We start from the raw sequence: 72089 nt of genomic DNA, 5'->3' as shown, positions 1-72089 counted from the left end.
TAGGATACAAAATAAACAAAAGAAATCCCTGCTGGTACCCTCTCAAATAATTACATTCCTGGGTGCAAGCTTGAATACAACTGACCAGATGGCTTACCTACGCCAGACAAAAAGGCAACTGACAACATACTTCAAACAAATGGCAACAAAAACCCAGTTATCTGCAAGACAAATTCTGCAGGCTTTGGGGTTCATGGCATCCTGCATTCTACTAATTCCATATGCGAGACAGCATATGAGGAAACTTCAATGGTACCTAAAAAGTTTATGGAGTCAACATTGTCACAGTCTGGAAACAATGATTCCTCTCATTCCCTGCCTACAACAGGAGTTTATTTGGTGGGCAGAGACATGTCACTAAAACAAAGAACTGTCATTCACTCTACCCCTTGCCACCCAAACCCTAACTACAGACACATCAGACTATGCTTGGGGGGCCCACCTGGCGGGGAGATGCATTCAGGGCAAATGGAGCCCAAAACAAATGCATCTGCATATCAACCAGAAAGAGATGCTAGCTGTTCAGAATGCTGTGACAGCCTTCAAGGACTTACTTCATCCAGGACAACTACTGATAAAGACGGACAACACCATGGTTATGTGGTACATAAACAAGCAGGGGGGTACACATTCCTACTCCCTTTGCAGACTAGCCATGGCATTGTGGAGCATAGCTTTGACTTAACAAATACATCTTCAAGCTCAATTCCTGCCAGGAAAACAAAATACTCTGGCAGACAACCTAAGCAGAAGTCTTGTGGACCTGCACGAATGGAAACTGGATCCACAAATCTTCAGCATGTTAACACAGAAATGGGGGAGCCCAGACATAGATCTATTTGCCTCACCCCAAAATTATCAGTTGGACAAATACTGCACAAGAACTCATCACAAAAAAGCATGGAAAGTGGATGCCCTATCCTTCAGTTGGAAAAACCTATCAGTCTATGCCTTTCTTCTCCAAGGTCTTACCGAAAGTCAGACAGGAAAAACCAAAAATGATTCTAGTGCTCCGGACTGGCCTCACCAGCACTGGTACCCACATCTAAGGAATATATCTCAACTTCCTCCTTGGTACTTGCCTCAAATACCTCATCTACTGTCTCACAAGAACAATCAAATTCTGCACACTCGGCTCCAAACTCTAAATCTTGCAGCATGGAGGATCATTTAATTATTCAAACACCTCTTAGTAAATCTGTGATGGATGTCATTTTGGAAGCCAGAAGGCCTAGTACTAGAAAATCTTATGCTGATAAATGGAAGAGATTCTGTACTTGGAACCAAGCACAAGGAACAGACACAGCAAAGCCCAATATTCTTCAGATTTTACAATATTTGACTGAGATGCTTGACAAGGGCCTATCTTTTCTTCAATAAAAATCCATGCTTCTGCCATCTCGGCTCATTACAACACAGAGCCTCCCCTATTTTCTCATCCTCTGCTTAAACAGTATCTCAGAGGGGTCAAAATTGTAAGGCCTCCCAAAAGATCACCAACTCTTGCATGGGACCTCAATTTTGTGCTGGAAAAGCTCACCCTGCCTCCTTTTGAACCAGCAGCTACTGCGGATATAAAATTTCTATCTTGGAAAACAGCATGTTCTTCGTCTTCCCTTGCTGCAGTCCTGACTATTGGGTATAGTCCGCGTCCCAGTCGGCCCGAATACCAGAGTATAAGGCTGACGTCGGTCATGGCGCCTTAGACTGACGTCAGTACGTCAGGGTACTAATGCGCATGACCGACGTCATTTCCTCAGTCTTTTTTGCCGCATGGTCCGATGCAGAAGCAATTTTGCGAGTGCAGGTTGGCGTTCTGAGATTTTCCGAAACCGGAGTTTCAGACCGAGTACAGAGTTGGCTAAGTAACCCGCTAGAACATTTTGGTTTTTCTTGCCTCAGTATATTACCGGATGTCAGAAAAAGTGAATAACTGTATTTCTTGTGGGAAGCAGATACCGCATAGGGATTATCATACATTGTGTATACCTTGTTTAGGGCCTGAGCACGACGTTGTTGGTTGCCGCTCTTGTGCTAGATTTAATAAGCGCACTATTAAGAGGAGGCTTGATTGTGCTAGGTTAGTGTTTGGGAAGCGTTGTAATTAAAATATCGCGTCGGATGCTCCGACGCCTGCTTCATCGAAGAAGCGCAAGGACAAAACACTGAAGCCTACGGGAGAGGAACCGGCAGTCCCGGACGTCGGTCCTTTAGAAGGCTCAGGGGAGCCAGAGGTGTTGCCAGGAGTCTCTATGGAGTCTCAGGCAGATACTTTACTGTTACAGGATGTGCCCTCTCAGGAAGTAGGCCAGGCTGAGGGGGCTTCTCAGGTAACTGTTCTTCCCTCTCTTCCCAAGGTAGTTAGGGCCTCTCCTTCTGTTTCCAGAGCTTCTTTTAGAGGAAGGACAGGTTCAGCTTCTGTAGGGGCTTCTCCTAGCATTTCGGCCTCTGTGCCTAAGAAACATATGCTTAAAATGGCTGAAGATTTGATTACTCTGATTAGAGGTTCTATGCCCCCACCTGATAAGAGGCCTAGGGTGGAACAGGAGTTTGATAGTTTTGAACAGTGTTCACAGGCTTCAGAGTCTTCTGTGGAAGACTTGCAAGAGTTTCCTGCTTATTCTGATTCTGATGTGGATGATTCCACTCCTTCAGCTTCTCCTCCTGAGGATTTTTCATTTTCAGAGACTCTTCACTCCATGAGGGAGCACTTTAAATGGGAAGGCCAAGATTACTCTGACTCCAGAAAAAGGCTTAGGGAATTCTTGTTTTTTCCGCAGCATAGGCCCTTAGCTATTCCTCCTGTGTTGAATGTGGTGGAGGATGTTTTGCAGAGGCTTCTCTGAACCCTGATTCCTTGCCTCCTGCTCCTGTTAAGCCTGATAGGTATTATAGGGTGCCCAAGCTCATAAGTATTTGTTTAAGAGTCCCAGGGCGGACCCAGAAACTGTTTCTCAGGGGCCTAAAGGTGTTAAAGCTTCTGTTGTTAAAAATCCTGTACCCTCTGATAAAGAGGCAAGGGCTTTGGATAGGTGGGGTAAGAAAGTATATACTTCTTCCACTCTAGCCATGAGGGCGTTGAATTGTCAATTTCATATGCTGAAATATCAGAATTATCTCCTTTCACAATTGAAATCTAAGGTGGATGCTTTGGCGGAAGGTATTGAGTGTAAAGAATTGCTGGATTTGGTTCATGTGTCTGAACAAGTGGGTAAGCATTCTTTGCAGTGTGGTTTTGATGCTGTTCAGGCCTCCTCGAGGGTGGCTGCTACTAGTTCTGTTCTTCGCAGGCATGCATGGTTGAAGGATCAGAATTTAGCTGAGCATGTTAAGACCAGGATTTTGGATGCTCCTTTACAGTCTGATGTGTTGTTTGGACCGCCTGTGGAAGCAGTTTTAAAGAAAATGGAGGACAAAGCTAAGTCTATGCAGACTGTTAAAGATTTTTTGCAGGTGCAGCCTCCGAAGTTTAGTAGAAATTGGCCTGCTAAGGGGTGGACATATCCTGCTTATGGTTCCCAGTCTAGGGGTAGATCTAGACGTGGTAGGGGCAGGGCTCAAGGTTCGTTTAGGCCTAGATCAGACAGTTCACCTGCTCGGACTTCTGGTGAGGGCAGGGGTCAGTCCTTTCGTAAGCAGAACGAATGACCTGCCTTTTCAGCAGCCAGTGGACTCTCGTGTGGCAGCTCCTTTGGGAGGAAGATTGACTCTTTTCAAAGAAAATTGGGATTTAATCACTCAAGACAGATGGGTGCTGGATATCATTCATCACGGTACAGATTTTATTTCCACACAATGCCCCTTTCAAAGGCATGCCAGATGTTCCTCCTCCACAAAGAAAAGAGGCTCTCAAGCAAGTTTCTCAGTTACTCCAGATAGGGGCTATTCAGCCAGTCCCTGTGTCAGAAAGGGGCTTCGATTTTATTCTCGCCTGTTCCTAGTACCAAAGAAGGGGAACACGTGGAGACCAATTTTGGATTTATCTATCCTCAACACTTATCTGGACATTCCCAAGTTCAAGATGTTGACGTTACAGCAACTGTTACCTCTGCTGGGCAAGGATCACTGGATGGTAACTTTGGATCTCAAGGAAGCTTACCTTCATGTGCCCATAAGGCTAAGTTGCAGAAAGTATCTGCGTTTCAACTGGAGATTTTCATTATCAGTTCTCTGCATTGCCCTTTGGCTTATCTACTGCGCCCAGAGTATTCACAAAGGTTCTGGCTCCCGTGATAGCTTACTTCAGGCTTCAAGGCATTCAAATTTATCCTTACTTGGACGACTGCCTGATTCTGGCTCAAGAAAAAGAACACCTTCTACAGCATCTGGAATATGTCATAGCAGTGCTAAGATGCCTAGGGTATTCTGTGAACGAAATAAAGTCCAGTCTAGTACCCTCTCAAGACATGTGCTTTCTGGGTGTGAGACTGAATACAGCAGCCCAGATGGCCTTTTAACCCCGGACAAACAAAAGAGTCTGTCACTTTACTTCCATCAACTATCTCATCAGTCCGTGCTGACTGCAAGGACAGTCCTTCAAGCATTAGGGTTCATGGCATCTTGTATTCTGGTGCTTCCCAATGCCAAACTGCATATGAGGAAGCTGCAATGGTATCCCAAAATGTATGGACACAGCACTGCCAAGATTTGGACACTGTCATTCAAATAATACCTTGCCTTCAAAAGGAATTCTTGTGGTGGGCTCAGGAATGTCACCTAAACAAGGGACTCTCTGTGACCCGCCAGAGGCGAGTCAGATTTTAACGACAGATGCCTCGGACACTGCTTGGGAGCTCATCTAAATGGAAAGTGGATACAAGACAAGTGGCCTGCCAGACTACAGCATCTACATATCAACATGAAGGAGATGTTAGCAGTCCAGTTTGCATTGATGGCGCTCAAGGAGTTACTTCTTCCAGGGCAGGTGTTGATTCTGACAGACAACACAACTGTCATGTGGTACATCAACAAGCAAGGGGGAACACATTCTTATCCTCTACGCAGGCAAGCAATGATTTTATGGGAGACTGCTAAGCCTGCAACTGACTCTTCAGGCAAGGTTTCTGCCAGGAGCACAGAACTCCCTAGCAGATGTATTAAGCAGACAAATCATGGATCCCCACGAGTGGAAACTGGATCTTCATGTATTTCAGAAATTGACAGTGTCATGGGGAACTCCAGACATAGATCTGTTCGCTTCTCCACTAAACCACCAGCTGCCAAAGTATTGCACAAAGGGGTTTCATCACACAGCTTGGAAAGTGGATGCTCTGTCTTTCAGTTGGAAAAACCTTCATGTCTATGCTTTTCCACCTCTACCTCTTCTTCCAAAGGTATTACTAAAGGTCAGACAGGACAGGCCAAGGATGATTTTGATAGCTCCAGATTGGCCTCGGCAACACTGGTACCCACTTCTAAGGAGTCTTGTAAAGAAGCCTCCATGGCCTTTACCTCTGATTCCTCATCTGTTATCTCAGAAGGACGGTCATCTGCTCAATGTCAAGCTTCAATCTCTCCATCTCACAGCTTGGCATATTCTGTGTTGAAACATGGAAGGTCTCAGCTTCCTCAACAAGTTTTAAATGTGATTATGGAAGCTAGAAGGCCTAGTACTAGGAGAGTGTACGCAGAAAAATGGAAGAGATTTTTATTTTGGTGTACAGCAAAGAATTTGGAGATTTCAGAGCCTAATTTGAGTGTGGCTCTTCAATATCTTACTGAGTTATTGGACAAAGGTTTGTCTTTCTCTTCCATAAAGATTCATGCTGCAGCAATTTCAGCTCACTATGATTGTGACCCACCTTTGTTTTCGCATCCTTTGTTCAAGCAGTTTCTTAGAGGGGCAAAGAATATAAGACCCCCACGTAGAGCTCCTACTCCTGCTTGGGATCTCAATTTTGTGTTGGAAAAACTTACTCTTCAACCTTTTGAGCCGGCAGCTGCTGCTGAATTGAAATATTTGTCATGGAAGACGGCTTTTCTGTTGGCTATTACTTCTGCAAGAAGGGTGTCTGAGTTGCAGGCCCTTATGGCAGTAGAGCCCTTTTTGATTTTCCATAAGGACAGGGTATCATTACGTACTAATCCTTCCTTTATGCCTAAGGTGGTTTCTAGTGTGGCTTTAAACCAAACTATTCATTTGCCTACGTTTTTGCAGATCCTCAAAATAAAGGGGAAAAGATTTTGCACACTTTAGATGTACACAGGCAATTGCGTTATTATTTGAGCAGGACTAAAGATTTTAGGCAGTCTCAGCAGTTACTTGTTTCTTTTGCTTTAAGTTCACAGGGCAAACCTGTGTCAAAACAAACTATTTCTAGGTGGATTGGCTTTTGCATTGCATTTTGTTATTCCCATCATGGCAAAGAGGTTCCAGCTGGGATTAGGCCTCATTCCACTAGGGCTACTGCCACTTCAACAGCTTTTCTAAGGGGGGTGGCAACTAAGGATATTCTGGAAGCAGCTACTTGGAGTTCAGTGCATACTTTCTCTAGGCATTATCACCTGCCTATATACTCTAAGTCTAGAGCTGGTTTTGCCACAGCTGTTTTACAAGGCATGTTGTCAGCTCCTGCTACTTTATAATTTGCCAGCCTCCCTTACCTCTGCTTTGGGATTCTACCCAATAGTCAGGACTGCAGCAAGGGAAGACGAAGAACATAGTACAGTTTTGTACCTACCATAAATGTAGATGTTCGAGGATTCCCTTGCTGCAGTCCAATTTACCCTCCCTCCTTCCCCTCTGTGTTTCAGGGTGGTTGTGTAGGTGCCTTTACATGCTTATATTTTTGTATATATATTACTGTATATATTGTACATGTTTATTGGTGCAGGTTGTTTTTGGGACTTGTCTTTTTGGGTCTTCTGACATCTGGGGCAAGAAAAGACTGAGGAAATGACGTCGGTCATGCGCATTAGTACCCTGACGTACTGACGTCAGTCTAAGGCGCCATGACCGACGTCAGCCTTATACTCTGGTATTCGGGCCGACTGGGACGCGGACTATACCCAATAGTCAGGACTGCAGCAAGGGAATCCTCGAACATCTACATTTATGGTAGGTACAAAACTGTACTTTTTCTCTTGGCAGTCACTTCAGCAAGAAGGGTTTCAGAACTACAGGCTCTCATGGCTGTGGAGCCTTTTATTACATTTTACCCGGACAGGGTGTCCCTCAGGACCAATCCTTCTTTTATGCCTAAGGTGGTATCTAGTGTGGCTCTTGACCAGACAATTCACCTGCCAACATTTTACCCAAATCCGCAAAGCAAGGGGGAGCGGATTCTGCATTATTTGGACGTACACCGACAACTAAGATTCTACTTAAACAGGACCAACTCTTTAAGAAAGTCTGAGCAACTACTGGTAGCATTTGCTGCAGGGTCAGAGGGGAAGACTATATCAAAGTAGACTATTTCAAAGTGGATAAGCCACTGCATTTGTTTCTGCTACTTGCACCATGGTAAGCCTGTGCCCAAGGGGATCAGGTCTCATTCCACCAGGGCTGCCTCTTCCTCAGCAGCTTTTCTCAGAGGAGTTCCAACCAAAGACATTCTAGAGGCTGCTACTTGGAGCTCTGTTCATACCTTCACAAAGCATTATCATTTGCCTCTCTTCTCCAAATCCAGGGCAGGCTTTGCCACTGCAGTTCTGCTGGGCCTTATAGACGCTCCTAATGCTGTTTAGTTCCATCCTCCAATTCATAGCTTTGGGATTCTACCCAAATGTAATGACTGCAACAGTGAAACACGAAGAACATAGTACAGTTGTGTACACTTACCATAAATGTAGATGTTCGAGTGTATTCAGTGTTGCAGTCCAGGTTACCCACCCGCCATCCCCCTTATTTTTGCTGGAACTTATCTTTACTTCACGAATCTATACATCCTAGGTGGTGTATTTGCTTGTAGATGAAGGTAAAGCTTATTTCTGGGGCATGTATGTTTTATTTACATAATTTTAGCTTACCCTTTTGGGGGCACCTGACATCTGGGGCAAGAAAAACTGAATAAAATGGCATCGGCTGCATCTTTTATACCCCTGACGACCTGACGTCAGGGAAGAGGTGACAGCAACCAACGCAGGACTCAAGACTTTGGAATTCAGGCCGACTGAGGGCAACCTGCCAGCAGGATAACCCAAATGTAATGACTGCAACAGTGAATACACTCAAACATCTACATTTATGGTAATTGTACACAACTGTACTTTCCTGACTCCCACAAATTTCTATTCAAAAATCTTGCTGCTGATCCTGAGACTATTTCACATGGTCCCAAGGGTGTAAAGGCCTCTACAGCCAAATATCCTACCCCCTCTGATAGAGATTCCAGGGCGCTGGGTAGATGGGGAAAGAAGGTTTATACGTCTGCAACCTTGGCAATCAGAGCCTTAAACTGCCAGTTTCATATGCTTAAATATCAACAGCATGTTATGGGCTTACTGAAACAGAAAATGATGTTGATTTCTGATTGTGTGGAAAATAGAGTTACAGGAATTATTGCATTCAGCAGAATAGGTTGGCAAGCATACTTTGCAATGTGGTTTTGATTCCTTGGAGGCCTCTTGCAGGGCCACAGTTACTGGATCTGTGATAATCTGCCTGATCATGTTAAAGCTAAATTGTTGGATGCCCCCTTGCAGCATGATACTCTGTTTGGTAATAAGGCAGAAGAGGTTTTAAAGAAAATGGAAGACAAAGCTAAATCTATGCAAACTGTAAAAGATTTCTTGCAAGTGCAGCCACCCAGGTACAGTAGGCACTGGCCTACTAAAAATTGGTCCTTTCCTGTGTCCAATAGAGCCTCTCAAGGCAAATCCAGGTGCTCAAAAGGCTCCAGATACCAATCACAGGGTTCTTACAGGTCAAAGCAATAGGGTGCCTCCACCTCCAAATCTGGAGGAAACAAAGCACAACCCTACAGTAAGCAGTCTGAATGACTTTCCTCTACCATCACCAAGCACTTATCGTTTGGCAGCCCCCTTGGGGGGAAAACTAGCACTTGATGCTCAAAACTGGCTGTTAATTACCCAGGACAAGTGAGTATTAAACATAGTATCCCAGGGGTACAGATTTCATTTCCATACATTGCCAATTCCAAACAGATGGCCAGACCTGCCACAAAATCAGTGGGCAGAGGCTCAGAAACAAGTAATGTCCCTCGTGGATATGGGGGCTATTCAATGAGTACAAGAAAAGGAAAAAGGACAAGGTTTTTATTCAAGACTTTTCCTGGTACCCAGAAAAGACCATTCTTGGCATCCAATACTGGACACATTCCTGGACATTCCCAAGTTCAAAATGCTGACTTTACAACAGCTACTGCCTATGCGGGGCAGGAACGCTTGGTTAGTGACTCTAGACTTAAAAGAGGCATACCTGCATATCCCTATAAGGGAATCATGCAGAAGATACCTCCGCTTCAAGGCAGGTTTTTTGCATTGCCAATTCCCTGCACTGCCCTTTGGCTTATCTCCTGCGCACAGGGTCTTTACAAAATGCCTGGCACCAGTAATTGTATTCTGCATACAAAGATGCATACAAATTTATCCTTATCTGGACGACTGTCTCATTCAAGCAGAGGACAGGGACACTCTTCTTCAACATCTGGCATTTGTAAAAAGGCTTCTAACATGTCTAGGATACAAAATAAACAAAAAGAAATCCCTGCTGGTACCCTCTCAAATAATTACATTCCTGGGTGCAAGCTTGAATACAACTGACCAGATGGCTTACCTTACGCCAGACAAAAAAAGGCAACTGACAACATACTTCAAACAAATGGCAACAAAAACCCAGTTATCTGCAAGACAAATTCTGCAGGCTTTGGGGTTCATGGCATCCTGCATTCTACTAATTCCATATGCGAGACAGCATATGAGGAAACTTCAATGGTACCTAAAAAGTTTATGGAGTCAACATTGTCACAGTCTGGAAACAATGATTCCTCTCATTCCCTGCCTACAACAGGAGTTTATTTGGTGGGCAGAGACATGTCACTAAAACAAAGAACTGTCATTCACTCTACCCCTTGCCACCCAAACCCTAACTACAGACACATCAGACTATGCTTTGGGGCCCACCTGGCGGGGAGATGCATTCAGGGCAAATGGAGCCCAAAACAAATGCATCTGCATATCAACCAGAAAGAGATGCTAGCTGTTCAGAATGCTGTGACAGCCTTCAAGGACTTACTTCATCCAGGACAACTACTGATAAAGACGGACAACACCATGGTTATGTGGTACATAAACAAGCAGGGGTACACATTCCTACTCCTTTGCAGACTAGCCATGGCATTGTGGAGCATAGCTTTGACTTAACAAATACATCTTCAAGCTCAATTCCTGCCAGGAAAACAAAATACTCTGGCAGACAACCTAAGCAGAAGTCTTGTGGACCTGCACGAATGGAAACTGGATCCACAAATCTTCAGCATGTTAACACAGAAATGGGGGAGCCCAGACATAGATCTATTTGCCTCACCCCAAAATTATCAGTTGGACAAATACTGCACAAGAACTCATCACAAAAAAGCATGGAAAGTGGATGCCCTATCCTTCAGTTGGAAAAACCTATCAGTCTATGCCTTTCTTCTCCAAGGTCTTACCGAAAGTCAGACAGGAAAAACCAAAAATGATTCTAGTGCTCCGGACTGGCCTCACCAGCACTGGTACCCACATCTAAGGAATATATCTCAACTTCCTCCTTGGTACTTGCCTCAAATACCTCATCTACTGTCTCACAAGAACAATCAAATTCTGCACACTCGGCTCCAAACTCTAAATCTTGCAGCATGGAGGATCATTTAATTATTCAAACACCTCTTAGTAAATCTGTGATGGATGTCATTTTGGAAGCCAGAAGGCCTAGTACTAGAAAATCTTATGCTGATAAATGGAAGAGATTCTGTACTTGGAACCAAGCACAAGGAACAGACACAGCAAAGCCCAATATTCTTCAGATTTTACAATATTTGACTGAGATGCTTGACAAGGGCCTATCTTTTCTTCAATAAAAATCCATGCTTCTGCCATCTCGGCTCATTACAACACAGAGCCTCCCCTATTTTCTCATCCTCTGCTTAAACAGTATCTCAGAGGGGTCAAAATTGTAAGGCCTCCCAAAAGATCACCAACTCTTGCATGGGACCTCAATTTTGTGCTGGAAAAGCTCACCCTGCCTCCTTTTGAACCAGCAGCTACTGCGGATATAAAATTTCTATCTTGGAAAACAGCTTTTCTCTTGGCAGTCACTTCAGCAAGAAGGGTTTCAGAACTACAGGCTCTCATGGCTGTGGAGCCTTTTATTACATTTTACCCGGACAGGGTGTCCCTCAGGACCAATCCTTCTTTTATGCCTAAGGTGGTATCTAGTGTGGCTCTTGACCAGACAATTCACCTGCCAACATTTTACCCAAATCCGCAAAGCAAGGGGGAGCGGATTCTGCATTATTTGGACGTACACCGACAACTAAGATTCTACTTAAACAGGACCAACTCTTTAAGAAAGTCTGAGCAACTACTGGTAGCATTTGCTGCAGGGTCAGAGGGGAAGACTATATCAAAGTAGACTATTTCAAAGTGGATAAGCCACTGCATTTGTTTCTGCTACTTGCACCATGGTAAGCCTGTGCCCAAGGGGATCAGGTCTCATTCCACCAGGGCTGCCTCTTCCTCAGCAGCTTTTCTCAGAGGAGTTCCAACCAAAGACATTCTAGAGGCTGCTACTTGGAGCTCTGTTCATACCTTCACAAAGCATTATCATTTGCCTCTCTTCTCCAAATCCAGGGCAGGCTTTGCCACTGCAGTTCTGCTGGGCCTTATAGACGCTCCTAATGCTGTTTAGTTCCATCCTCCAATTCATAGCTTTGGGATTCTACCCAAATGTAATGACTGCAACAGTGAAACACGAAGAACATAGTACAGTTGTGTACACTTACCATAAATGTAGATGTTCGAGTGTATTCACTGTTGCAGTCCGGGTTACCCACCCGCCATCCCCCTTTTCTATACCTTTTCTTTCCTTCACTATATACTAAAGCCTTTGTGGTGTATTTGCTTTTAGATGAAGGTAAAGTTTATGTTGCTAAAAGTGCATTTTCATATATTTCTGTTTATATATATATATATATATATATATATATATATATTCTTGCTCCCCATTTGGGGGGCACCTGACATCTGGGGCAAGAAAAACTGAATAAAATGGCGTCGGCTGCATGTTTTATACCTCTGACGACCTGACGTCATAGAAAAGGAGACAGCAACCAATGCAGGACCCAAGACTTTGTTATTCAGGTCGACTGAGGGCAACCTGCCAGCAGATTACCCACATGTAATGACTGCAACAGTGAATACACTCGAACATCTACATTTATGGTAAATGTACACGACTGTACTTTCTCTGCACTGCCCTTTGGCTTATCTACTGCGCCCAGGGTATTCACAAAGTGCCTTGCTCCAGTCATTGCATTTTGCAGGCAAAGAAATACTCAAATATACCCATACCTGGACAATTATCTAATTCAGGCAGAAAGCCATAACATACTTCTGAATCATCTAGCATTTGTACAAAAGGGGTTACTTTGTCTGGGGTACACCATAAACGAAAATAAATCACATCTGGTACCCAGCCAGCAAATTATATTCCTGGGAGCAAGCCTGAACACAACTTTCCAAATGGCGTTCCTCACGCCAGAGAAACAAATTAATTTGACAACTTAGTTCAAACTAGTGGCCACAAAAACCCTGCTATCTTCAAGGCAAATACTACAAGCCTTGGGGTTTATGGCCTTGTGCATTCTACTAATTCCATATGGATGACTGCATATGAGGAAACTACAATGGTATCTAAAAAAAGCAATGATTCCTATCATACCTTGCCTACGGTTAGAATTCCTTTGGTGGGCAGAGGCCTGCCACCAAAACAAGGGACTGTCATTCACTCTACCCCCTGCATCCCAAACCCTAACAATAGGCGCATCAGACTATGCATGGGGGGCTCACCTGGCAGGGAAGTGCATTCAGGGCAAATGAAACCCAAGTCAAATGCACCTGCATATCAATCAAAAAGAAATGTTAGATGTACAGAATGCTCTGACAGCCTTCAAGGACCACATTCTTCTAGGACAGTTAATGATAAAGATGAACAACTACACCACTGTTATGTGGTACATAAACAAGCAGGGGGGTACCCATTCTTACCCCCTCTGCAGACTAGCCATGGCTCTGTGGAACACAGCCTTGAGCTACCAAGTGCATCTACAGGCTCAATTCCTGCCAGGAAAACTAAATACACTGGCAGACGAACTAAGCAGAAATCTCATGGACCCACACGAGTTGAAACTGGAACCAAAGACTTTCAACATGTTGATCAACAAATGGGGGAGCCCAGATATAGACCTGTTTGCCTCCCCTGAGAACTCCCAATTGGACAAATTCTGCACAAGGACTCCCCACAAACAAGCTTGGAAAGTGGATACTCTGTCCTTCAGCTCGAAAAATCTATATTTATGCCTTTCCTCCTCTCCAAAGTACTACTAAAGATCAAACAGGACAAACCAAGGATGATACTGATAGCACCAGACTGGCCACGCCAACACTGGTACCTCCTTTTATGCAGTGTTTCACAGCTAGCTCCATGACACCTGCCTCAGACCCCTACCCTGCTGTCACAGCAGGAGAGCCAGATTCTGTACCCCCAGTTTCAAACCCTGAACCTGGCAGCCTGGCTAATTACCTAATCTCTCCGTTACTATCCCTCAGTAAACAAGTGTTGGATGTCATTTTGGAGGCAAGGAGGCCTAGTACTAGAAAGTCTTATGCTGAAAAATGGAAAAGATTCTGTGCCTGGAACTAAACTCAAGGGATGGCCACAGCAGCGCTCCTTACCTCAGATTCTTCAATACTTTACTGAGATGGTTTACAAGGGCCTTTCCTTTTCCTCCATCAAAAGTCACGCCTCAGCCATTTTAGCTCATTACAACACAGAACCCACCCCTCTTTTCTCACCCACTGCTCAAGCAGTTCCTCAGATGGGCCAAAAATTTAAGACCACTCGGGAGATCCCCAACTCCAGCCTGGGACCTTAACTTTTAGGGTTGTCACCTTTTCAAATGTCCAAAGTGGGACAATTGTGGTACAAACATCAGATTTTGCAGGCCAAAACATACCCATGGCCAATACAAAGGACAGAGCTTCACTTTTTTGACTAAATAAAAGCTTATTCTTGTAGCATTTTGTTGCTTATTCGGTTTCTTATAACATTTAAGTGTTTCAGATACAGAATAACTGTTTTATGCAACTATTACATAAAATATAGGAAATAATTTTGCCCTAAAATCTCTGGACATTTGTCATTTTTACAGTTTTTCTGCAGGACACAACTGCCCCAAAGAGGGACTGTCCCTTGCAAAGTGGGACAGGTGGTAACCCTGTTAACTTTGTATTGGAAAAACTCACTCTTCCTCCTTTTGAGCCAGCTGCAACTGCAGAGTTAAAATTCTTTTCTTGGAAAACAGATTTCCTTTTAGCAATCACTTCAGTAAAAAGGGTATCTGAATTACAGGCCCTTATGGCAGTGGAGCGTTTCATCATCTTTCATGCGGACAGGGTGTCCCTCAGGACCAATCCCTCCATGCCCAAGGTGGTATCCAGTGTGGCTCTTAATCAATCCATTCATTTGCCAACCTTCTTTTCTAATCCACAGAACAAAGAGGAACAGATAGTGCACTCCTTAGATGTGCACAGACAACTTAGATTTTACTTGAACAGAACTAAACCTCAAAGGAAATCTGAACAACTGCTGGTGACATTTGCTGCAGGGGCAGAGGGGAAGGCTATTTCAAAGCAAACCATTTCTAAATGGATAGGCCATTGCATTCATTTCTGCTGTAAACACCATGGAAAACCTATCCCACAGGGGATTAGACCCCATTCAACCAGGGCTGCATCTACCTCTACAGCCTTCCTCAGAGGTGTCCCTACCAGAGACATCCTAAAAGCTGCTACCTGGAGTTCTGTACATACTTTCACCAAGCATTACCATTTGCCAATTTTCTCTAAATCCAGAGCTGGCTTTGCCACTGCAGTCTTGCAGGGCCTTATAGCCTGTCCTAATGCTATCTAAATTCCTCCTCCCATCCTTAGCTTTGAGAATCTACCCAAATGTGATGATGGCAACAGTGAAACACGAAGAACATAGTACAGTTGTGTACACTTACCATAAATGTAGATGTTCGAGTGTATTCACTGTTGCAGTCCTGGTCACCGTCCTTCCAGCCCCCTGACTTCTTTTGGCTATACCTCTATTCTCCTTTACTATGCTTAAAACTTTTTGGTGTATTTGCTTTTTTGTTGGAGATTATGTATATATATTTTTTTATTGCTTCCCATTAGGGGGGCACCTGACATCTGGGGCAAGAAAAACTGATGTAATGGTGTCGGCTGCATGCTTTATACCCCTGACTACCTAATGTCACGGAAGATGAGACAGCAACCTACGCAGGACCCAAGACTTTGATAATCAGGCCGACTGAGGGCTACTGCAAGCAGATACCCCAAATGTGATGACTGCAACAGTGAATACACTCGAACATCTAAGTGTACACAACTGTACTTTATTCTGCCATCCAAGTATAATTCGTGGCCCACTCCAGTTTCTATGTAGGCATCAACAGTTTCTCCATAGCCTCCTTTAAAATTTTTAAAAGCCATCTTAAAGGGTACCTTCCTTCTCAGGTCACCTATTTAAAGATCCAGTGCCTCCTTGGGGGCAATACTATTGTGCTACAGACTTTGACATAACCACCCTTTGAACCAGCAGTAACAACAGATATCCAGTTTCTCTGTCTTGGAAAACTATTTTTCTGTTGGGATTACATCAACCAAAAGAATTTCAGAATTGCAAGCCCTTTCTGCTAAACCTCCCTGTCTGATTTTTCATAAGGATGTGGGTTACTTAATCCTTTCTTTCTACCAAAGGTGACATCTGAATCAAACTTAAATCAAGCTATTCTTCCAGTTTTCTTCCCATAATTTTCTAATAAAGGGGAGTGCATCGTGTATACTTTGGATAGTCACTGCCAGTTACATTTTTACTTACAGGACAAGACCCTTCAGAGAATCTGATCAAGTGCATCTTTCTCAAAGCAGAAATTGGGGAAGGCAGTTTCCAGTGTTACTTTAGCCAGTTGACACCGAATGTATTTCATCTGTGTATACAAAGAAAGGCTTACCATTATTACCCAAACCAAGAGCACATTCAACCAGAGCAGTAGCTACGTCAATAGCATTTGCTAACAGACTTTATATTGCTGACGTCTGCGCAGCAGCTACTTGATCAACACTGCTCACTTTTATTTACCATTAGAAATTGGATGAACAATGAAGATCTTGGTCATCCTTTGGCTCCACCATTCTCCAGAATGCTGTTCTGTGAATGTACCCTTGCTTTAATGCTTGGTAATCTGACAGTTGAAATGGGCAAAAATAGACAACACTGGATATGAAAGTTATGTACTTATAACAATAGATTCATTTTTTCTATTCATACGGTTCAACTTCTCTTCCACCAACCCTCTCAAATTATCCATTCATTCTGGATGACTGGGTTAGAATTATAATTACTTCTTTCAGAAGCTTTTACTTGTCTTCATGGCCTTAGGATATGTTATCTATTCATACAGAATGTTTTTGTTTGTTTGCTATTAGTTATATAAACATGTAATTAAGGCAAACTCAATCTAAGGTGTTGAGGTGGAGCACAGTGGATTATGCATAGGGGAGGAGTTTGAGCTCTGAAGTAAAGTCTTCCTAATTTGTGCCAAGATCAGATCCTATCTAATCTGATAACCCAGTGTTAAACTGGATGAAGACTAGACAACATGTCTGCTATGTTGAGTACGTAATTTTCATTTTTTCTAAGTTTCTTGTTTTTTTTATGGTCTACTGCTGCCTGGGATGATCCTTTCCTTTGATCTTTGTTTGCTTCCCTGATATTCAGCTTGGTTTTCTGTATCATAAATTGGTTTAGTCCTTCCATGATGCACCCCCTGATTGTCATGCTCTTTGTTAATGGACTTGAAATTGTTCAGCTGGCCAGGGTTTTTTTTTTTTTTTTGAAAGGCATTTGTCAGTCTTCATCAGAAGAATCACTGCTGTGGTGTAAATTGTTATCTATGAGAAGTAGCTGAAGGCAGATATCAGCCATTCTAGTCTGACATCCAGATGTTTTGTGGACATATGAGCTAAGCCCTTCCTCTGCATAGGGTGTCAGTCTGATGTGCGACTTAGAAGTAGTTGTGTCTTTGCACTGCCTTTTTGCAGTAAGAAGTGATATTCATTCCACTTGTCCTTTCCATACAGCTTCAGGAAATAAGTACACAGTTTGTAAAATCACTTTTGCATTTGTTGTTGATCTTCATATTGTTCACTGCTGCAATGTCTAAGTAGTATGGGTTATATTATGCAGATGTAACAGCAAACCAGCTTGCAAAGGTGCAGGGCACCTTCCATGCATCCAAACAATTAATTGCTTCAAGCTGAGCTGACTAAACGGGGAGGCTTGAGCTCCAATACTTTCAGAGCTTTCCTACCACTACTGTGCAGATAAGTTCCCTTCTGGGAAAAAAAAAATTCCAAGTTAATTTTAAACGTATTTAGACAGTGTGTTTTTGAAAGGTAACTACTTTTAAGCCAAGGAAAATTATTTTTGTTGACTGTCTCGTGACTTGTACTTCGAAATCAAGTTGTTTAAAAGATACTTTTTCTGTGGATAAGCTATGTTTTTTATTTTTTGATGACTGGAAAAAGTGTTTACAGTGCTCTTTACTGAGTTTATGGGAAGAAGATACTTAGACCTTCTTCCAGCCACACACCCACAAAAAAGTTAACTAAGCAGCCTTTGCTGTCACTACAGGCTGGGAATTTGCCAGAGCCTTAGTTGGGTTACTGCTGTAGCCAAAGCTGGTTCCTCAGAGCAGTCATCTTTTCTTCAAATCCCTCTGGTGTTGTCCTGAAAGCCACCATAGACTGGGTGTTAGCCACATCCCTACAGCTGTTGAAGTCACCTCAGTGGGCAGAGAGAGACACACTCTTGTCAGTTATGTGAGAAGGGGAAGGGACTGTGTCCCTGCTTAGCAAGAATGTAGTGCACATCTCTGGGGAAGCTGTTGGCAGCAATAGTATGTCTGTTTGCCCTCTTTCTCATCAAAAAGAGACTGTAAACTCAGCACACAAATTCTGTGTCAGTTTCTGTGGACAGGAGTAATTTACTGGGCTTGGCTCAGGGTCTTGTGCAGTCTATTGACCACTCTTGTAATTTCTGGTGAAAGTGATCTCTCTCTTTCCTTGGAGAGATTCAAAATATGGAATCTTTAGGGGGATATAGAGGGACCCATACAGATGTCCTTGTATCACTGTTACAGTATTTTTTTATATAGGGGATCACCTGCTAAGGATAGACCAATGTTCAGCCAGTATACCAAAGTCTTTAGATTTTTATGGGTGCCATATGTCACATGTATGCTGCCCACGTAAGGCAATGGAATATATGTGATATACAGATGCAGACTCTCAACTTCTTTGGTGCCAGTCTGAGCACTATTGTTGAATGTCTAAATACATTTCTGCTGTGCTGGTTACCAAGCAGTCCTCAGATAAGTGCCCTGTTTTTTTTTTCTCTCTACCCTTTTTCTTTATTGTATTGTACTTATTCAGGTGATCCAAGAAGGGATTCACAAAGACAGTCACAACCTATGTCTTTTTTTGCTTGGGTGCTTCCCATGACCGTACACAGTGCTCAGTCTGTCACACATTTGTCCCCAAGACCCTTCATAGTCCCTTGTCTTCCTTATCCATCTACCTTGAGATCCGACTTAAGCTGTTGGCCCAGGGTGCTATGGCAGAATCCATCCCTCTCAAAGGTCAGCTATCTGCCAAGAAGGCCAAAATGGCTAGGCATGATTCTGTTGCTGTCCAGCCTCCCCTGGACTTCTCTATAGAAGCTAGTGATGTCCTTGAAAACCATGCGGTGCTTGCCTTGGATTCCTCTGCTGTGACTCCATTTTAGGCCAGCATGGATCCTAATTCTTGCACATCTTTTCCAACATCTTTTCTGGACAATGAGGGAGAACCTCTGCTCATTATTTCAAAGTGGCTGAGGAGGATTTTTCAGATTTTAGTAAGGGAAAAGATTCCAAGTACAGTTATAAGAAAGCACCAAAAGACAGAAAGAAACTACTGACCAAACTGCAGAAGTGTGCAAACCAAATACTCCACAATAAAACCACTGGTATATTGATGCTGTAGAAAATGCTGGTAGTCCACAAAGTAAAGCAAAAAAGTTTATTGTAAGGCAATAGAAAGCTGGTAAGCACTTTCGTCCTCAACAAAAGAACTTCATCAGACAAATTAAAATCAAACACAGAACATATTTTAAAGACTCCCTTTGTGCTTCACATGGTAACAAAAATTTAAAAGGGCAATACAAACTGTGATGTCAATGACAAAATGTTAAATAAATACATGTTAATAGATATAAAAAAATATATAAAATATATATATAAAAAAGATCATCCACTTCAGAATTTTTTTAAAAGTGCAATGAATAAATATAAATAAATCATCTGTTTAAAGCTCTCAATTTTAAAAGGAAATTAATTGAGAGGGATTCATTTAAACCTAGCCAGTTCACATTTAATAACAATTGCCAGTATAATTCTCTCTTTTCTAGTAAGGTAGACCATGCACACCTCCCCTGATATCCATCGTGACACCATCAATAACGAAAAAACTAAAACTGTGGTCACTGTTCTCTGAGGTATGTTTATACAAAGCATGTGTATCTTTGCCTGTTCTTATTTCATACAAATGTTCATATATTCTATTTTTTAATTTTCTATCAGTTTTTCCAATGTAAAAACAATCACATAGGTTACAGAGGGCACAATAAATACATTCAGAGTTACAGTTATACTTATTTTTGATATGAATCTTAGTGTTGTTGATCATAAATACTGTTCCTTCCTTTATAAAGGGACAGTATCGACACATACCACACTTCAACATACGTCCATTCGAAAAATGATTCACAGCATGTCCTTTCTCAAAGACATTTTTTAAATTTCTACCTTTTCTAGAAATAACAGTAGGTTGTTCATCAATATGTGTTCTGATACTTCGGTTGTGTTAGAATTGACCAATTTTTACTCAAAATATGTTTAATATCAGGACTATCAGTCGTGTATGTAGAAATGAATGAAGTATTATATTTTCCTGTAAAAACAGAGGTTAGGGGCACAACATTCACTGTGTGTATTACATCCAATGAAACTTCAGATAAAAGAGGTATATAAAAATTTCTTTCTCTCTTATTTACTACCTCTAAAAGGACATCGTTAACAAGTCTCAATGGGTAACACTTCTTTAAAAAAATATCTTTTAAGGTGTCACAGTCATCTAAAAAATCTTCTGAAAGTGATACCATACAGGCAGCCTGTGCAAACTGTCCCTTAATAATAGCTTTTTTCTGTTTCTGAGGGTGGATGCTACTATAATGAAGTAGCGAATTTGAATATGTGTCCTTTCGATATATTTTAGATATAAACCTACTATTCTGGTAATCCTTAATTTAATATCAAGGAAGGCTATCTCATGTAAGTTAAATGAATATGTAAATCTTAAAAATGAAGTGGTGGAATCTAAATATCTAATAAAATCACTAATAAGGGCATAAGGACCATCCCATAAAATAAAAAGGTCATCCAGGAATTGTGTATAATATTTAACATGCTTGTAAAAGTCAGAAGGAAACAAATAATGTTCTTCGTGTTTCACTGTTGCAGTCATTACATTTGGGTTATCCTGCTGGCAGGTTGCCCTCAGTCGGCCTGAATTCCAAAGTCTTGGGTCCTGCGTCGGTTGCTGTCTCCTCTTCCCTGATGTCAGGTCGTCAGGGGTATAAAAGATGCAGCTGACGCCATTTTATTCAGTCTTTCTTGCCACGTGGTAGCAGAAGCAGTTAGCAAGTGCCGGTCGACCAACTCCTGAGATTTTCGTGTTTGAGTTTCAGATCCGAAGTCTTCATTAAAAGCTAAGTACCCCATTGGGGAAACTTTTTTCTTGCTCCAGACCGATGTCAGGAAAAGTTAATAATTGTATTTCTTGTGGGAAGCAAATACCTCATAAGGACTTAAATTCTTACTGTATTCCTTGCCTAGGCCCTGACCACGGCATTGCTAGTTGTCGGTTTTGTGCTAGATTTAACCAACGTACTATTAAGCGTTGGTACGATTTTGCATTAAGCTACTTTGGGCGAAGATTTAATTCTACAATGTCGTCGGATAGTCATCTGACTACCGGAGTTCATAAAAAACACAAAGAAAAAGACAGACAAACGAGGTCCAAAACCGACGACAAAGCTTCTCCTAAGCAAGTTGCTGGTTCTCTGAGGCACTTTCGCAGCCCCTGACGCCCGCTACTTTACAGTCAAAGACCGCTACCGACTCCCATGTGGAGTCGGCCAGGCCGCTGGAAACTCAAGGTATTGGAGCCTCGGAGATTATTCCCTCAGATGGGTTCGGAGCCGCTGAGCAGGCATCGGCTTCTGAGGGTGTATTCAGACCTAAACAATTATATATTAGACCGACTTCAAAACTAAAACACCTTTAAAGGCAAAGAAACAAGTTCACCAGCCACAAGGACAGGCCTCCATGCCCAAAAAACAGATGCTCAAAATGGCCAAAGATTTAATTACCTTGATCAGGGGTTCCCATCCCCCTCCTGATAAGAGGCCTAGGCAAGAAACAGACTATGAATTTTCAGATCAGGTTACCATTTCTTCTGATTCCTCTTCTGACCAGGAATATTCTCTTCCCCCCTATGAGGATTCTGATGCTGAAGAATCAATTCCTTCAGCTTCTCCTCCTGAGGACTACTCTTTTGGGGAAACCTTGCATACCATGAGGGAGCACTTCCACTGGGAGAACCAAGATTTTTCAGAATCTAAGAAAAGGCTCAGGGATTTCCTTTTACTACCTCAACACAGGCCTCTAGCTATTCCACCTGTGTTGGACATTGTAAGTGTGTTCTCGGAGTCTAGTCTGACCCCTGACTCTTTACCTCCAGCTTCTGTTAAGCCGGACAGATACTACAGGGTCCCTGACTCTCATAAATTCCTTTTCAAAATCCCTACTGCAGACCCATAAACTATTTCTCAGGGTCCAAAAGTGGTCAAGGCTTCTACTGCAAAAAACCCTACCCCCTCTGACAGGGATTCTAGGGCACTGGATAGATGGGGAAAAAAGATTTACACATCTGCTACTTTGGCTATAAGGGCCTTAAATTGCCAGTTTCATATGCTCAAATATCAGCAATATATCATGACACTGCTTAAACAGAAAATGATGGCAAATTCTGAATGTGCTAAAAACAAAGAAATGCAGGATTTATTGTATGCAGCTGAACAAGTTGGAAAGCATACTTTGCAATGTGAGTTTGATTCCCTGGAGGCCTCCTGCAGGGCCGCTGTTACAGGTTTTGTCATTAGGAGGCATGCTTGGTTAAAGGAACAAAATCTGCCTGACCATGTTAAAGCAAAATTATTAGATGCTCCTTTACAACATGATACCTTGTTTGGTGTTAAGGCAGAAGAGGTGTTAAAGAAAATGGAGGACAAAGCTAAATCTATGCAAACAGTCAAGGATTTCTTACAGGTACAGCCACCTAGATTTAGCAGACAGTGGCCTACAAAGAATTGGTCTTTTCCAGTCTCAGACAGACTTCAAAGGGGCAGATCCAGATACCCTAGAGGCAGATCACAGCCGCAAGGATCCTACAGGTCTAAGCAGTGGAGTGCTTCTACCTCCAAAGGTGGAGAAGACAAGGCACAATCATACAGGAAACAGTCCCAATGACTTCCCCCTGCCTGCACCAAGCACTTATCTTCTGGCAGCACCCTTAGGGGGAAAACTTGCACTTTTTTCTCAAAATTGGCACATTATAACCCAGGACCAATGGGTTCTAGACATAGTGTCACAAGGCTACAAGTTTCATTTCCATACCCTGCCAAGGGCAAACGGTTGGCCAGACCTGCCAAAAAATCAATGGGCAGAGGCTCAAAAACAAGTCGCAGCTCTCATGGACATGAGGGCTATTCAACAAGTGCCACAGCAAGAGCAGGGACAAGGATTTTACTCAAGACTGTTCTTGGTACCGAGAAAGGACAAAGTATGGAGACCAATACTGGACCTATCTATTCTAAACACTTTCCTGGATATACCAAAATTCAAGATGTTGACCTTACAGCAGCTTCTGCCCATGCTGGGCAGCAAGGCTTGGCTCGTGACTTTAGACCTAAAAGAGGCATACCTGCATGTCCCAATCAGGCAATTATGCAGAAGATACCTCAGATTCAAGGCTGGCTCAAAGCATTACCAATTCTCTGCACTGCCCTTTGGCTTATCTACTGCACCCAGGGTCTTCACAAAGCACCTGGCACCAGTAATTGCTTACTGCAGACAAAGAGGAATACAAATATATCCTTACTTGGACGACTGCCTCATACAAGCAGAGAACAAGGACATTCTACTACAGCAACTGACGTTTGTGATAAGACTTTTAATATGCCTAGGGTACACAGTCAACAAAAAGAAATCAAAACTAGTACCCTCTCAAGAGGTAATATTCCTGGGTGCAAGCTTAAATACAACTGCCCAGATGGCTTATCTCACTCTAGACAAACAAAGGCAACTGACTACCTATTTCAAGGAAATGGCAACAAAGGCCCAGTTATGTGCAAGAAAAATTCTGCAGGCTTTGGGCTTCATGGCATCCTGCATCTTACTAATTCCATATGCAAGACTGCATATGAGGAAAATTCATTGGTACCTAAAAAGTGTCTGGACACAACATTGCCACAGCCTGGAAACAATGATTACTCTAATTCCCTGCCTGCAACAGGAGTTTCGATGGTGGACAAAGGCTTGTCACCAAAACAAGGGACAGCCATTCTCACTACCACCAGCCAGGCAGAGCCTAATGACGGATGCTTCAGATTATGCCTGGAGGGCACACATGGCAGGAAGAGGCATTCAGGGCACCTGGTCCACAAACCAAAAGCATCTACATGTCATTCAAAAAGAGATGCTAGCTGTTCAAAATGCCCTGACAGCCTTCAAGGACCTACTTCATCCAGGACAACTACTGATAGACAGACAACACCACGGTCATGTGGTACATAAACAAGCAGGGAGGCACTCATTCTTATCCCCTGTGCAGACAAGCCATGGCTTTATGGGACACATACTGGAGGCTAAGCTCTCTCAACTCAGTACTGGTGAAACCAGTCAGGAGGAGAAAGAAACCATACTGGAGGCTAAGCTCTCTCAACTCAGTACTGGTGAAACCAGTCAGGAGGAGAAGGAAACCACACTCACTACAATTCCAGTCTCACATAGACCTACCACAACAGCAAACCAAACACATAAACACACAAAAACATACTCGGAGGCTCTAAATAAAAATCTGCCTAAGCAGCAGAGACCTCCAAAGCAGACACTCAAGCAACCGCTACCCCAAAACAAAACACGTGCAACACATAGCTCACATAGCCAGTGTGCCGAACAGTCACAGCCCTTAAGGCTAAACAACACACTTGATACACTTGTAATAGGTGACTCTATCATCAGGCACACTGACATCCCGCTCACCAGGCTGAACAAGGAGAAGGTCACGGTGAGCTGCCTGTCGGGCGCTAGGATCCGCCACATAACACAAGCACTCAGGTCACTCCAAGGCAAGTACAAATATGACTCAGTCATTGTCCATGCTGGTATGAATGACCTGAGACGTACCTCCCTGGACTACATGAAAAGAGACATAGAGGAGCTCTCTGAGCATGTCGCCCAGGCCGGTATGATCCTGACCTTGAGTAGTATCTTACCCTCACCAAGAATGATGCCACAATATGAAGACAAGATGATCAATTTCAACAATTGGCTTAAGTATTGGTGTCATTCAAAGGGGATCCAATGCCTGTCAGCCTGGGATGACATGCTCAACAAGCCACGATGCTTCGCTAGGGACGGCTTGCACCTGTCACCCCTGGGCTTTCAGATATAGGCAAAGGCTCTTGCTACCCCCATAGTGCCTTTTTTAGGCAAGGCTCAAAAGACAAACCCACCTCCATAGGTATCACAAGGGATAAGAAACTAAGAGTAATGCTACTCAACGCCAGAAGTCTAAACCTCAAGATGCATGCACTCGACACTCTCCTTAGCATGCAGAACATCGATATCTGTGCAGTAACAGAAACCTGGTTCAAGGCTCCCATGCGCACCCCAGCACTACCAGGTTATACCTCATACCATGCTTTTCGGCCCCAAAACTTGGACCGAACCACAAAAGGAGGGGGAGTATCAATATTCGTCAAAGATACCCACACCTCCAGGTTGGTGGCACAGCACGAAGCATCAGAGACTATCCATGTGCAACTAACAGTGGGTAAAACTGCCTTCCAGTTTATAACCTGCTACAGACCACCATCCCAAGCCCAGGAACCCCACTCGGCCTTCCTGAGGACACTGGAAAATATGAAGGTGTCTCCAAACACCATTATATTGGGCGACTTCAACTACCCAAACATAGACTGGGAGCATTACTCTAGCTCCAACACCCTAGCCCAAAGGTTCCTAGAATTTATAAACTCAAATGCTATGGAACAACTTGTTACCACTCCCACAAGAGGGGAAAACATACTGGACCTGATCATCACCAACATGGGGACTCTATGCTCCAGACCAGAAGTGTATCCCTCACTGGTAAGATCAGACCATAAACTAATCTCACTGGATATTCACATCCCGACTCCACCCCCTGCCCTGAAAACCACAGTGAAAAACTTCTCTAAAGCAAATTTCACACTCCTCAAAACCGAGGTGGAATCCTTCAAAGCCCCGGGGCCTGAGGAAAATACGGCCCAGACCGCAGAATCCTTTATAAACGCATTCTATGAACACCTTCAGGAATGCATGGATCATGCAATCACAAATAAAACCAAGACCCAATCCTCCAAAGGCAGATGTCCTGTCTGGTGGACCCCAGCCATAAACAAACTATACAATAGAAGGTGGAAGCTACTACATGATAGAGCAAAATCCCAAAAAGGGAAGGCATCTCTGATCAGTATTAGCAAAAAACTACGGGCACTCATAAAATCGTCTAAGGCCAGCTTCGAGAGAAAAATTGCACAGGACACTAAGGATAATCACAAGGCTTTCTTTAGTTATGTTAGGAACCTGGGTGGGAATTCCCAGATATGCTCAGAATTAGTCCAAAATGACAAAAAATACACCGAACCCACAGACATTGCCAACATCCTAGCTGATAGGTTCAGCACAAACTTCTACCACCCCCCCTCCCCACCAAAAGGGCAAATATCTATCCCAGCAGAGTGCTGCCCCCCTGATATCTCAGATGCTCAGGTAAGAGCTGCCCTCTCCAAAGCAAACAACACAGCATCAGTGGGACCAGACGGTGTCCCGGGCTGCTTCCTACATGAACTCCAAGAAGAGCTAAACCCAAACATAAAACTACTGTTCAATCTCAGCCTTACTACAGGATATGTACCCAAAGAGTGGTGTACAGCAACAGTGGTCCCTCTCCACAAAGGTGGTGCCTCAACGGATCCTGGAAACTATCGCCCCATAAGCCTGACTAGCTTGGTCTGCAAAGCTATGGAAAGGATCATCATGGACCTCATAAATAAAGATATTGGGAACCTACAGACACTGAATCCTACCCAGTTCGGCTTTGTTAAGGGCAGATCCTGCCTCTTAAACCTGGTTGATTTCTTTGAAACAGTCACCAAGGCCATTGATGAGGGGAAGGTGGTCCACACAGCCTACCTGGACCTCGCAAAAGCCTTCGATACAATACCCCACTCGGGCATTATAGATAAGCTCACTAGCTTAAATATAAACCCCTATGTCACTAGATGGGTTGCAAACTGGCTCAAGGACAGAACCCACATTGTTAGAATTGCTGGAGCCATGTCAGACTCCAAACCAGTTACAGGTGGCGTCCCACAAGGCTCAGTCCTGGGACCTCTCTTGTTCGGTATATATTTCTCGGAGGTACAGGCCAACACGGAAGGACTGTGGCTGACCAACTTCGCAGATGACTGCAAACTGGGCGCCATAATCGACTCTCCAGCCAACACAAGCATCCTCCAAAAGGGCCTCATAGAAACAGACAACTGGTGCCAGAGCCATGGCCTCAAACTAAACACCAAAAAGTGTATAGTCATCCCCTTTGGCAAAAACAAAGTGCCCACAAATTACCACATAGGTGGTAATCCATTAAGTACAGAAGAAGTAATTAGGGACCTGGGGACCCAAGTTGATAGCAATCTCTCATTTGACAACCACGTGGCCAAAGTGGTTAGAAAAACATTTTATATAGCCCACCTAATCATGGAGGGATTCGCATCCAAATCAGGGGAGGTCATCGTACCTCTTTACTCATCCCTCATCAGGCCCATAATTGAGTACAATGCCCCTTTTGGGATGTACCTTACCAGACACCTGCAGCAACTGGAAAGACCCCAAAAGTACCTCACCAAGAGGATCAAAGGGCTCAAACAGATGCCATATGCTGCCCGGTTAAAGAAACTCCAGCTCTACTCAGTGGCATACCGCCTGCTCAGACGTGATCTGTGCCTGACGTATAAAGCCATGTCCAACCCGGAATTAATGGACATGCTGCACCTCAGAAAATGCAAATCCCATTGAGCTACGCGCTCGAGAGACTTGAACCTCAGCACTGAAATAAATAGGACATGCTGGAGGGACAGATTCATAACCCAGAGGCTCCCTTCAATCTGGAATAAAATTCCAGTCCAGGTTAGGCAGAGTCCCTCATTGACTCTCTTCAAGAGGAATCTTGATGAGTGGATGGGAGATCGTAGGTTTACCCCGGGTATCACTTCTGTGTCACCGTTAGACAGAGGCACAGTATACTAACCTCGAAAAAGGGCATAGCAAAATTAATTTAAAATGGGTGGCGAAAGCCAAACACACTCTGGCTAGGCTTATAAATGCCCTAGGGCAGCTAGCCTAGTATGAACAGCATTGACTTACCAAGTTCATCTGCAGGCACAATTCCTGCCAGGAAAGGAAAATACTCTGGCAGACGAACTAAGCAGAAACCTCATGGATCCCCACAAGTGGCACCTGGATCCACAAGTCTTCAGCATGATAACAAAGACATGGGGACGCCCGGACATAGATCTATTTGCTTCCCCTCAAAACAATCAACTAAAAAGATTCTGCACAAGGACTTATCACAGACAAGCTTGGAAAGTGGATGCCTTATCTTTCAACCGGACAAACCTACCTGTATATGCCTTTCCTCCACTGCCTCCCCCCCCCCCCCAGTGTACTTCTAAAGGTCAGGCAGGAGAAACCAAATATGAGTCTGACTGCCCCAGACTGGCCACGCCAGTACTGGTATCCGATCTTAAGGAACTTGTCCCAATGCCCAGCCTAGACCTTACTTCAAATACCTCATCTGCTGTCCTAGCAGAACAATCAGATTCTGCACAGCCAACTCAGAACCCTAAACCTGGCAGCATGTCAGATAATGTAGCCATACAAACCACACCTCTCAGTAAAGCTGTGATGAATGTCATTTTAGAAGCCCGAAGGCCTAGTACTAGAAAATCCTATGCTGGGAAATGGAAGAGATTTTGCGCTTGGAAACAAGCTCAAGGAACTGATACAGCTGTCCCAAATATTCCTCAGATTTTGCAATACTTAACTGAGATGCTGTACAAAGGCCTATCATCAATTAAAATCCATGCCTCTGCCATTTCGGCTCATTACAATACAGAGCCACCACTCTTTTCTCATCCTTTATTAAGGCAGTACCTCAGAGGAGCCAAAAACCTAAGGCCTCCAAGAAGAATGCCAATACCTGCATGGGACCTCAATTATGTCTTGTAAAAACTCACCTTACCTCCTTTTGAGCCAGCTGCTACTGCGGATATAAAGTTCTTATCTTGGAAAACAGCTCTGCTCTAAGCAATAACTTCTGCAAGACGAGTTTCAGAGCTACAGGCTCTCATGGCTGTGGAACTCTTTATCATTTTTTATCCAGACAGGGTCTCTCTGAGGACAAACCCTACATTTATGCATAAGGTGGTATCCAGTGTAGCCCTTAACCAAACAATTCATTTGCCAACCTTTTATCCAAATCCACAGAACAAGGGGGAGAAAATTCTGCATTCTTTGGACGTACACAGACAGCTTAGATTCTACTTGGGCAAAACTAAAGTTTTCAGAAAGACAGAACAATTACTAGTGGCATATGTCACAGCATCACAAGGAAAGGCTATCTCCAAGCAGACTATTTCAAAGTGGATAGGTCACTGCATTCATTTCTGCTACTCACAGCATAGCAAACCAGTGCTTACGGGCATTAGGCCACATTCAACCAGAGCTGCAGCCACTTCTGCATCCTTTCTCAGGGGAGTACCAACCAAAGACATTTTAGAGGCTGCTACTTGGAGTTCAGTGCATACCTTTACAAAACATTACAATCTGCCTCTTTACTTTAAATCCAGGGCAGGCTTTGCCACTGCAGTTCTGCAGGGCCTCATAGCCGCTCCTAATGCTGTTTAGCTCCAGCCCCACAACCATAGCTTTGGGACTCAACCCAAATGTAATGACTGCAACAGTGAAACACGAAGAACATAGTACAGTTGTGTACACTTACCATAAATGTAGATGTTCGAGTGTATTCACTGTTGCAGTCCAGGTTACCCACCCGCCATCCCCCTTATTTTTGCTGGAACTTATCTAATCTATACAACCTAGGTGGTGTATTTGCTTATAGATGAAGGTAAAGCTTATTTTGGTGCATGTATGTTGTATTTACATAATTTTAGCCTACCCTTTTGGGGGCACCTGACATCTGGGGCAAGAAAAACTGAATAAAATGGCATCGGCTGCATCTTTTATACACCTGATGACCTGACGTCAGGGAAGAGGCGACAGCAACCGACGCAGGACCCAAGACTTTGGAATTCAGGCCAACTGAGGGCAACCTGCCAGCAGGATAACCCAAATGTAATGACTGCAAAAGTGAATACACTCGAACATCTACATTTATGGTAAGTGTACACAACTGTACTTTTCTTCTCCCACTGTAAAACCACTATGTTAGCATAAAGACCACCACACGTAGCCCCCATAGCTTACCCCTCCCTTCCTGTTGTAAAAAAAAAATCTCCTTATTAAATAAAATAAAGTTTTTCTTAAGGACCGTCTCCATCAACTGGGTATACATTATTACATCAAAATGGTTTATTTTATTTTCATATAAGAACTCATTAAACCATTCTAACCCCTCCTGGTGGGGAATTACTGAATAAATATCCTTTATATCAACTGTTACTAACATATAGGAGCTTTCAAAGGGTATGTGATTAATATCGTTTAAGAAGCTCCATGAGTCTTTACATATATGTGACTACTATCATGTGAAGCACAAAGGGAGTCTTTAAAATGTGTTCTGTGTTTGATTTTAATTTGTCTGATGTTCTTTTGTTGAGGATGAAAGTGCTTACCAGCTTTCTTTTGTCTTACAGTAAACTTTTTTGCTTTACTTTGTGGACTGCCAGCATTTTCTACACCATCAATATACCAGTGGTTTTATTGTGGAGTATTTGGTTCGCACACTTCTGCAGTTGCAGTTTGGGATTTTTCGGCGGTGGTGGTGTTGCGGTAGCGTTGTCGCCTCACAGTAAGACGCTGTCCAGTTCGATTCTCAGCTAGAGCGTCTTCTGCATGGAGACATGCGTGAATGGGTGTATCTTCATTGAAGGTTGTGCGTCAGGGCTGGCAACTTGGCACGTGAAAATCAACTGCCAGTCATTAGCAGACTGGAGTTTCGCTGTGGCGACCCTTTAATCGGGAAAAGCCGAAAGACACAACAACAACAACACTTCTGCAGTTTGGTCAGTAGTTTCTTTCTGTCTTTTGGTGCTTGCTGTTTGTCTTGGCAGATGTGGAGGATACAATTAACTCCAACGAACCTCCTGTTAAAAGTACTGATTTCAGTACTTTACAATGTGCTGTAGCGTATTTAACTAACATTGTTTTGTCTCTTTCTCATAAAGTGGATTCCCTGACTGCCATGCCCCCAAATGAGGTAAAATGTTCTGCAACTACACTGGAAGGAGGAGAAATGGCGTCTTCCAACTCACAGAGCTCCTCGAACCATCTTTCTAGCTTAAAAACTTGTACTGCTGGAGCATCTGCTCTTAGTAACGTTAATTTGTCTTCTACTTGTATGCCTAATTTAGCTACGAGTCCCACAAGCTGTATGTTTTGTGGGCAACGAACTGCTGACATTTTTTCTGGTACACAAGGCTTGACTACAGTACCACAGTTAGACTGGATTTCTGCCACTATTTCCCTACAAAATGGACAAGTAAACCAAAATGGGACTGGTAATAAAAGCTTACATTTACTTTTAGAAGAGTTTGAATATTATTTATCTAAGATAAAACATTTACAAATGGACCATGCTTATTTTATAGAATGCCTCAAAGAAAAAATTGTACCTAAAGGGTTATGAATGTGGAGGTATCCTAGTGGCTTAAAATCTGATTCTGATTTTTTTTCTTGAATTTACTGCGTTATTTGATAAACATGGCTTTGACTATATGAAATTGATTGTATCTAACAATGAAAAAATGATTAATGAATGGACAAAGCTACTGAATTGGATACAGCAATTTCTACACACAGACAGTATGCAGATTTTAGATGTGAGCATTTTAGAATTTTTAAAAGTATAGATGATTTGAGTAACAATATAAAATACCGTAAGATGAAAAAGTTAAACCGGGACAAAATGGAGTATAGTAAGGGCATTGCATGCCCTAAACCCCACCATCCCAGAAATGGGGTAACAAATATAATGTATCTGAAAATGGAATGGTAAATGCTAAGGATGTTCCCCAGACCCATTTTTCACATGACCAAGATGATGATGAATATTTTTTAGACAAGGAAGAATACCCCCTTTAAGACGTTCGGAACATCTAAAAAACAAGACCCACCTAAGTGAACAACTTTAGGGGGATGAATTATGTAGCCCATCCCCACAACAACAATCAATGGAACAGAGGGAGGGGGGATTTGAACAACCACAAGGGTGGAGGGAACTTCTGCAACAGGAAATGGTCGAACAGTAAATAAGTGTTATGCTGAACAATACAGTCATTGAATATGTACAAGTAGTTGATAGTGGAGACCATTTTTTACCCACTTGCTGTATTTTAACTAACAGCATGGGTGATTTTAAGGTTTATAATTTTTCAAACCTTGAATTTAATAAAGAACAAAGTGATGTTATTTCTAAAGGGTTTACTTATGTCCCATGGCAACGTAGTAATATATCACAAACCTTGATGGACCTGAAATTGTACACCCGTAAAATTCATTTTAAGGTTTTATTCCAGAATTCCTTCCCTATTCAACCCACCAGATCATTATCTATATCTAGCACATATAACCCCCCTTGCACCCTATGATCACCCTATTTGAGAAAATATGTGAATTAGATATTAGGAGTGCACTTTCCACCTATTGTAATGGGGAGGGTTACAATATTCAAGAAGGTATTCTTATAAAAGAAATTAATGGATTGCTTGACACAATCAGAATTATGAAACTCTCTAAGGGTGGGGGGGTTGCTATTATGAACCTGGATGACTATAATAGAAAAATGTTGTTCATATTGGAAGGAAAAGCATAGAGAAGATCATCCATCAGTGAGGTAAATGGTGCCTATTCAAAAATTAAAAATGAATTACAGGACCTATTTATTGATGGTTTTATCAATATGGACATTTTGAATTATTTGACTGTTATGTATCCTAAACTAGCAGTAATATTTGGTCTCCCAAAACTACATAAGAACATATCACAACCACCCATGTGACCCATAGTTGACTCTAAGGGGTCAATTACGCAACCCTTGGTAAAATACTTAGATTTTAAGTTAAAGAAATTTGTGCAGCAAGAGTCACATATATGTAAAGACTCATGGAGCTTCTTAAAAGATATTAATCACATACCCTTTGAAGGCTCCTATATGTTAGTAACGGTTGATATAAAGGATCTTTATTCAGTAATTCCCCACCAGGAGGGGTTAGAATGGTTTAAGGAGTTCTTATATGAAAAGAAAATAAACCATTTTGATGTAATAATGTATACCCAGTTGATGGAGACGGTCCTTAAGAACAATTTTATTTTATTTAATAAGGAGATTTGTTTACAACAGAAAGGGCTAGCTATGGTTTCTACGTGTGGTGGTCTTTATGCTAACATAGTGGTTTTACAGTGGGAGAAGAAATATTTGTTTCCTTCTGACTTTTACAAGCATGTTAAATATTATACACAATTCCTGGATGACCTTTTTATTTTATGGGATGGTCCCTATGCCCTTATTAGTGATTTTATTAGATATTTAGATTCCACTACTTCATTTTTAAGATTTACATATTCATTTAACTTACATGAGATAGCCTTCCTTGATATTAAATTAATTAAGGATTACCAGAATAGTAGGTTTATATCTAAAATATATCGAAAGGACACATATTCAAATTCACTACTTCATTATAGTAGCATCCACCCTCAGAAACAGAAAAAAGCTATTATTAAGGGACAGTTTGTATGGGCTGCCCATATGGTATTACTTTCAGAAGATTTTTTTAGATGAATGTGACACCTTAAAAGATATGTTTTTAAAGAGGGGCTACCCATTGAGACTTGTTAACGATGTCCTTTTAGAGGTAGTAAGAGAGAGAGAACTTTTTATATACCTCTTTTATCTGAGGTTTCATTTGATGTAACGCACACAGTGAATGCTGTGCCCCTAAACTCTTGTTTTTACAGGAAAAAGATTATAATACTTCATTCATTTCTACATACACGATTGATAGTCCTGATATTAAACATATTTTGAGTAAAAATTGGTCAATTCTAACACAACCGAAGTATCAGAACACATATTGATGAACAACCTACTGTTATTTTTAGAAAAGGTAGAAATTTAAAACATTTTTTCGAGAAAGGACATGCTGTGAATCATTTTTCAAATGGACGTATGTTGAAGTGTGGTATGTGTCGATACTGTCCCTTTATAAAGGAAGGAACAGTATTTATGATCAACAACACTAAGATTCATATCAAAAATAAGTATAACTGTAACTCTGAATGTATTTATTGTGCCCTCTGTAACCTATGTGATTGTTTTTACATTGGAAAAACTGATAGAAAATTTAAAAATAGAATATATGAACATTTGTATGGAATAAGAACAGGCAAAGAGACAAATGCTTTGTATAAACATACCTCAGAGAACAGTGACCACACTTTTAATTTTTTTGTTATTGATGGTGTCACGATGGATATCAGGGGAGGTGCATGGTCTACCTTACTAGAAAAGAGAGGATTATACTGGCAGTTATTAAATGCAAACAACTGGCCAGGTTTAAATGAATCCCTCTCCATTAATTGCCTTTTAAAATTGAGAGCTTTAAATAGATGATTATTTATTTATATATTTATTCATTGCTCTTTTAAAAAATTATGAAGTGGATGATCTTTTTTATATATTTTTAATATATTTTTTGTATCTATTAACATGTATTTATTTAACATTTTGTCATTGACATCACAGTTTGTATTGCCCTTTTAAATTTTTGTTAGGGGGAGTGGCTACTATCACGTGAATCACAAAGGGAGTCTTTAAAATGTTTTCTGTTTGATTTTAATTTGTCTGATGAAGTTCTTTTTTGAGGACGAAAGCGCTTACCAGCTTTCTATTGTCTTACAATAAACTGTTTTGCTTTACTTTGTGGACTTCCAGCATTTTCTACAGCATCAATATACCAGTGGTTTTATTATGAAATATTTGGTTCGCACACTTCTGCAGTTTGGTCAACAGTTATAAGAAACTCATGTCTGAACCAATGTTTTTCAGGTGGGCGTCCTGCTCAAGGAAAAAAAAAAACATCACCCCTGTTAAAGATCCCCAGTGTGAATAGCAGGATTTTACTCTGGGTCTATTCTATCCTTCAATGGTCTTCAATCCTCCTCAAGGGGTGTCTGTCCCTGTTCCTTCCTGGTCTTCACCCCTGTTAATATACCTAGGGAATTTGATTACTTAGATGAGGACTTGGACTCTGAGGAGGAGTCACTAGCTTACTCCTTTCAAATTCCTTCCCCTCTAGGCTATGGTTCTGAGGAACAGGATTATTTGAGTGCAGACTCCCCCTTGGAAGAATTATACTTTGTGGTACTATTGCTCATATGATGAAATACTTCAGATAGGATTGCTCCCAGGTCTCTGACATTCAAAAAAAGATGATATCAGCTTTTACATTTGGAGTCTCCTAAGCCATTTTCTGTTCCTCCTATTGTGGCAACCCTATTTGGACACCTTTTCTGCTGCCTCTGTGGCTCCGATTCTCAACCCTCCACTCCCAAGAAACTTGACAGGTTCTATAAGGCACTTAATAATACCAAATATTTGCACAAGTGCTCTTCTGCTGATCCTTAAGTGGTTTCAGTGGCTCCTGGCAAGCCTTCTATGCTGTTGCCATCTATTAAGCTCCATCCTTCAGATAAAGATAGTCAAGCTTTTGAAAGGTTGGGCAAAACAAAGTATACTGCTGCCACCTTGTCTTTTAGGGCTATTAATAGACCTACATGACCAGGTATGTTTTGGCCTTTCCTTCTCAGGTTGTTTCTGTGGTCTCTGACCTTCCTGATTCTGAGAGGAAGACTGTAGCTCTACCTCCTTGAATCGTCTTCCCAGGTCGCCAGTCAATCTGTAAAATGCAGTTATGATGCTGCTGATGCCTCCTCCAGGGCTGCTGCATTTGGTTCAGTGATGAAGGTTTGTTATTGGCTATGTCTACAGGCTTTACCTAATGGTACTAGCATTTGGGCAGCCACAGTGGTACACCAGTTAGCGTTGTCACCTCACAAGACATCTGGTTTGATTCTTGACTGGGGTACCTTCTGTGTGGAGTCTGCATGTCCTCCCTGTAGTCACTTGGGTTTCCTCCGGGTGCTCTGGTTTCCTCCCAAACTACAAAGACATGCAGTAGGTGGATTGGACACTCTAAATTGGTAGTAGGTGTGAGCGTGTGTGTGAGTTAGTGTATGGATGAACTACCATGGCAGGGCTAGCCCACCTGCTGGTGTAAACCTTGGCTCAAGATTGCCACAATTGTTGACACCCTGACCCCATGTGCAAAATGGGGAAAAAGGGGTTGAGGATGGATGGATTAAAGACAAGCTTTTGGATGCCCCTCTGGATAATAAAAATATTTTTGGGACAGCTGATCCTGACCTGTTTACATCCCCACAGGAAAAGGGTAAGACTTTGCAGTATCTGAAACATATTTTTGTCTCTCCTATCCCCAAATTCCAGAGGATTTACCCTTCGAAGTCTGCCTTTGTCTGCAGACACACTACCAACTCCCCAAGGGTAAAATAGGATCTATGCATATTCCTCTTGCTAAATCTACTTAGACTCCCTTTTCTTAGAAGCCTTCCTTTCAGGACTAGCCTGTCTCCATTTGACAGTTGGCCACCTCTTCTCCTCGGCCAAGTCCTCCCTTCTCTCCACCTTTCTGTGTCCCTTCCAAATTTATATCTGATCAACTCGTCTTCTGGGTGCTATCATTTGCCAGAGGTATTTCATGGTATGGAAGTCACGGTCACCCGCTCCAGGCATTCCACAGCCTCCTCAGGAGCAGCTTCCTCACTTTCTAGAGGTTTTGCAGTCCTTTTTGGATGATAGCATCATTCAGCGTGTTCCACCCTTCCAGATGGAAATGGGGTTTTACTCCAGTATTTTTTTTGGTTCCTCAAAAGGGAGGGTACCTGGATACCTATTCAGGACCTCTTTCTCCTCAACATCTTTTTCAGTCTTTTCTTTCCAAATGCTGTATCTTCAGACCTGGTTTCCTCTTCTCTCCCAGGCCTCCTTAGTTTCCGTGGACCTCAAGGATGCCTACCTGTACATCCCCATTCACCCTCTGTTTAGGACACCTTTCTTTTTCTTCCTCTCAGATGTTCTTTGTGTTTTACTGTTGCAGTCATCACAATTGGGTTATCTGCTTGCAGTAGCCCTCAGTTGGCCTGATTATCAAAGTTTTGGGTCCTGCATCGGTTGCTGTCTCATCTTCCGTGACGTCAGGTAGTCAGGGGTATAAAGCATGCAGCCAACATCATTACATCAGTGTTTCTTGAGGTGCGGTGTCCAAAGCAGAAGCAGTTCGCAAGTGCCGGTCGGCCGACTCCTGAAATTTTCGTTTTTCGAGTTTCAGAACCGAAGTCTTCAACTAAAGCTAAGTACCCCATTGAGGAAACTTTTTCTTGCTCTAATCCGATGTCAGTAAAAGTCAATAATTGTATTTCTTGTGGAAAGCAAATACCTCTCAAAGATTTTCATTCGTACTGTATTCCTTGCCTAGGCTCTGACCACGACGTACCTCGCTGTCGGCTTTGTGCCTTATTTAAGCAACAAACTATTCGTCATCGGTATATTTACGGTTCTAAATATTTTGGTACTTGGTTCAGTTATCCAGATATGTCTTCGGTGAGCCATCTGACTACCGAAATTCCGAAAAAATGCAAAGATAAAGACAGAGCAGGCCGCCTAGGTCCAAAGCTGCCGACGACGCTTCTCCTAAGCCAGTTCGCCGGTACTCAGGTGCTTTCGCAGCCCCTGATACCCACTACTTCAGATTCACAGGTCTCTACTGAGACCCATTCGAAGTTCGGTATGCCGCAAGATGCTTCAACTGTGGAACCTGTGTATGTTCTTCATGTTTCACTCTTGCAGTCATTACATTTGGGTAATCTGCTGGCAGGTTGCCCTCAGTCAGCCTGATTAACAAAGTCTTGGGTCCTGCGTCAGTTGCTGTCCCTTCTTCCATGACGTCAGGTCATCAGGGGTATAAAACATGCAGCCGACGCCATTACATCAGTCTTTCTTGCTGAGTGGTGCTTGAAGCAGAAGCAGTTCGCAAGTGCCGGTCGGCCGACTCCTGAGATTTTCAAAATTGAATTTCAGAACCAAAGTCTTCAATAAAGCTAAGTACCCCGTTGGGGAAACTTTTTCTTGCTCCAGACTGATGTCAGTAAAAGTTAATAATTGCATTTCTTGTGGGAAGCAAATACCTCATAAGGACTTTCACTCTTACTGCATTCCTTGCCTAGGCCCTGACCACAACGTCACTAGTTGTCGGTTTTGTGCTAGACTTAATAAACGCACTATTAAACATTGGTTTGATTTTGCTTTACATTATTTTGGATGAAGATTTAATTACGTAATGCCGTCAGAACAACCGACGACCGGAATGTATAAAAAACGCAAACACAAAGAAAAAGAGACAGGCATCCGAGGTCCAAAACCGATGACGAAGTCTCTTCTAGGCCAGTCGCCGGTTCACAGTGAGTTGTTTTCGCAGCCCCTGACACCCGCTACCTCAGAGCCACAGGCCGCAACCGACAGCCACGTGGAGACACCGAGGCCTGTGGAAACTCAAGGTATTGGGCCTATGGAGCCACTGAGCAGGCACTGGCTTCTGAGGGTGTTTTCAGACCTTCACAGCTTACAATTAAAGCTACTACAGCAGCAAAGGCAAAGTCAGAAACACCATTAAAGACAAAGAAACAAATGCAGCATTCTCCAGAACAGTCATCCATGCCTAAGAAACAGATGCTTAAAATGGCCAAAGACCTTATTACTTTAATCAGGGGCTCCCATCCCCCTCCTGACAAAAGGCCTAGGCAAGAAACTGATTATGATTCCTCTGATCAGGTTTCCATTTCTTCTGATTCTTCTTCTGACCAGGGCTATTCTGTCCCTCCCTATGAGGACTCTGATGCTGAAGAGTCCATTCCTTCAGCCTCACCACCTGAGGATTACTCTTTTGGGGAAACCCTGCACACCATGAGGGAGCATTTCCATTGGGAGAGCCAGGATTACTCAGAATCCAAGAAAAGGCTCAGAGATTTCCTTCTATTGCCTCAGCACAGGCCCTTGGCTATCCCCCCTGTGCTTGATATTGTTTTCTCTGAATCCAGTCTGTCTCCAGATTCTTTACCCCCTGCACCAGTAAAGCCAGACAGGTACTACAGGGTCCCTGACTCTCATAAATTTCTTTACAAAAACCCCACTGCGGACCCAGAAACTATTTCTCAGGGTCCAAAACGGGTTAAAACTTCCACTGCCAAAAATCCTGTCCCCCTCAGACAGGGATTCCAGAGCTCTGGACAGATGAGTTAAAAAAGTTTACACTTCTGCTACTTTAGCTGTAAGAGCTTTAAACTGCCAGTATCTCATGTCACTGTTATAGCAGAAAATGGTTACAAATATAGAAGGTCATGACAGTAAAGAAATGCAGGATTTATTGCATGCAGTTGAACAAGTGGGAAAGCATACTCTGCAATGTGGTTTTGATTCATTAGAGGCTTCTTGTAGAGCCGCAGTTACAGGCTCAGTTATTCAAAGACATGCTTGGTTGAAAGAACAAAGTTTACCTGACCATGTTAAAATTAAATTATTGGATGCTCCACTACAGCATGATACTTTGTTTGGTGTTAAGGCAGAAGAGGTTTTAAAGAAAATGGAGGATAAAGCAAAGTCAATGCAAACTGTGAAAGATTTCTTACAGGTTCAGCCACCTAGATTTAGCTGGAACTGGCCTTCAAAAAATTGGTCCTTTCCAGTGTCAGACAGGCCACAAAGAGGAAGATACAGACACCCAAGTGGCAGATCTCAGCCCCAAGGCTCCTACAGACCTAAACAATGGGGTGCTTCAGCCCCCAAAGGAGGAGAAGACAAATCACAACCTTATAGGAAACAGTCACAATGACTTCCCTCTGCAAATGCCAAGCTCTTACCAGTTGACAGCACCCCTAGGGGGAAAGCTAGCACTTTTCTCAAAAAATTGGCACATGATCACCCAAGACCAATGGGTGTTGAATATAGTTTATCAAGGGTACAGGTTCCACTTCCACAAGCTTCCAAAACCAAAAGGTATGCCAAACCTGCCACAAAACCAATGGGCAGAGGCACAAAAACAGATTGCAGCTCTTATGGATATGGGAGCTTTTCAAAGTGTTCCACAAGAAGAACAGGGCCAAGGGTTTTACTCATGACTTTTCCTAGTACCCAGAAAAGACAAAGCATGGAGACCAATACTGGACCTGTCAATCCTAAATACTTTCCTGGATGTTCCAAAATTCAAAATGTTAACACTACAACAACTCTTGCCCATGCTGGGCAAAGAGGCTTGGCTAGTTACTTTGGATCTCAAGGAGGCATACCTGCACGTCCCAATCAGACAATCGTGCAGAAGATACCTCAGATTTATAGCAGGCTCAATGCATTATCAATTCTCTGCACTGCCCTTTGGCTTATCTACTGCACCCAGGGTCACAAAATGCCTGGCACCAGTAATTGCATTTTGCAGGCAAAAAGGAATTCAAATATATCCCTACTTGGATGACTGCCTTATTCAAGCAGAGAGCAAGGACATTCTTCTAAAGCACCTGGCATTTGTAAAAAGATTACTAATTTGCCTAGGGTACACAGTAAATGAAAATAAATCAAAACTAGTGCCCTCTCAAGAGAGAATATTCCTGGGTGCAAGCTTAAATACAACTACCCAGATGGCTTATCTCACGCCAGACAAACAAAGACAACTGACTCATTACTTTCAAATGATGGCAACAAAGACCCAGCTCCCTGCAAAAAAAATTCTGCAGGCCCTGGGTTTCATGGCATCTTGCATTCTACTAATTCCATGTGCCAAACTGCATATGAGGAAACTACAATGGTATCTAAAAAGTGTTTGGACTCAGCATTGTCACAGCCTAGAGACAATCATAACCTTGATTCCATGCCTACAACAGGAGTTTCGATGGTGGTCCCAGGCCTGTCACCACAACAAGGGACAGCCTTTCACCTTACCTACAGCCAGGCAGACAATAACAATGGATGCATCGGATTACGCCTGGGGAGCACATATGGCAGGAAAATGTATTCATGGCACGTGGCCCAAGGAACAAATGCATCTTCACATCAATCAAAAAGAGATGCTAGCTATACAGAATGCCCTGACAGCCTTCAAGGACCTAATACATCCAGGACAATTATTAATAAAGACGGACAATACCACAGTTATGTGGTACATAAACAAGCAAGGGGGCACACATTCCTACCCCCTATGCAGACAAGCCATGACTTTGTGGAACACAGCACTGACTTACCAGGTACATCTGCAAGCACAATTCCTGCCAGGAACAAAAAATACACTGGCAGAAGAACTAAGCAGAAATCTCATGGATCCTCACGAATGGAAGTTAAATCCACAAGTGTTCAACATGATAACAAGGGAATGGGGATGCCCAGACATAGATCTATTTGCCTCCCCTCATAATTGCCAATTACAGAAATTTTGCACAAGGACTTATCACTCTCAAGCATGGAAAGTGGATGCTCTATGTTTCAACTGGAAAAACCTGACAGTCTATGCCTTCCCTCCGATGCCTGTTCTCACCAAGGTGCTTCTAAAAGTCAGACGAGAGGCCAAAAATGATCCTGATTGCACCAGACTGACCACACCAGCACTGGTACCCAATCCTAAAGATTTTGTCCCGAGGCCCGCCTTGGCCTCTACCTCAAATCCCTCATCTTCTAACACAGCAAAACAATAAGATTCTGCACAGTCAACTCAGAACCTTAAACCTGGCAGCATGGCAGATAATGTAGCCACTCAGACTGCACCTCTCTCTAAAGCTGTTATGGATGTAATCTTGGAAGCCAGGAGACCCAGCACTAGGAAATCTTATGCGGAAAAATGGAAAAGATTCTGTGCTTGGAACCAGGCACAAGGGCTCGACCCACTGGTCCCTAATATGCCTCAGATTTTACAATGCCTGACTGAGATGTTGGACAAAGACCTATCTTTTTCTTCTATTAAAATCCATGCCTCTGCCATTTCAGCTCATTACAATACGGATCCTCCTATTTTTTCACATCCTCTACTATGACAGTACCTCAGAGGGGCAAAGAATATAAGACCCCCCCTAGGAGAACACCAGTACCTACTTGGGACCTCAATTTTGTTTTAGAAAAACTAACACTGCCTCCTTTTGAACCAGCCAGCACAGCTGATCTAAAATTCTTGTCATGGAAAACTGCTGTGTTCCTAGCAATAACTTCAGCAAGAAGAGTTTCAGAGTTACAGGCATTGATGGCTGTGGAACCTTTCCTCATTTTTCACCAGGACAGGGTTTCTCTAAGGACGAACCCAACATTCATCCCAAAAGTGGTCTCCAATGTGGCCTTAAACCAAACTATTCATTTGCATATTTTCTACCCAAATCCCCAGAATAAAGGGGAAAGACTTCTGCACTCTTTGGATATACACAGGCAGCTATGATTTTACTTGGACAAAACAAAAGCTTTCAGAAAAACTGAGCAACTGTTTGTAGCATATGCTGCAGGATCACAATGAAAACATATTACAAAGCAGACAATCTCCAAATGGATAGGACACTGCATCCGCTTCTGTTATGCACAACATGGCAAATCTGTGCCTAAGAGCATTAGGCCTCATTCTACCAGAGCAGCAGCCACTTCAGCAGCTTTTCTCAGAGGGGTACCAACCAAAGACATATTAGAAGCTGCAACCTGGAGCTCAGTGCACACTTTTACCAAGCACTACCACCTACCTCTCTACTCCAAATCCAGAGCAGGCTGTGCCACTGCAGTTCTGCAGGGCTTGTTAGCCTCGCCAAATCCAATCTAGACCCAGCCACCCTACCTCAGCTTTGGGATTCTACCCAAGTGTAATGACTGCAACAGTGAAACACGATGAACATAGTACAGTTGTGTACCTACCATAAATGTAGATGTTCGAGTGTATTCACTGTTGCAGTCCTGGTTACCCACCCCCCATCCCCCTCTTTGCTGGGACTATTCTGTACTTCTCAACCCTATACAACCCATGTGGTGTATTTGCTTTTAGAAGAAGAAAATGTTTTTAGTGATATATGCATGGTTGTTTGGCATATTTTTATTTTTACAGCCTTCATATCTGGGGGCACCTGACATCTGGGGCAAGAAAAATTTAAGAAAATGGCATCGGTTACAACTTTTATACCCCTGGTGCACTTACGTCAGAGAAGAGGCGACAGCAACCAACGCCGGACCAAGACTTTGGAACTCGGGCCGACTACGGGTCGCCTGCCAGCAGGATAACCCCAAGTGTAATGACTGCAACAGTGAATACACTCGAACATCTACATTTATGGTAGGTACACAACTGTACTTTCTTCATGTTGCACTGTTGCAGTCATCACCTGTGGGTTATCCCTGCTGTGGTAGCCCTCGGCTGGCCCGAATATCAGAGTCGCTGTTTTTCTTCATCAGCTGCTGTTGCTTGCTGGCTGATGTCAGGTCATCAGTGCTGTAAAGGAAGGCAGCCTACACCATTACATCAGTCTTTCTTGCCGTGCAACCGGTAGCAGAAGCAGTTCGCAAGTGAGTCGGTCGCTACCAGAGTTTGAATTACAGCTGAAAACATCTAAAGCAAAGTACCCCATTGGGGATCTTTTTTTCTTGCACTAACCAATGCCCAGAAAAGTTAACAATTGTCTCTCCTGTGGAGAGCAAATACCACACGAGACTTCTACTCATACTGCATCACTTGTTTAGGCCCAGATCACAACGTCACCCATTGCTGGATGTTCTTCGTGTTTCACTGTTGCAGTCATTACATTTGGGTAATCTGCTGGCAGGTTACCCTCAGTCGGCCTGAATAACAGTCGTTGGTCCTGCGTCGGTTGCTGTCTCCTCTTCCATGACGTCAGGTCATCAGGCGTATAAAACATGCAGCTGACACCATTTTAATCAGTCTTTCTTGCCGTGCAGTGCCCGAAGCAGAAGCAGTTCACAAGTGCCGGTCGGCCGACTCCTGAAATTTTCATTTTCGAGTTTCAGATCCGAAGTCTTCAAACTAAAGCGAAGTACCCCATTGGGGAAACTTTTTCTTGCTCCTTACCAATGTCAGTAAAAGTTAATAATTGTATTACTTGTGGGAAGCAAATACTTTATAAGGATTTTCATTTGTATTGTATTCCTTGTCTAGGCCCTGACCACGTGTCTTGCTGTCGGTTTTGTGCTAAATTTAACCAATGCACTATTAAGCATCGGTATATTTTTGCTTCTAAATACTTTGGTTCAAGATTTAACTATCCTGAAATGTCATCGGTTAGCAATCCGACTACCGGAATTCACAAAGACAGAGACAGACCGTCGAGGTCCAAAACTGACGAAGCTTCTCCTAAGCCAGTCGCCGGTACTCAGTGAGGTGCTTTTGCAGCCCCTGATGCCCGCTACTTTTGAGTCTCAGGCCTCTACTGAGACCCATTCGGAGTCTGGTATGCCACGAGATTCTTCAAGTATTGAACCAGTGGATGTCTCTCCCTTGGATGGGTCCAGAGCCACTGAGCAGGCACCGGCTTCTGAGGGTGTTTTCAGGCCTAAAGATTTGTATATTAAACCAATGCCATCATCAAAAACAAGGCCAAAACCAACTACTATGTCTAAAAAACTGATGCATGAGCCACGTGCTCAGGCCCCTATGCCTAAAGAACATGATCAAAATGGCTGCTGATTTAATTACCTTGATCAGGGGTTCCCAACCCCCTCCTGCTAAGAGGCCTAGGCAAGGCAGTGATTATGAATCTTCAGATCAGGTTTCCATTTCTTCTGATTGCTCTTCTGATCAGGAATTTTCTATTCCCCCTTATGAGGACTCTGATGCAGAAGACTCCATCCCTTCTGCTTCTCCTCCTGAGGATTTCTCTTTTGGAGAGACTTTGCATACCTTAAGGGAACATTTTCATTGGGAGAGTCAGGATTTTTCAGAATCCAAAAAGAGGCTTAAGGATTTTCTACTTCTTCCTCAGCATAGGCCTTTAGCTATACCTCCTGTTTTAGACATTGTTGATGTTTTCTCAGAATCCAGCATGGCTCCTGATTCCCTGCCTCCGGCTCCTAGTAAGCCAGACAGATATTACAGGGTTCCTGACTCCCACAAGTTTATTTTCAAAAACCCTACTGCTGACCCTGAAACAATTTATCAGGGTCACAAGGGTGTTAAGGCTTCTACTGCTAAAAATCCTACCCCTTCTGATAGAGACTCCAGGGCGCTGGATAGATGGGGTAAGAAGGTTTATACATCTGCAACCCTGGCTATCGGCTTTAAACTGTCAATTTCATATGCTTAAATATCATCAGCATGTCATGGGCTTACTGGAACAGAAAATGATGTTGATTTCTGATTGTGTGGAAAATAAAGAGTTACAGGATTTATTGCATTCAGCTGAACAAATTGGAAAGCATACTTTGCAATGTGGTTTTGATTCCTTGGAGGCCTCTTGCAGGGCCACCGTAACTGGATCTGTGATAAGGCATGCTTGGCTCAAGGAGCAAAATCTGCCTGATCATGTTAAAGCTAAATTGCTGGATGCTCCTTTACAGCAGGGCAGTCTGTTTGGTAATAAGGCAGAAGAAGTTTTGAAAAAGATGGAAGACCAAGCTAAATCTATGCAAACTGTAAAAGAGTTCTTGCAAGTGCAGCCACCCAGGTTCAGTAGGCACTGGCCTACTAAGAACTGGTCCTTTCCAGTACCCAACAGAGCCACTCAGGTCAAAACCAGACACTCCAAGGGCTCCAGGTTTCAGTCACAAGGATCTTACAGGACAAAACAATGGGGTGTTTCCACCTCCAAATCAGGAAGTAGCAAAGCACCCCACCCTATGGTAAGCAGTCTCAATGACTTTCCTCTGCCATTTCCAAGCACTTATCTTTTGGCAGCCCCTTTGGGGGAAAACTAGCACTTCATGCTCAAAATTGGCATCTAATTACCCAGGACAAGTGGGTCTTAAATATAGTATCCCAGGGGTACAGATTTCATTTCCACACATTGCCAACTCCAAACGGATGGCCAGATCTGTCTCCAAATCAGTGGGCAGAGTCCCAGAAACAAGTCATGTCCCTCATGGATATGGGGACTATTCAACCATTACCAGAAAAGAACAAAGGACGAGGTTTTTTTCAAGACTTTTCCTGGTACCCAGAAAAGACAAATCATGGCATCCAATTCTGGACTTATACATTCTAAATACTTTCCTGGACATTCCAAAATTCAAGATGCTGACTCTACAACAGCTACTGCCTATGCTAGGCAAGAATGCCTGGTTGGTAACAATAGACTTAAAAGAGGCTTACCTGGATATTCCAATCAGGGAATCTTGCAGAAGATACCTCCGCTTCAAAGCAGGCTATTTGCATTACCAGTTCTCTGACTGCCGTTTGGCTTATCTACTGCACCCAGGGTCTTCACAAAGTGCCTGGCACCAGTGATTGCATTTTGCAGACAAAGAAACATTCAAATTTATCCTTATCTGGACGATTGTCTAATTCAGGCAGAGGGCAAGTACACTCTTCTGCAACATCTGGCATTTGTAAAAAGGCTTCTAACATGCCTAGGGTACACCATAAATGAAAAGAAGTCATAACTGGTATCCTCTCAAATAATTACATTCCTGGGTGCAAGCTTGAATACAACTGCCCAGATGGCTTACCTCACGCCAGACAAACAAGTTCAATTTGATAACATACTTCAAACAAGTGGCCACAAAAACCTAGCTATCTGCAAGACAAATTCTGCAGGCTTTGGGGTTCATGGCATCCTGCATTCTACTAATTCCATATGCAAGACTGCATATGAGGAAACTTCAGTGGTACCTAAAAAGCTTATGGAGTCAACATTGTCACAGCCTGGAAACAATGATTCCTCTCATTCCTTGCCTGCAACAGGAGTTCCTTTGGTGGGCAGAGGCCTGTCACCAAAACAAGGGTCTGTCATTCATTTTACCCCCTACCACCCAAACCCTAACTACAGACGCATCAGACTATGCTTGGGGGGGGGCCCATCTGGCAGGGAGATGCATTCACGGCGAATGGAGCCCATATCAAATGCACCTACATATCAACCAGAAAGAAATGTTAGCTGTACAGAATGCTCTGACAGCCTTCAAGGACTTCCTTCATCCAGGACAACTACTGATAAAGATGGACAACACCACAGTTATGTGGTACATAAACAAGCAGGGGGGTACCCACTCCTACCCCCTTTGCAGACTAGCCATGGCCTTGTGGAACACAGCTTTGACTTACCAAATACATTTACATGCTCAATTCCTGCCAGGAAAGCAAAATATTCTGGCAGACGACCTAAGCAGAAATCTTATGGACCTACACGAATGGAAACTGGATCCACAAATCTTCAGCATGTTGACACAAAAATGGGGGAGCCCAGACATAGATCTTTTTGCCTCTCCCCAAAACTACCAGTTGGACAAATTCTGCACAAGAATTCATCACAAAAAAGCTTGGAAAGTGGATGCTCTATCCTTCAGCTGGAAAAACCTATCAGTCTATGCCTTTCCTCCTCCGTCTCTGCTCTCCAAGGTTTTACTAAAAGTCAGACAGGAAAAAACAAAAATGATTCTGATTGCTCCAGACTAGCCTCAACAACATTGGTACCCACTTCTAAGGAGTATGTCACACCTTCCTCCGTGGTACTTGCCTCAGACACCTCATCTATTGTCTCAGCAGAACTATCAGATTCTGCACACACAGCTCCAAACTCTGAATCTTGCAGCATGGCTAATCAACTAATTTCACCAATCACATCCCTCAGTAAACCTGTGATGGATGTCATTTTGGAGGCTAGAAGGCCTAGTACTAGAAAATCTTATGCTGATAAATGGAAGAGATTCTGTGCCTGGAACTATGCCCAAGGATTAAACACAGCAATGCCCAATATTCCTCAGATTCCGCAATATTTATGCTTCACAAGGGCCTTTTTTTTCTTCTATAAAAATCCATGCCTCTGCCATCTCGGCTCATTACAACACAGAGCCTCCTCTCTTTTCCTCATCCCCTGCTAAAGCAGTACCTCAGAGGGGCCAAAAATCTGAGACCTCACAGGAGAGCACCAACTCCTGCATGGGACCTCAATTTTGTGCTGGAAAAACTCACCCTACCTCCTTTTGAACCAGCTGCTACTGCAGACATAAAATTTCTTTCTTGGAAGACAGCCTTTCTTTTAGCAGTCACTTCATCTAGAAGGATTTCAGAACTACAAGCTCTCATGGCAATGGAGCCTTTCATTATCTTTTATCCGGACAGGGTGGCCCTCAGGACCAATCCTTCTTTTATGCCTAAGGTGGTATCCAGTGTGGCTCTTAACCAGACCATTCATCTGCCAACTTTTTTCCCAAATCCACAGAACAAGGGGGAGCGGATTCTACATTCATTGGATGTACACAGACAACTAAGATTCTACTTAAACAGGACAAAATCTCTAAGAAAGTCTGAGCAACTACTGGTGGCATTTGCTGCAGGGGCAGAGGGGAAGACTATCTCAAAGCAGACTATTTCAAAATGGATAGTCCATTGTATTCATTTCTGCTACATGCACCATGGTAAACCTGTCCCCAAGGGGATCAGATCCCATTCCACCAGGGCTGCATCTACTTCTGCAGCTTTTCTCAGAGGGGTTCCTACCAGAGACATTCTAGAAGCTGCTACTTGGAGCTCAGTTCATACGTTCACAAAACATTACCATTTACCTCTCTTTTCTAAATCCAGGGCAGGCTTTGCCACTGCTGTCCTGCAGGGCCTTACCTCCCATCCATAGCTTTGGGATTCTACCCAAATGTAATGACTGCAACAGTGAAACATGAAGAACATAGTACAGTTGTGTACACTTACCATAAATGTAGATGTTCGAGTGTATTCACTGTTGCAGTCCGGGTTACCCACCCACCAGCCCCCTTTCTTCTCTATTATTATACCTCTTCTTTCCTTCACTATGCTCAAAAGCCTTTTTGGTGTATTTGCTTTTAGTTGGAGGTAAACTTTTTGTGTTCTAAATTACATGCATATATATATAATTTTTTTTTTTGCTCCCCATTTGGGGGGCACCTGACATCTGGGGCAAGAAAAACTGATTAAAATGGCGTTGGCTGCATGTTTTATACCCCTGATGACCTGACGTCATGGAAGAGGAGACCGCAACCGACGCAGGACCCAAGACTTAGTTATTCAGGCCGACTGAGGGCAACCTGCCAGCAGATTACCCAAATGTAATGACTGCAACAGTGAATACACTCGAACATCTACATTTATGATAAGTGTGCACAACTGTACTTTCTGTGACCTCTTTAACATGAGAACCATTCGTTGTAGACCTCTTTTTGCAGCCAGGTATTTACATCTTCCGTCTTCGCATTCTGAAATGGCATCCATCAGCCAGCATTCCTTATACATTCTGATAAAATGAAAGGACAAAGGGAGACCACACAAGGCTAAGCCTTCCGATGACTCTACCGCTAAGCAGGTTGTCAGTTCTCCAGAATTCAGTGAGGTGCTTTTGCAGGCTCTGATGCCCGATTTGATACCTTCGCAGGCCTCTACTGATACCCTTTCAGAGTCCAGTATGCCACAGAAATCTTCTTTGTCTTCTGAAACTTTGGTTATCTCTGCCTTAGTTGGGTCCAGATCTAAGATGCAGGCACCTGTTTCTGAGGAGTCTTTTCACTCTACTGAATCTAGACAAATGCTGACGTCTTCTCCTCCAACTACTGTTTCTCTCAGACCGATGGATACTCTTAGGCTGAGAGGCAAGGCCACTCCTAGGAAAACTACCTCTAGCCACCATTTTACCCCTGCTCCACCACCCCAAGCTCAAATGCTTAAAATGGCGGAGGATCTTATCACTCTTATCAGGGGTAGTCGGGCCGCACCTTCTAAAAGGAAAAGGGACCCTTCCCCTGAAATACTGACAGAATAGGATTCTGAGGAGTCTGAGTATTGAGATTTTGAAGAGGAACAACAACCTCTTACTGCTTATGAGGATTCAGATGCAGAGGAATCCATTCCTTCTGCCTCCCCTCCAAAAGATCTTTCCACTGGGAATCCCAGGACTTCCCTCAGTCTAAGAAAAGACTAAGAGAGTTTCTAGACCTGCCCCAGCACAGACCCTTGGCCATGCCCCCATCTTAGAGGTGGTTGATGATGTCTTCCAGGAATCCAGCTTCACTCATGACACCCTCCCACCTGTTCTCAGAAAACCTGACAGGTATTACAGAGTACCGGATTCTCACAAATACCTGTACAGAAATCCTGCTGCAGACCCAGATGTCATTACATAGGGACCAAAAGGAGCTAAGGCTAGTTCTGCAAAGAATCCTATTCCTTTTGTCCAGGACTCCAGAGCTCTGGACAGATGGGATTAACAACACATTTTGGAACCATTAAAACAAATGATTTCAACCTTTCCTGACTGTGCCAGTTTGAAAGAGTTAGTAGATTTATTGCACTCTACTTGCCAAGTGGCTAAACACTCTTTACACTGTGGATATGACACCCTAGAAGCCTCAAGCAGGGCTGCAGTGTCAGGATCTGTCATTAGGAGACATGCATGGTTGAAGGAACAACCTCTCCCTGCTCATGTCAAATCTAAATTACTTGATGTACCCTTGGATAAGGACCACTTGTTTGGAGTAAAAGCAGAAGAGGTGCTTAAAAAGATGGAAGATAAAGCAAAATGTATGCAGACAGTAAAGGATTTCCTACAAGTACAACCTCCTAGGTTCAACAGGAATTTTCCCTCAGAACAAAGAGGCAAGGTAAGCCCCACAGGGACTTGACCACACAGACTCCTATCCCAGGGACAGCAGAGAACTAAACAGTGGACAACTTCCACTCTCAAGGCAGGGAGTTCTAAGCCATCCCTCTATGGCAAAAACTCTCAATGACTCCCGCTCCCCCCTCTGCCCTCTTTTCACTCACCAAAAACTAGGAGGAAGGCTCTCCCTCTGCAAAGAGAATTTGCTTTCTGTAACAAAGGACCAGTGGGTCTTAAAGATCATTTCTCAGTGATACAAATTCTCCTTCAATAAACTTTCAATTCCAAGAGGGTACCCAAACTTACCTCCAAATCAGTGGGCAGAGGCATTGAAACAAGTCCAACTGTCATATCCCAGGGGACAGTAGAACCTGTCCCCTCAGATAAAACAGGCAAAGGATTTTATTCCAGACTATTCCTTGTTCCCAGAAAAGAGGAAACTTGGTACCCCATCCTGGATCTATCCATTCTGAATACCTTTCTGGTGGTTCCCCAAATACAAAATGCTAACATTGTAGTAGCTGCTGCCTATGCTGACAAAAATGCTTGGTTAGTTACCCTAGATCTAAAAGATGCCTACCTCCACATCCCCATAAGGGAGTCCTGCAGGAAATTCCTTTGCTTCAGAGCAGGCTGACAACACTTTCAGTTCTCTGCGCTATCCTTTGGCTTATCTACTGATCCGAGGGTATTCACCAAATGCTTAACCCTGGCCATAGCTTTTGCAGACAGAAAAATATACACATTTACCCTTATCTGGATGACTGCCTCATTCAGGCAGATTGCAAAGTAAAGGTCTTCAAGGACCTCCTCTTTGTCAAAACCCTCCTTACTTCCTTAGGGTACACCATCAACAAGACGAAATCAAGGCAAACACTCTCCAGGAAGATCAATTTCTTGGGGGCACTGCTGGACACAGCATCCCAAATGGCCTTCCTATCCCCAGAAAAACAGAGCTTCCTGCCTCTCTGTTTTACCCATCTGACTTCAGGAAATTACCTCACTGCAAGGAAGTTCCTGCAAGCCTTGAGGTACATGGCATCTTGCATCCTTCTAATTCCTCTGACCAGGCTTCACATGAGAAAAATTCAGTGGTACCTAAAGAACCTCTGGTGTCAGCACTCTGACTCTAGAGACCTCTCTACCTCTGATCCCCTGAATAAGGGCTGAATTTCTCTGGTGGGCAGGGGCCTGTAACCAGAACAAGGTTCTTCCCTTCACCCTCTGCCCAACTGGGCAGACCATTACCACCAACGCCTCAGACACAGCTTGGGGCGCTCACCTAGAAGGAAGGTGCACCCAAGGTCTTTGGGATGTCCAGCACCTTCCATTGCACATCAGAAGAAAATGATGGCAGTACAAAAGGCTCTGACATCCTTCAAACCCCATCTCAACCCAGGGTTTCTCCTTATCAAAACAGACAACACGACAGTAATGTGGTACATCAACAGACAGAGAGGTACCCAATCTTACCCTCTGTGCAGGCTAGCCATGAACCTCTGGCTGGCAACCTCTTCCATGGGACTATACCTGATAGCACAATACCTACCAGGGATCAACACCACCCTGGCAGACCACTTAAGCAGAAACTTACTGGACCCCCATGAATGGCAGCTCCACAGAAAAATCTTTTTACAAATCACTTAGGCATGGGGGACTCCGGAGGTGGATCTCTTTGCTTAGCATCCCAACCATCAGCTGAAGAAATTCTGTACCAGGGAGCACCACCTAGCATGGAAGGTGGATGCCTTGACCTTCCCCTGGAACACCCTCTTTGTGTACGCATTCCCTCCTCTGCCTCTTATCCCCAGAGTGCTGATCAAAATAAGGGAGGAGAGACCAAAAGCCATCCTCATTGCTCCAGACTGGCCCAGACAATATTGGTACCCCTTACTATGCAGACTGACCTTACTGCCGCCAAGGCAGCTTCCCCTGATCTCAGACCTCTTAACTCAAGGGAGGGGGAAAATGCTGCACCCAGAATTGCAGACTCTCAAACTATCAGCATGGCTAATGCTCTAAAGGCAAACAATGGGCCCCTTTTAAGCAAACAGGTCCTAGACATTATGACAGAGGCCAGAAGGCCCATCACCAGAAAATCCTATGGAGGAAAATGGAAAAGATTTTGCTCCTGGAGCCAGTCCAGAGGGGGCAATATCTCACAACTTTCCATCCCTCTTATCTTGGACTACCTAGCAGAGCTAATTAATAGTGGCCTCTCATTCTCTATTAAAATCCACGCCTCAGCCATTTCAGCTCATTTTGATATAGAACAGCACCTGTTTTCCCATCCTTTAATTAAACAATTCCTCAGATGGGCTTCTAATATCAGACCCCCCCAGAAGGCAACCCACTCCAGCCTGGGACCCGAATTATGTTTTGGAAAAACTTAACTTTACCACCCTTTGAACCTGCTGCTTCAGAAGAACTAAGATACCTCTTCTGGAAGACTGCTTTTCTCCTAGCTATCACCTTAGCCAGAAGGATTTCAGAACTTCAGGCTCTGATGGCTATTGAGCCCTTCATCATCTTCCATGCAGACAGGGTCTCCCTGAGGACTAATCCCTCCTTTATGCCCAAGGTGGTATCTAATGTAACTCTCAACCAGGCCATACAGCTACACACCTTATTTCCTAACCCTCAAAACAAGGGGAAAAGAATTTTGCACTCACTGGACGTGCACAGATGACTCAGATACTATCTGGACCATACTAAACCCTTCAGGAAAACAGACCAATTACTTGTCAGCTTTGCCTCAGGAGCAGAGGGGAAGCCCATCTCCAAACAAACCATTTCCAAATGGATATCACACTGCATCCATTTCTGCTACAGTTTGCATGGGAAACCTCCCCAAGTCTATTCAAACCCATTCCACAAAGACAGCCTCCACTTCCACAGCATTCCTCAGAGGAGTTCCCACCAAGAACATCCTGGAAGCTGCCACCTGGACTTCTGTCCATACCTTTAACCAAGCATTGCCACCTACCTCTATTTTCTAAGGCTATGGCAGGGTTTGCCTCTGCAGTTCTGCAGGGCATACTAACCCATTTCTAGGTCTCTTACTAATCCTACCACCCCTTTCCTCAGCTTTTGGAATCCTCCCACAGGTGATGACTGCAAGAATGAAACATGGAGAACATTGTACAGATGTTCTTAGTGTTTCACTGTTGCAGTCATCACACTTGGGTTATCCTGCCAGGGGTAGCCCCCAGTCGGCCCGAATACCAGACGATTAGTATTTCTGCGTCGGTTGCTGCCGCTCCAGGACTGACGTCAGGTCGTCAGTGGTATAAAATCAGGCAGCCAACGCCATTACATCAGTCTTTCTTGCCGAGGAGCCCGAAGCAGAAGCAGTTTGCACGAGTGCCAGTCGGCCAGTACCTGAGTTTTCATTTCTGAATTGAAGTTGAAGTCTTATAAAGCTAAGTACCCTGTTGGGGATCCTTTTTTCTTGCTCTAACCAATGTCAGAAAAAGTTAACAATAGTCTCACCTGTGGAAAGCTAATACCACACCGAGATTTCCATTCTTACTGCATCACCTGTTTAGGCCCAGACCACGACGTCCCTCACTGTCGGTTTTGTGCTTTATTCAACGCCAGAACTATACGTCATCAGGCTAAATATTTTCACTCTCTATCTCTGTATTCCAAAATGGCTTCGGTAAGCCATCCAACTACCGATCTTCCAAAAAAAAGTAAGGATAAAGACAGAGACAGACCGCACAGGTCCAAACTGGCAACGACGCTTCCGTTAAGCTAGTCGTCAGTTCACCGGTCCTCAGTGAGGTACTTTCACAGCCCCTGATGCCCACTTCTGTGGAATTGCAGGCTGCTACTGCCTGTTTGGAGTCCGGTATGCAGCAAGACTCTTCTTTGACTAAGAATCCTGCGGATGTCTCTACCTTGGATGGTCCGGAGCCACTGAGCATGCACCGGCTTCCAAGGACGTTCTTCGCACTACCAATATTCCACACAAACCAACGACTTCTTTCACATCTTCAGTTCTTTCTAAAACTACAGAGCTTCTAAGGCCCAGGGTATGAACTATGCCTAAAAAACAGACGACCCAAGCTCAAGCACCTGCTTCCATGCCTCAATCTCAAATGCTTAAAATGGCAGAAGACCTTATCATGCTTATTAGGGGAAGCCAGCCTACCCCTTCCAAAAGAAAGAGAGACTTGCCCCCTAGCAGTTTTATCTGACCAGGAGTCCGATGAATCTGAGTTTTCTGAATATGAAGACATGCAACCCTTATCTGCTTATGAGGATTCAGATGCAGAGGAATCATTTACTTCTGCCTCTCCTCCAGAGGTTTTTTACATTTGGTGACACCCTACATACTTTAAGGGAGCATTTATAATGGGAATGTCAGGACTATCCTCAGTCCAAAGAGAGACTCATGGAATTTTTAGATTTACCACAGCACAGACCTTTAGCCATTCCTCCTGTCCTGGATGTTGTGGATGATGTCTTTATGGAATCCAATTTTTAACACCTGACACCCTCCCACCTGCTGCCAGGAAACCTGACAGGTATTATAGAGTCCCTGACACACACAAATTTCTTTTCAAAAATCCTACTGCTGAAATACCAGCAACATCAACAAAAAATGTCTACCTTTCCGGCTTGTGCAGACAATAAAGAATTACAGGAACTTATGCATTCTGCAAGGCAAGTTAATAAACCCACCCTGCAATGTGGCTTTGATGCCCTAGAAGCATCCTGCAGGGCAGCAGTCACAGGTTCTGCACTTAGAAGGCATGCTTGGCTTAAGGAACAGACCATGTCAAATCAAAACTATTGGACGCACTATTGAACAAAGGCAATTTGTTTGGCACCAAGGCAAAAGAGGTCTTAAAAAAGATGGAAGAACAAGCTAAATCTATGCAGACAGTTAAAGACTTCTTACAGGTCCAGCCTCCAAAGTTCAGTAGGCATTGCCCCTCCAAGCATTGGTCCTTTCTGGCCCCCTCAAGGCCAGCTCAGACTAGACCTAGGGGAGGCAGACCCCTCAGACAACAGTCCCAGGGAATGCAGAGATCTAAGCAATGGAGTTCCTCCACTTCAAAAACATGGAGTGCTAAGCCACCCCTTATGGAATGAACTCACAATGACTTTAAAGCTCCACCCCTTATCTCTGCCCACCTGCTTGTGCCCCTAGGAGGAAACTATCCTCCCAAGCAAAAAACTGGGCCTCCATCACCAGCGACTGATGGGTCTTCAACATAGTGTCCCAGGGATACAGATTTTATTACCACACTCTGCCAACCCCAAAAGGGTTCCCAGATCTTCCTCCAAACCAGTGGGCAGAGGCCCAAAAACCAAGTCCATTCCCTGCTCTCCATGAGGGCAATACAGCCTGTTCCTGCAGACCAGATAGGCCAAGGTTTCTATTCCAGGCTTTTCCTGATACCCAGAAAAGAGGGTACCTGGCGTCCAATCCTCGATCTATCAATTCTAAACACATTCCTGGTGATACCAAAATTCAAAATATTCACCCTCCATCTATGCATTTCCCCCTCTACCTCTACTTACAAGGGTACTTCTCAAAATAAGGGAGGAAAAAACAAAAGCAGTCTTGATTGTCCCAGACTGGCCATGCCAGGACTGGTACCCACTGCTGTGCAGTCTGTCACCCCTGCCTCCATGGCACCTACCTCAGATCCCAGCTCTCCTGACCCAGCAGAATGGAGAATTCATGCATCCACAATTGCAGACCCTGAACCTGGCAGCCTACCTTATTCCCTGACCTCTCCTGCAGTTGCCAGCCTAAGCAAGCAAGTCCTAGATATATGTGAGGCCAGACACGCCAGCACTAGAAATTACTATGCTGACAAGTGGAAAAGGTATTACACCTGGATCCAGGCTAAAGGAGCTGAAACAGCACAGCCCTCCCTGTCTCTCATCCTGGATTACCTAGCAGACCTACTTCACAGGGGCCTATCCTTCTCTTCTATTAAAATTCATGCCTCTGCCATCTCTTCTCATTACAGCACAGAGTCACCTATTTTCTCACCCTCTCATCAAACAGTTCCTAAGAGGGGCTAACAATTTAAGGCCACCCAAAAGAGCTCCTACCTCAGCTTGGGACCTTAACTTTGTGCTGGAAAAGCTCACACCTACCCCCCTTTGAGCCTGCAGCTTCAGCAGAGTTAAAATTCCTCTCTTGGAAAACAGCCTTGCTTCTGGCCATCACTTCGGCTAGAAGAGTTTCAGAGCTACAAGCACTTATGGCTGTAGAGCCCTTTATCATTTGTCATGCTGATAGGGTCTCCCTCAGGACTAACCCAACTTTCATGCCTAAAGTGGTGTCCAGTGTGGCTCTCAACCAATCTATTCATTTGCCCACCTTTTTCCCTAACCCAAAAAACAAGGGGGGAAGGATTCTGCATTTTCTAGATGTGCACAGACAACTCAGATTCTACCTGGATAGGACTAAATCCTTTAGGAAAACTGACCAATTGCTAGTCAGCTTTGCACAGGGGCAGAGGGCAAGGCCATATCCAGACAAACGATCTCCAACTGAATAGCACATTGTATCCATTTCTTCTACAAATACCATGGGAAACCGCCCCCTAAGGGGGTCAGGATGCATTCCATCAGGGCAACCTCCGCCTCTGCAGCTTTTCTCAGAGGGGTCCCTACCAGGGACATCCTGGAGGCTGCAACATGGAGTTCTGTTCATACCTTCACCAACCATTACCACCTGCCTATCTTCTCCAAATCCAGGGCAGGCTTTGCAACTGCAGTCTTGCAGGGCATCCTAGCCAGCCCCCACTCTTCTTGACTACCTCCACCCTTTTCTTCAGCTTTGGGAATCAACCCGTGTGATGACTGCTACAGTAAAACACGAAGAACAAAGTACAGTTGTGTACACTTACCATAAATGTAGATGTTCGAGTGTATTCACTGTTGCAGTCTTGGCTTCCCACCCTCCATCCCCCTTGTCTCTCTTTCTCTCTCCCTCTCACTCCTTACAGGGATTTTTGGTATTTACTTTCTACTGGTGGTGTTCTTCCACCATAACCTAGCTCCCTATTTGGGAGCTCCTGACATTTGGGGCAAGAAAAACTGATGTAATGATGTTGGCTGCCTGATTTTATACGACTGATGACCTGACATCAGTCCTGGAGCGACAGCAACCGACGCAGAAATACTAAGCCTCTGGTATTTGGGCCAACTGAGGGCTACCTCTGGCAGGATAACCCAAGTGTGATGACTGCAACAGTGAATACACTCGAACATCTACATTTATGGTAAGTGTACACAACTGTACTTTGCGTACACTTACCATAAATGTAGATGTTCGAGTGTATTCATTCAGTGTATTCCTTCCCCCTTATATCTTCTTTCTTTAGGATGACATAAGTTTCTTATGGTGGCTTTTAGCGACCAGGACCACTTCACTATATTTACTTGGGCCTCTGACTAATTAGGGCAAGAAAAACTGATGTAATGGCATCAGCTGCCTTCCTTTATAGCACTGACGACCTGACATCAGCCAGCAAGAGACAGCAACCGACGCTGAAAAACATTGACTCTGGTATTCCGGCCAGCCAAGGGCTACCACAGCAGGGATAACCCACAGGTGATGACTGCAAGAGTGAATAGACTTGAACATCTACATTTATGGTAAGTGTACACAACTGTACTTTCCTGTATGCTTTTCCACCCATTCCAGAGACATCTGGAGCACTTCTGATGATTCTGACAGAATCCACAAAGATTATTGTGGTAACTTCCATTGGGCCCAGGCAAAGATTGTTCTCCCTTCTTTTCGATTTGGCCTGAACAATTACCACAAGCTTCCTCACAAACTAGATTTACTCACACAAGAACTGAGGTGTTCAATACATCCAGACTACAAACAACTACAACTGACTGCCTGGATGATAGGGTCTTTGTACAATTTAGGCACATGTTGCTAGAGGACATACAGCAGGTAATAATGGAAGCAAGAAAGTTTACTCCTAGAAAATCTTGTTTAAGCAATTGGAAAAGGTTTCCTAGTTGGTGCCCACAAAACAGCATCCATTCAAGGCTACTGTTTCTTTGGTTTTACTGTACTTGTGTTGAGATGCAATCCTTTAGCCTTTTTTTACTCCTCTGTTAAGGTTCATTTGTCAGCCGTTTCACCTTGTCTGACCACGGATCTCCCCTATTTCATTACATTCTTATGTGAGAATGTTTTGAAAGGGGTGCTACACAAGAAGCCTTCCAGAAAACCCAGTGTCTCCTCTTGGGATTTTAATTTTGTGTTCAAGAAGCTCCCAATTACTCTATCGAAACAGCTTATTCGGCTGACTTAAGGTTCCTAATGTGGAAAACAATTTTGTTGATTGCTCTGACCTCTGCAAAAAGTGTATCTGACTTACAAGCACTTATAGTGGTCAACTTTCTCATTTTTCACAGATACAGGGTTTCTTTGAAAACTAATCTTCCCTTTATCACTCAAATTAAATACTGTATTTTTTTTAAAAAAAAGTTCAGATAATAACCCGTTAAAAAAAAATTCAACAACACTCAAATTAAATACTGTATTTTTTTTAAAAAAAAGTTCAGATAATAACCCGTTAAAAATTCCTTCAACACTCAAATTAAATACTGTATTTTTTTTAAAAAAAAGTTCAGATAATAACCCGTTAAAAATTCCTTCAACACTCAAATTTTTAACGGGTTATTATCTAATCTTCCCTTTATGCTTAAGCAGTATCCACATTCACTTAAGCTGTCCATTTCCTTGTTTTCTTTACAGAACCTAAAAATGAGAGAGAAAGGATCCTCCATACCTTGGATGTCCACAGACAATTATGGTACTATTTTGACAAAACAAAATATTTCAGACCTTCCAATCAGTTAATTCCTTGCAAAGATAAGAAGGGACAGCCTGTATTAAAGCAGACTATTTCCAGATAGTTTTCTCAATCTATTACCTGTTCCCACCACTGCAAAACAGATGTGTTAATGCCTTGTAAGGAACCTCTGAGGTTGCACTAGAGCTGTTTGTGCCTGGTCAGGTACATACCAAGGGGAGCATTGTACTCTATGATTGGTCTGAGAAGGGTAGAGTACAGTGGAAAACCGACCTCTTTGGACATAGATGCTTTTACTTATAAGTTGTGCAACGTATATGATTTCCCCACCACAGTGGCCACATGGTGGTCAAAAGAAAGTCTACTGCCTACATGGGTACTCAAATCCCTGACCACTGGGTTTGACTCTTAGGGTTGTGTTATCAACATGGTAATTAGCCAGGATGGCTGACTTCCCAAATGGTGAAATTATGCATTTCTTGGCATTGAGTTTGAGATCATGGTTGTACCCCTAGTAGGAGAATAAACCAACTGTTCCAGGATGTTGGTATTAAAGACATTTAGGATAGCTGGGCTTGTGCATTAGAAGTGGTGTAGGATTGCCAATCTGTAAAGGGGTAGTTGAGATCCCCTATGAATATCATATTAGGTTGAACAGTGAGGTACTCTAGTACATTGAGAGAGGTAGTATGGGTTTCCTGGGAGACGCATAAGTTGTAAGGATATGTTACTAGACCCTGTTTATGGTGAGTTGTGCATATATGAGTCCCAGTGAGTCATACATTTCAACTAGTCAGGATGTAAACTTTACAACAAAAGGAAGAAACTTTTGCAGAAAAGAGGAAAATCCCAGGATGCAAAAAACTCCCTTACTAGCCTCAGTAAGAAACTGAGATGCCTCATAAAATCCTCCAAAGCTAGTTACGAAAATAAAATTGCCAAAGATTCCAGACAACCACAAAGCATTCTATAACTATGTCAAGAATCTAAATGGCAATGCTCAGTTCTGCTCTGAGCTAAAACAGAATGGCATTAAATATACTGATCCGAAGGATATTGCCAATATCCTGGCAGATCGATTCAGTGCCAACTTCACCCCCCTCACCCCTAAATGGCCCATCTCAATACCGGAAGATTGCCAAATTCCAGTAATAACGGCCACACAGGTACAAAACGCACTCTCTAAAGCCAAGAATACAGCATCCATGGGACCAGATGACATCCCGGGCTGTGTACTACATGAACTACAATATGAACTGGCACCTCACCTAAGTGTCATGTTTAATCATAGCCTCACCTCAGGTTTCGTGCCCACTGAGTGGCGCAGAGCTACAGTTATCCCAATCCACAAGGGGGATCCACCTTGGATCCCGGAAACTACCGTCCCATCAGTCTGACAAGCCTTATCTGCAAGGCCATGGAGCGTATTATCATGGAACTTATAAACAAAGACACTGGCAACCTTCAAACACTGGACCCCACCCAGTTTGGGTTTGTGAAGGGCGATCTTGTCTCCTGAACCTGATTGACTTCTTTGAATCAGTCTCCAGAGCCATGGACAAGGGTAAGGTGGTCCACACAGCCTATCTAGACCTTGCCAAGGCCTTTGACACCATCCCCCACTCTGGAATCATAGATAAACTTACTAAGTTGGCATTAATCCCTATGTCACCCAATGGGTTGCTAAATGGCTTACTGATAGAACCCACACTGTAAAAGTAGCCGACTCCAAATCCAGCTCCAGACAAGTGACAAGTGGAGTACCTCAGGGTTCAGTCCTGGGGCCGCTCTTGTTTGGCATCTACTTCTCTGAAGTACAGGTCAACACTAAGGGACTCTGGCTAACAAAGTTTGCAGATGACTGCAAACTGGGAGCCATTATTGAATCCCCAAATGATGTGGACACTCTACAAAAGGGCCTTACAGAAACAGATGCTTGGTGCCAGAGCCATGGGCTCAAGCTCAATGCCAAGAAATGTATTGTTATCCCCTTTGGGAAAAAACATGTATCCATGAATTACCATATAGGTGGCAGTACACTAAACACAGAAAGTGTGATAAGAGACTTAGGGACACAGGTGGACAGTGGTCTCACCTTCGATAACCACATCGCCACAACAGTCAGGAAATCCTATGTGGCACACCTCATCACGAAGGGCTTTTCATCCAGAAAAAAGGAGGTCATTGTCCTACTGTACTCATCCCTCAGACCCATTATAGAATACAATGCCCCATTTGGTATGTACCTCTCAAGACATCTGCAACAACTGGAAAGGCCTCAGAAATACCTCACTAAAAGAATCACAGGCCTAAAGCAGATGCCCTATGCTGACCGCCTTAAAAAACTCCAGCTATACTCTGTCGCATATCGTCTACTCAGAGGCGATCTCTGCTTAACATACAAGGCCATGTCAAACCCAGAGCTGTTGGACATGCTACACTTAAAGAAATCCCAATCCCTCAGAGCTACACGCTCCAGGGATCTAAACCTTGTCATCACAATGAACAAAACATGCTGGAGGGATAGGTTCCTGACCCAGAGACTCCCCAGACTCTGGAATAGATTGCCCATACATGTCAAGCAGAGTGCCTCTTTGGACCTCTTCAAGAGGAACCTTGACGATTGGATGGGAGAAAGGAAATTCTCCCCAGGGATCAGGTCAGTCGCCCTGCTAGACAGGGGTCCAGGAAATTAAATAATGTGGGAAGAAATAGCCAGGGAATTGTTATGGCTAGGCTTGTATAGGACCTAGGGCTGATGGCCTAGTACCACCCTATGAACCTATAATATAGACTGGGACTTCACTTTTAGCTCCCTCTTGTACAGTAGCTAGTCTGAAGGTGTGAAAGGTATTGTAACGTTGCATTGCTTGTGTACTCTCTCTGATTTTAAACCATGTCTCCATTACTACAGAGTTTATTTACATGATGCTTTTATACAGAGAGGATATTCCTTATGAAATTTCTAAAGCTTTTAATAAAGTACAGGCTGAGCGTAGTGGGCGAGCTAAGCCATTTTTTTCAGATAGGTCGCCTGCACAAGTTGTATCAGGTGATTTTAATACTAAATGCATGGTTGGGGATAGATTACCTATTGTGTTATCTTTTTTGAGCGATGTTGACAATTTAAAAAAGGTGATTTTTGACAATTGGCAAATTTTGTTGGTTGATTTTAAAACTAGTGATATAGTGGGACATGAACCTAAGTTTGTCTTTAAAAACAAAAGAAGTGTTAAGCAACTTTTGTGCTATCCTAAGATGTTAGGTAGTCCAATCTCACCTTCATTTTTACATATGGGTTCGGAGCCGATCCTCGGCTCTGACTCAGACGATTTTCAAGCTTGTAGACTTCTGGTTGGCTCGTGGCTAAGCAGGTATTGCATGGTGCACCAGTGCAATCCCCAGATCTCGTTTGCCGCGTCAACAAGTTCAGATGTGTTTCTCTTGGCTCTGGCTACGTTTTTGCATTTTTCATTAACTAGTGGTTGTTTGCATGTTTACTGAAAATATACATATATAGGGCTTTATCTTAATTGTCTTGTGGTCTTGTGTGACCGTAGTAGTAGTATCCTGTGTACCAGTAGTTAGGCGCAGTTGCGCTTTTTGCCTAAATCATTAGTTTTGGCGGTTTCGCCATTTTCCTGTTATTTACTGGAAAGTATACATATAGGGTTTACATTAATTGCCTTGTGGTCTTGTGTGACCAGTAGTAGTAGTCTCCTATGTATCAGTAGTTAGGCGCAGTTGCGATTTATTGTCCAGATAATTAGTTTTGGCTGTTTTGCCGTTCTTAATTAATAGGGGCTCCTATTGATTACTTTCCTGTCAATCAATTATTGTTGACTGGTGGTCTTTAGCGGGGACCCGCTAAAGTCTTAATCACTTTACAGTTGCAAATTTTTCTCCTACCTTTTTTGTGTGTGTGTGTTGTGGTGTACTTGGTCTGTTTGAATTAGAAGACCCGATTCTTCACAGGGCTAGGCCCGTTTAACTTAGAGGACCTAGTCCTCGTGTTTCTACTCCTCTGTATTTTTATTTGAAAATATTTCCTGTGTGGCTGAATATCTGTCTGTTGTTTAGTGAAAGACCTATTTTTTTTTCTTACACCAGGCTAGGCCCGTTTAACTTAGAGGACCTAGTCCTCGTGTAATTCTTCTGCAGGGCTAGGCCCATTTTAGTTAGAGGACCTAGTCCTCAGTCATTCTCTTTTCTTCTCTGGTTGCTTGTGTGTTGCAATGTCTAAGGATAGCAAGGAGCACAAACCCTCTGGGTTTAAAAAATGTAGAAAGTGCTCCCAGAAAATGTCTTTGATGGATGGCCACAGTAGCTGTGTCTACTGCTTGGGAGACATCCATTTGCAAGAATCATGTTTGTTCTGTCATGCTTTCTCTCCTAGAGTGTTGCAGGAGAGAAAGAACAAACCGATGCTCAGAGGTCTTCTGAAGCCATCCTTCAAGGAAGCTTTATCTGGTTCTTCGGCTTCTTCATCTAAGTCAAGATCTGACTCAAAATCAAAAGGTTCAAAAAGGCCTTCTCCGGCACCAGCTGGTGTTTTGGAGCCACCTGCCAAATTAACAAAATCTGCCTCCTCGACTCCTCAGTCTTCGGAGCCGAAGGAGAGCACCGTGGTTCCAGAGTTGGTCACAGGTGCTTCGGTACCAACTGCTGAACCCTTAGAAATAGTTGACTCTGATTCTCTGAGCTGGTCTGTAGAGTCCCTACCGGTCTCCTTGATGGTCAAATCTCCAATGCCTGCTAGGTCGAGATCCCCAAGTTTATCTTCTAGATCTTCCAGGAGTCTTTCAGAAGAAGATGTGGAGAGGGTAGTACTGAGACTCCTGAAGTCATCTGTCCTGCCTAAATTTTTGTTGGCTCCGACCCAATCGGCTCCGGAGCCACTCGAACCAGTCTTGTCCTCATCCATGATTCCTCCTCCGAGCCATGTTGATTTTTCAGAGCTGGAGTGCTTGTTACCAATGAAGGAACCCTTTGTTCTGGCTCCCCTTGCTGTTGCATTGGAGCTGAGTTCAACTCTGACACGCTCGGCTTCGTCTGTCGTTTCTAGGCATCGAAGCTCTTCTGTCAGCGCCGAGGGGGAGGGTTTGAATTGATCTTCGTTGGTTCCAAGCCTTCCTCTCGGTGCTTCCGCCAGGGTGAGCTCGGACCCTGCATCTTTCTCTGAGCTGATGGCTCGGTTTCCAGCACCGTCCATTGTCTCTTCGAATCAGGGACAGTCTTCAGAGCCAGAGAGGTCTGCTTTTGAGGTGATGAGGAGTGTGTTGCCACAATCTACAGCCCCTGCCAGTGGTACAAGCACTCTTCCCCCCAGGGCTGCCACTTTGGTCTCAGTACCTACTCTCTCTGGAGACAGCAGAGACTCACAGCCTCAGGAGCCACCGGCTGGTGGCCCCCACTCTTCCTGGGCCTCCCCAGAAGGTCCTTTCGAGGAGCCCCCTCAGATGAGAGTATGCAAGAGGAAGCATATTGACTCCCAGGATGAGTCTCTGACATCAGACACTGACCTCGATGAGTCGGAGGGGTCCCCTAAGTCATCCTCTGATGATGTCTCCTTTGTGGACATTCTAGAGATCCTTAAACAGAGGTGCGACTGGCCCACTGTCAACCCTTCTGATGAGGAGTCGGTGTACCTGAAGGCTTTCGGGTCTCAACCCTCTGCCTCTTGGGTGTCTCCACCTTTTGGCGAGCTAATGGATCTGGTTAGTCAGAAGGTGTGGGATACTCCCGATGCCATGGAGCCAGTCCCTAGAAGACCAAATAAGTTCCTGTCTGCCCCTCCTGGAAAAGAATTCTTGTCTAAGAGCATTCCTGTAGATACCATGGTGGTGGCGGCGGCCACAAAGAAGGAGTTGGGGGAGACTTCTTCCTCTGTTCATCCACCAAGCAAGGAGTCTCGACAGATGGACAGATTTGGGAAGCATTTATTTAGTTCAGAGGCTTTTACATTTCGATCTCTGAACTATCTTACCCATTTCACGAGGTTGCAGAGGGATCTCCTCAAGGAGTTAGGAGATTCCATACAGGGTGCTTATCCTGAGGGAGTCCCTGATAGGATCTCTGCTCAGTTGCCCACCCTAAATTCGGTAGTTAACTCCTCGATGCGGCTTATCACTCATGCGTCTGATGGAGCGAGCAGAGCAGCGGGTTCAGGAGTTCCCTTAGGTGCCACTCCTGGATGTGCTTGTGTAACTTTGCGGAGCCTTTTAAGTCCACCTTCACCAACACCCCATTTGATGGTTCCTCCTTGTTTGGTACCAAGGTGAAAGAAACTCTCACACGGTGTGAACAGGAAGGAAAGACTCTCTCTGCCGTGGGAGTCTGTTTTACCGTCCCCTCTTGACCATACCCCAAAGGTCAAAGGGGAGGTAAGATGTGGTTCAAAAAGTCCCAGAGAGCCTTTCTGGACACAGAATGAATCCTCCTTCAGAGGCAGAGGAGGAGGAGGAAATGGTAGACGTCGCCCTAGAGGCAGGGGCAGTTCGCAATACCAGCAAGCCGTGGTTCCTTTCAAGGGCAGCCTTAGCGCTCCTGATGTGGGGCCCAACTGCGTTTCTCTGGGACCAGTCGGGGGTCGTATCTCTTTGTATTCAGAAGCCTGGCTAATTGTAACCCAAGACAAGTGGGTACAAAGAGTTGTTACCGGAGGTTATATCATACCCTTTTCCATTCCACTGTTTGTTCCCAAGAAGATCCCAGATGTTCCACCCAATCACAGGGATCAGGCAACTGTGGAGATCAACAAGTTGCTCTCAAAAAGAGTCATCCAGCCCATCCTAGCAGACCACACAGGATCCGGAACTTACTCCAGGTTCTTATTAGTCCCAAAACGAACCGGAGACTGGAGGCCAATATTGGACCTCAGCAGATTAAACAAATCCGTGAAAAAGGACAAGTTTCAGATGGTCACACTGCAGTCGATACTCCCGTTGTTAGGGAAAGACTATTGGATGTGCTCCCTGAATCTCCAAGATGCCTACTACCATATAAAAATGGACAAGGCGTCAAGGAGGTATCTGTGCTTCTGGCTGGGAGCTAGCCATTATCAGTTTCGTGCTCTGCCCTTTTGTCTCACCACAGCCCCCAGGCTGTTCACCAAATGCATGACAGTAATGACCACTCACCTGAGACGTCAGGGATTCCAGGTGTTTCCGTATTTGGACGATTGGCTCCTGTCCTGACTGCCCCCACCAGGCATCTACTTCTCCAAGACAGGGACACCACCATCCAGCTTTGTGCTCAACTAGGGATCTCCATAAATTGGGAAAAATCTGCATTACTGCCCTCGCAATCTGTGAATTTTATAGGCGCAGAGGTAGACACAGTGGATATGACAGTTCGTCTTCCCACTGAAAAAGCACAAAACCTCATCTCACAAGTTCAGCGTCTATTTCTGCTTCAGAAGGTCAAAGCAAAATGGATTCCTCAGCTTCTTGGAATGATTGCCTCAACCATTCTGTTAATACCTTTAGCCAGGTTGCACATGCGAATCCTTCAATGGCTCCTGTTCTCCCAATGGTCATTCCAATATCTACCGCTGAATCACCCTATTCTGCTGACGGAATCATGCAAAAAGGATCTTCATTGGTGGATAGCCCCCAACAACTTTTTCATGAGAGCTCCCTTTGTGCCTACCCAACCCGTTGCCACTGTGACCATGGATGCCTCCCAGGTCGGGTGGGGAGGGCATTATCTTGGCAGGACTGTCCACGGCACATGGCAAGAACACAAGGCTCATCTGCATATCAGCGTTCTGGAGATGAGAGCGGTGCTTCTGGCATTGCAAGCACTTCAGGACCTTCTTCCTCCAGGGACGATTGCGATACAGTCGGACAACATGTCGGTTGTGTGGTATATCAACAAACAGGGCGGTACCAGATCTTACCCACTCTGTCGAGAGGCCATGCGAGTTTGGGAATGGGCGATTCCTTCCCAGTGCTTTCTGGTGGCAATGCACATTCTGGGGACAACCAACGTTATAGCCGACAAGCTGAGCTGGGCATTCTTGCTGCCTCACCAGTGGTCTCTGAAATGGCAAATAGTGGAACAGATTTTCCGAAAATGGGGACAACCTTGCTGCGACCTTTTTGCCAGTCCAGTCAATGCCAAGTGCAGCAGTTATTTTTCTGGTCCACGATTGGCTCGCGGGACTTCTCTATGCCTTTCCTCCATTCCCTCTTATCCCCAAAGTGATACAGAAAGCCAACTGACTGGGAAGCAAGTTAATCCTCATTGCTCCTTACTGGCCTTGTCAGGTCTGGTTCCCCTTCCTCAAGCCTCTTCTGGATGATCCTTGGATCCTGGACCCAGTTCCAGATCTATTGACCCACATGTCGGGTTCGCTACACCCCTCTCTCCACACCCTCAAATTGACAGGCTTGGCTGTTCCAGTTCCATCTCTAGTCAGGCTTCATGATGTTTCGTCATCAGTGTCCCATATTCTTTTATCCTTGCATAAAACATCAACCAGAAGGCTGTATGACAGTAAATGGAAAAGGTTCTCTATTTGGGCACAGAAAATGAAAGTGGATCCTTACACCACTCCCATTCCTGTGATTCTGGAATTCCTTTTGGAGCTTTTTCAACAGGGATCTACCACAGCTACCATCAAAGTACAATTAGCGGCTATCTCACATTTTTATTTGGGATCTCCAAATGTCAACCTTATGTCTCATAAATTATGCAAAACTTTCTTGAGAGGAGCCACTTTACTGAGACCACCATTACAAGAACATGTGGCTTCTTGGGACTTAAATTTTGTGTTGTCCAAAGTAACATCCCCTCCCTTTGAACCGTTTCATTCAGCTTCCTTAAAGTATTTGTCTTGGAAGACTGTGTTCTTAGTAGCTATTACATCAGCCAGATATGTTTCCGAATTACATGCCCTGTCTATTAAGCCACCTTATTTAGTCTTTCATAAAGACAGGGTTTCTTTATGTACCAGTTCTTCATTTGTTCCCAAAGTTTGTTCTTCTGCCACATTGAACCAGTCCATTGAGCTTCCAGTTTTTTTTCACAATCATTGCAATGCAGCTGAATATCATTTCCACCAGTTGGATGTTCACAGACAGCTACGTTTTTATTTGCAACGGACCAAAGAATTTTGGATATCAGACCAGTTATTTGTTTCCTTTTCTGATTCCAGATTGGACTTATCGGTTTCTAAGGTGACATTGTCTAACTGGATTTCGAGTTGCATAGCTTTCATCTACAGTTTGGAGGGCAGACCTTTACCCCACAGGATCAAAGCTCACTCTACCAGTTCTCTGTCTACCTCTGCAGCCTTTCAATTGATCATATCTGTGCAGCCGCTACGTGGGCTACCCCTCATACCTTCATTACTCATTATAAGTTGGATTTGGCTTCTAGGGGTAGAGCATCGTTTGGCTCTACGGTGCTCAGGAGTATCTTCCAATGAGCCACCCAAGAATCAGGCGCTAGGGACGCTGTCCCATAAGTAAAAATGAAGGTGAAATTGGACTACCTAACATAAATAAGTTATGTACTCACCATAACATTCCATGTTGGTAGTCCATCTCACCCTTCATTTTTACCAACCCGCCCTCCTGCCCCCATCCTGGAAGATCTGGAGGTAATACTGTAAATTTCTTGGTTGACGACCCTTTTGGTTTGTTGGTTAGGGGTTTCTTTCTATTTCTAGTGAGCAGCAAACAAGATCTGGGGATTGCACTGGTGCACTATGGGATACCTGCTTAGCCACGAGCCAACCAGAAGTCTTCGAGCTTGAAAATCGTCTGAGTCAGAGCCAAGGATTGGCTCCGAACCCATATGTAAAAATGAAGGGTGAGATGGACTACCAACATGGAACGTTATGGTGAGTACATAACTTCTTTTTTTATAAAGCACCTTTAGTGGCTGCAGAAACACACAAGTGTGATTCCTGTAATTTCTGTGAGTTCATTGATGAATCTAGGTTTTTTTAAACACCCAGCCACTGATAAATTATGGAAACTGAGATACTGGGCAGATTGTAGCACTACTGATTTAATTTATGTGGCTTATTGTATTACGTTTCCATTTTTATTGTGCTGTGCAGGAGGGTTACTTGTAAGTGCGTCATTATAAGTAGTTGTGTGTGTAGTGGCTTTACACTGTGCAATAGTTGTGGTGCAAGTGTCACTGACAGCCTGTATAGGATTAGTTTTGGTTCTGTAAGAGAGAGTTCCCTCCAGTATTAGTGTATGTACACCTATTGCATACTTTATCTGTTTTGTTAATAATAAGTGGGCTGTCAGTGTACATGAGGTAATTGCTGCAGCCTGAGAATACCCATCTCAACCAGACTGGCCACACAGAGAGAGAGTCAGGACGTGCATATCCATAGCTGATGATCTACTTGGAAGGAGTGAAGGAAATTTAAATACTGAATAGGTCAATAATACAAGAAACTTGAGCAATTCTCAGCTATGCCCAAACTAAATGCTGTAAGGGTATTTTAAGATAAACTTGTACTGTGAGAGATTAGTGTCTACACAGATTATGGGGTGGTGGTTTACACTGAGTATTGGTGACTACACAGACCACTATTAGGCACCGCTTTGCAGATCAGCAATTCCAACTAAGTATTGTAAAAAAGGTCAAAAAGTGCAGATATTCAACACAGAAACAGTTAATACAGCTGTGACAAAAAATGTGAGAAACAAATGCCGAACCAGTGGATATGGTAATGTAAGCATTAGCTTTTGTAGTTTAGCAGAAACCAGCAACACTCTTCTTAAGTACTGTGGTTGACAAATACCTCTGAGGGCATATGGTATGAGCCAATCATTGTGCAACTGTTGCGCTTAAAAAAAAAAAAAAAAAAAAAAAAGCACTGTGGCCAATCAAAAACAGCTTATTCTTCTTTCATTTACACAATCCCTGGCCAGAAAATGACTCGGATCCCCTCTACTTCCACTTAAGTGGAATCAAGGCAGTTCTAAGTAAAGACTAAAAAGGATCAATAAGCACAGAGCATCAACACAGGTACACTCAATTAATGAACTGTGACAAAAACAATATGAGAAACAAGTACTGAAACAGTGCATATGGTAATGTAAGTCAGCTTTTGTAGAACTTAGCAGAAACCAGCAACACGCTTCTCAAGTCGCATGGTCACCAAGTGCCTCAGGCACAGAGATTCAAATTTTTAAACAAGCTAGCCCTGTAGCCAGTCAATAAAAGGCACAATAAGACTTAAAACAGCAACTTCCAGCTCAGAACAGTGTAGGCTATCCTCTCCTGCCACAAGAGTGTAGGTAACAAAACTTCCTAATGTAAAATAACTGTTTTGGAGCCGAAGTGCTTAAACTAGAATAAAGACACTTAGACACAATAAGCTTTTACCAGCAAGTCCCAGCTCAGAAGGGTGTAGGCTACCCTCTCCTCATAAGAGTGTAGACCACAAACCTTCTTAATGCAAAATAACTGGTTTGGTGCCCAAGTACTTAAATCAGAACAAAGACACTTTAGAATAACAGACACAATAAGGCTTCAAGCAGCAATTCACAACTCAGAAGGGTGTAAGCTACCGCTCCTGCCACAAGATTGTAGACCACAAATTTTCCTAATGCAAGGTAGCTAGTTTGTAGCCCAACAGCTTGAATCAGACTGCCTTTACTAAGCTTTAGCATCTTGCAGCCTATCTTGAGGGTAAGAGCTAGATCACCTCTGCCATCCTGATGTGCCTGCTGGCCATGGATGACAGTCCTGCCCAAACACCAGCTTAGAAGCTCTGGATGTCTTCCCAAGAATTAGTACTGCAATGACCTCAGCGAACATAGTCCAGGTGTGTTTCCAGTAACAGTAATTGTAGATGTTCAAATAGACTGATGTAGCACCCTTTCCCACCCTCCTTCCCTTCTGTTCCTCTCTATAACTCTGGGGTGGGTCCCCTTATCCCAGTCATCATCGCCACTACCTTCTTTTCTCTTCCCTTGGCTCAGGGTTCCTATCTTATACTTGGGATTGATGGGAAGGTTGTGCTCCATCTTTGGACCATTGGACTCTTCTATCTGGAAATAAAAGACTGAAATAGAGATGACTGATGCCTTTTTATACCCCAATATCAAAACAGTGTGCAGTGGGCATCATTCAGCTGGGGATGTACTTTCTTGCCCCTTCATGGAGAGGCATCTCTGGTGCTACACAGGGATAGCAATCGGCTAAGAGCATTGCTTTTGGGGACCCCTCCACACAGAAATTGTTGCCTTTTTAAGAAAATGTTATTTATTTTTAATTTCTGACTAAAATCAGTATTCCCCCTTTAAGAAACCAAGCATTTTTTTAGTAATGTAGGAAGCTGTCCTTCCTTATTACTGTTGCAGTATTCTTACTAAAGGGATATCCTACCAAGGATAGCTGTACATCTGGCCAGCACACC

The sequence above is a fragment of the Protopterus annectens genome, chromosome 4.part0 (assembly GCF_019279795.1).
Source record: "Protopterus annectens isolate FY-2018-M chromosome 4.part0, PAN1.0, whole genome shotgun sequence".
NCBI classification, from domain to species: domain Eukaryota; kingdom Metazoa; phylum Chordata; order Ceratodontiformes; family Protopteridae; genus Protopterus; species Protopterus annectens.
This window is presented reverse-complemented; position numbering follows the sequence as displayed.